The sequence below is a fragment of the Haemaphysalis longicornis genome, unplaced genomic scaffold (assembly GCF_048455015.1).
Source record: "Haemaphysalis longicornis isolate Haplotype H1 unplaced genomic scaffold, Haemaphysalis longicornis Haplotype H1 scaffold_1, whole genome shotgun sequence".
Lineage (NCBI taxonomy): Eukaryota > Metazoa > Arthropoda > Arachnida > Ixodida > Ixodidae > Haemaphysalis > Haemaphysalis longicornis.
Window position 1 is genome coordinate 205,477,550 of NW_027526203.1, and position 64,728 is coordinate 205,542,277.

General features: G+C 48.0%; 1 protein-coding gene across 1 annotated transcript; it reads left to right on the forward strand.

Annotated features, from left to right (window-relative positions):
• The first annotated feature begins 41,824 nt into the window (after positions 1–41,824).
• LOC144168051 (uncharacterized) lies at positions 41,825–43,072 on the forward strand. Its single transcript, XM_077697140.1, has one exon. The coding sequence runs from the start codon at positions 41,825–41,827 to the stop codon at positions 42,668–42,670; it is 846 nt and encodes a 281-aa protein (XP_077553266.1). The 3' UTR covers positions 42,671–43,072.
• Positions 43,073–64,728: the final 21,656 nt, after the last annotated feature.

The following is a 64,728-nucleotide window of genomic DNA, read 5'->3' on the forward strand; positions in this document are numbered from 1 at the left end:
TGCTCTCTCTCATTCCAATGCATATAAACGCGGTAACTGCGCCGCTCCGCTCAGTCGTTCCGCCGCCGCTCCGCCGATGCCATCTTCCGATGACCACCGATGATTTGAATGGAGACTAATAGGCCTGCTATCGCGATGGTCGGCGCAACCGTAACAAGCACCGGCCACCCCGATAAAAATTTACACCATCTTCCCACGAGGGGAACCATGGGGTCGATGCGACGCATCGGGGGTGAACCTGCTGCGTAAAATATGGACACACAACAACAATGGACACGCTAACAAAACGGAAACGCAACGGAAACCCCTGATGCGTCGCATCTACCCCATGGTTCCCCTCACGGGAAGATGGTGTAAATTTTTCGACTACCGTTCATTCCAAACATGCTACCAGTCCACCTTGGGAAAAGGATTGGCTCTGAGGGCTCAGCCGGTCGGGCTGGGGTCCAGAAGCAGGAATAGCACTGCACCGGGACTGGGCGAGGCTCGCCGTCGTAAAAAGCGGTGCGGCGGAGCCCGGACCAGCGTCGGCACCTTCCTATGGGAAGCCACAGCTGTGCTTGTTTCCGTGGGCTTCGCACGCTACTAGTCCCAAGGACGCGTGTTCGATCCCTGCCGGGTGGCCTCTCTTCTGATGGAAGCGAAAAGGTAAAATGGTCTTTCGTCGAGATTTAGGCGCACGTTAAAGGTTCCCTAGTGGTCAAAATTCATCCCTAGCCCTTCACTGTGAAGTAACTTACAGCCCACGTGTAGCTTCTTTCGCGTAAAACTCCCTATTATTGGATTTGAAAGCTTTTCCGGACCACACTTTATCACAGAGGTGGGGTGAAATACAAAATCTACGGCATGTAACATGCAACAGTTGCAACCAGCGACAATGCTTGGCTGGACAGCCACTCCCTCGGTCATGCACTGCTATATAACATGCACTATGACAGGATTGCGAGTCATATGAAGTCGGTATTGGGGGACCTGATTCTTGAAGAGCGCATGGACCTTTGGAACGATCAAACGCATGAAAGCAGGGTTCAGGTTAGAATATTTATTCCTGTAGGAATGAACCCAAGAATACGGATTGAAATCGCAACATACGCGACAAAAAATCCGTATAGGTGTTTTCGCACTTACATCCCGCTTCCTAAAGTGGAAGTGTTCGGCCCGGGCTGTCCACAGCACAACGTAGCGTATTCGCTTCCAATTCATGTGGCTCTTATGGTGACGGCGGCACGAAACAAGAACTCTCACTTATACGCGATTACACCTTACGTCAGGAAACTGGCGGTGACCTAAATAAATGTTCGGAGGTTCGCTGCGACGCGCATCATCTGCAAGTATTTTCGTTGTGGGCGCGTTGAATTCCTTAATTAAACCGCGCATTTTAAAACTCGTTCCTGGGCTTGTTGGCGGTGTTACGTTTTCGCCGTTTATTAGCAACTTGTGACTCAGGCTGCTACAGAATACCGCAGCAGTAACGAAATATAAGTGACGACAGCTCTGCGCAAGGCTAAGAAATTCATTCGTTTGTAAATTCAGCGAGTATTCATCTTTATTTACAAAACTAGAAAATTACTTCATATCTTTACAGTGGACTAACTCGTATTCAGAGAAATAGATATAAGGGTATCTTATCTTAATCAAATGCGTCGCCTCTTTTTGTGATCACCTTCCGAGTTTGTTGCTTTGGTGGCGGGACACTTTAAAAATACAAGATCTCTTGAAACATTATGCTGATTGTGAATGCGCGCGTATTTTGACGTGGCTGACCTACTCGCACGGCGCAGCTTTTCATAATCAGGCCAAACAAAGCTGTCGCCACTTTTTTTTTAATATTACCCAATAGCGTCGATAACTGATAAACTCCAATAAAAACATTGCCAAATCCGCGCCCGTCCCCTTTAATGCGTTGAAATCCTTTTGGGATGGGCAAAAGGCACTCCTCCAGTGATCATAATTCATGGAGGCTTTCATTTTATAGTCTCACCTCGTTAATGACTTCCAAAGTTCGATTATCTTTTTCTAACTTCGCTTCCCTCCGAGACAAAGAATAACGTATCTCGGCCGGATATGCATTCAGAGTAAATTAATATGTGGGTATATCGTGGTTTTCCCGCGAACCATTTTTTCTGTGCTCGACCTCCCTCCGCCCTCCTCTTCCTCCGCCCGCTTTCTCCCGTCCCCCCCCCCCCCCCCTCCCCCGTTTATTTTTCGCCTGCAGCCTTTAGTTCGCCGTCCATTTTTTTTTTTTTCATATCAGGTCATTCGGACGATTTTCTTTGGAGCCTTAGCCTTGTATGTTTCTTTGTAGTCCCGCTCGCCTCCACATCAGACGTCGATTAGCGACAGGCAAAGAAAAAAAAAAGAGTTTCGAGGGAGCCCTGCACGCGACTTCTTGTTCTTCTTGCTCGTGCCTTCACTAGCCGCGGCGCGAAAGATTGCCGTAAGCGTTTTAGCGTTTTCTTTCGCTTTTATACCACTTTCACCGCAGCTTCTCCCGCTTCTTCAGTTGCTCGGCAGTATGTACACGTTGGTGTCGCTTATCGGTGGCGAGTGGCAAATGGGATCGCGGGCCGCTGTCCCCGACTCCCTGGGCCGTTTATTTTTTGCCCCCGCGAGAAGCTTTGAAATCAGCGCGGCCATCGCCGTGGCCGACGATGAAGAGTAATGCGACGAGGCCAGCCGCCGAGAGATAAATTAGTGCTTTTACCCTTCGTTAAGTACCGGCCCTCCCTTCGCATATTTGCCCTGAAAAATTCCGTCATGCTTTTCACATTTCTATGGCGGATGTTCGTGTAATTTTATGGCAGGAAGGAGTGATGAGTGGCGCACTGGGGGCAACACACGCAGCCATCATTGCGGCCTCGCCTGTGGCGCTCTCCGTGGTGTGGTAAGTTCAGCGGAGCACGCGGTGCGCCTCGGTACAGCTTCCGTGCTTCAAATTAGGAACGCTTCGCTGGACGCATGCGCAACTTTAGAGCTATCCGGCCTTGCGAATATTGTTTATGTGATTTTTCTATTTCAGCGAACTAATGGGAGCACGTTCCCTTTACATGCCAGCAGCCGCTATTATGTCGTTACTATAGCGATGAAGTAGGCCGCGCTCAGACACGTCCCAAGATTGCCCGAATTAAAAAAAAAATAAAATAAAAAGTAGGTCGTAAAGGGATGACGATCGACTTTGTACGTCCCTAAGGGTCGTCTTTTGTTTCTGAGGAATTATCGAGCCTCGGGCTAGGGAAGAGGACGTGACACCGCTTGTGTTGTCGTTTCCTTATTCACCCTTGTCTGCGTTGCGCTGCTCCGCTTAAAACAGTCATCAACCGGATAGCCCTATTGAGCCTTTTATCGAACTTCTCCCCATCGCAGTTACGTCTCTTAGCACACCTGAGGCGCCCATAAATGAAGACCCGGGCGGATTTCCTTATTACCTTGTTGTTGCCGCTTGTGCTCGTTCCTCTGGCTCGTCGACAACAAAATTTTCAGCAGCGGCTGCCTGCCGTATCCTCGCGCTTCGCTCGACACGTGCGTCCGATTTGAGATTGCGTGGCGTGGGGACATTATTTTGTCACTTTAAAGTCCCGTTTTCATTGTCCGTGTTCGTGTTGTTAGGGGAGACACCTCTCACTTGCTCTGACTTCCTGATACAAATACTGAAGATGATTTAGCGTACGATTTGTTTTCGCTTGCTGTGGCGTAGCCTTTCGAAGATGTTGGTTTCGAAACTAACGTGCTTGTTCCCACATGCTCCCCCAGGGGCAAATGGAGATTATGCGGTTTTGACGAGCGCAGATGAATGCGGCCAAGCAAAATATGTTAGTGCACTTAGCCCTACTTCCAGCTGGCATTGAGTAGGCGGATTAGTCGTGCGTGCTGTGGTAGGGCATGTTTCAGATAATGGTTTTCAAGAAAGTATAATTATTTTCGTGGCTACAGTATGTGTCAAAATAAAATATAGATAGCTAAGTGATCATGGCCGCGCAATCCTTATTCTTGGGTTGACTCCTACAGAATACGTACGACTTCAGAAGCGTGCGGAAGTGGAAGGGTACTGAATAATTACCTCCCCCCCCCCTCCCAGCTGTTTTTCTTTTTAACTGCGCTGGCACCAGGTACTCACGGATATATTCCGCTTTCACCTCCGTGACAAAAGCTCCACCGATGAGGAAACGCAACCCAAGTAATCCAGCCGCAGTCTGAGCCTATGCAGTTGCGCCTATGGACTGTTTGAGAGCAAAGTTAGGCGCCCGCAATAGAAAGAAACTGCAACAGTGCTCTCCCAGACTACCAATAGGAATAAGTTGACAAGCTCACACCTGGAAGCATGCAAATGAGGCATGATATGGAAGCCTTGGGGAACAAATTTTTAAACTATAAATTAATAAAGGGTGTAATATTAGCCCATAAAAGACCTAAAACATTGCACAAGTGATGTTCAATTAATTATCTTGAGGGTCACAAATATGCGAGTACGGTCAATACTACTGACTCCTGTTTAACCCCGATAATTAAATAGCATGCTCTCTTGCGTCCGAGTACACAGCGATGTTGTTATTTACAAAGGCCCATTCTTCACCCCCTTCTGTACTCCTCGTGCCTTGCAGACGTTCACCAATAATGTACTGAGTGAAGCTGAATCCCTGCCGGGCTGCGGTCGTCGTGCGCACTACCCGGACTTATCTTGGCCCAAATCTCAAATAGTCGAAAATGCTAAAGCGTTGCACGCATGTCTCTTCAGCGTGGCCTCTTCAGTGGTAAGGTGTTCTGGAAGAGCCGATTGCTGTAACACACCAGTGTCGCCGGCAACGCTTCCGTGCAGAGGAGCCGCTATGAAGTCAAAGACTTCACCGTCACAAACCAGTTGCTTGGTCAGATGCCGCCAATCAGCATATATGTTCCTTCAGTAGTCCGCGATTAACAAGCAGAAGCTTGCGCGCTCCGTAGCAGTGAAGCGATGGTGTGCAGCTGCGTACGCTTTTTCTAGTGGCCGACAGACGGGACACAGCCGTCCAAGCTTTTCCGGTGGCCCTTAAAGTCATTGATGGCCCTCTGCGACCAGACCGGTCAGCCTACTACCATTTCACTGACAGGGAGATACGCAGGCCTCACTCAACTCCCCAGGCTTCGAGTCTCACCAGTAGTGTTCCAAGGTCTTCTACGTAGTTCACAGCCTTAAAATGGCTAGATTAGGCACTAAGCGACCAATAATTCTTTGGTAGAATGTTACTGCTTTGTTCTCCGGAATTGAGAGCTCGTGTACCACCTCCTCCACAAGGATCAGCATCAGAAGGGGGTGTTGCATTCGCCTGGACACCTGCGGGCGTCCAAGATTCACGCACAAGGCAGCTGCACGGAGTGCGCGCATACCTACATGTTCCAGCACACCCAGTGCTTGTAACCGAGCGGTGGATACCCCGCTGACATTCTTTCTGCAGAAAAGAATATTTCGGTTAAGAATCCTACCCCAGTGTACGTTAGTCTTTTCAAGAAAAACAGCTTTTGTTTAGCCGCTTGGTGATATTTGTAGACTGATTTCGTGCAGATACAAATTCCCACGAAAGCGTTTAGGTTTTTGTTGCCCCCCATGTTTAATTTTTTAGAACACCAAAGATATGTGCAGAAATAAGAATAGAAAAACACCGTGAATACCACGCCAGAATGCATGGCACCAGGGTGGCTAACCAGATGGTTACGGAGAGAGAGAGAGAGAGAGAGAGAGAGAGAGAGAGAGAGAGAGCGAGAGAGAGAGAGAGAGAGAGAGAGAGAGAGAGAGAGAGAGAGAGAGAGAGAGAGAGAGAGAGAGAGAGAGAGAGAGAGAGAGAGAGAGAGAGAGAGAGAGAGAGAGAGAGAGAGAGAGAGAGAGAGAGAGAGAGCTTGGCCTGCCGCGCCATGTGAAATTGGAAAGGTTGAATATAGGGCTGAACCCACCGTTGCGGGACCTTCCTCAGGCCTCTGTGCTACGATGCGGGCGTGCTGCGCCCGGAGGTGGAACGTTCTGGGGCCGCTTAGTGGTCGTGCCTACAAGCACCTTCTTTTTTTCTTTTTGCTCCATCGCGAGCACGCCCCACCGCTTCCTGACTTCTGCCGTAAAGCCACGCCACCAACGTGGAACGTGCGCTTCCAATTTACATACTTGATTGTTGGCTCACCAGCTCCTCCACAATTCGACCACACGCTCGCTGGAAGGTTTAACCATTGGCATTTTAATTTCCCCAATGTAGAACGCAAGCGCAAAGAATAATGCAGTTTGAAATTCATTGTGCCAGCCCTTGCAACATTTGTTTTCGCTTGATGATTGGAAAATAATGAATGCTGAAAGCGGTATTATTCATGACCTTTCAGGTTCGTATACGCATGAATCCTTTGTGATTCGTCTTTCGTTATACGTATGCTTCATTCAAAGCAGAAGAAAACATGGCACCATAGAGCACCATGGCCCTGTACATGGCACCGTGGCCCTGTATTCTGCCGGCGTAATTAGGCGTGTATAATGCCGTGTGCAGTCACCTGGGAGCTCAATAAAGGGATGTGCGATTGCATCGGTCATCTAACGTGCGCCGAATAGGAAATGTACTCTCACACTGCTGTAACTTTGCCAGTTTGAGAGCTAGAGGGCGATTATAAGTGATCTATATACTGCGAAATACAGCCAGATCTCCTAGAACTCCCGTCTTTCGCATTTGTGAAAGATATTGGAAAGATTGTTTGAAAGTGAATGTAGCTGGGGAAAGATTTTTAAAAATTTTTAACTAGAAAAGTTCGGGAAATTGTTCTATATTACAAACTGCGAAGCGTTCAATGCTGCGGAAGAAATGCAAAGCTGCGAAGAAGAAAAGAAAAAAAAAAATTGTTTATTACCGCAACCCTTCAACTGACTTGAAATAACATCAGTTAACACGACTGGTACATATCCGCGTAGACTGTGGAGGAGAGTATGAGTAGGAAAGCTGCGTGAAGTAGAGGCTCCTTCTCGAAACTCCTGCTCCGCACTCATCATTAGAATCTAGGACGCACGAGCGGCTGCACATGAAGCCAGAATTGCAGTTTACATACGTAAGGACTCTTGACCGCTTAAATATCTGCGTGACCGCGTATGCTAGCGTACCCGCAAGTGATCATTTATGAGCTTCGAGGAATGTTGCCCGTATAAGTCTAAAGCCCGCATATCTTCGCACAGTGCACACTGTCAGGCGTGCACCGCGGTGGTTTGCACGAGGCCCAACGTTTTGGAAAGTCTCTACAAACAGTAGGCCGCAAAAAAAAAAAAAAAAAAAAAAAAAAACATTTGCGCCGCGTTAATCGAAATGTGGAGGTTTCCTTTAAAGGGTGCTCCACAGCAAGGGAACTCTTGTTGCGGTGAAGACGGACGGTACAACGGCACAATGGTGCGGGCCCAGTAAGCAGAAAATTCGTAGAAACTGTCCCCCGTATCGAAAGGAAAATAAAGTGAGCAGAATTTTGATTTATCAAATATACTGATTTCTCATGTAGTAGAGTTGAAGCCGACATATGGAAAGGAGGAAAAGGGTTCTAAAGGAGGGCTGGCAGTTCGAATAACAATTTTAATGCGTAATATTCAGGGCCTCCGTCACAGAAAAGCCAGCGTCGTAGGTGGTATCCACCATGAGAGAAAAATCTACCAGGGTTTCTCATTGATCGATTCGTAATGGTATCCCCTTTGTTACGGGGTGATGACGTGTCACCTCACGAAATAATCTAGTATAGCTATGTTGTACTGCTGATTTGACTCTAGCCATGCCCTCAGGACAGGCTCAAAATAAAGTTTGTCCGTCACCGGTTGTAGCTGCCCTAGGCAATATTCCCCTCTCTGCTCTTGTTACACCAGCCTTCCAATCGTCTTTTAGTCACCTCTACAACCTTGAGGGCAAAAAAACTGGTACCACTGCCTTGCGGCGCCCACTGAAACCCCCGGGATTGTAAGGCCCTGCCACAATAGATGGCGTGTCAGCATGAATAGGAAGTTTTCACCTCTAAGAATGTTTTCACGAATTGGGCTCGATAACGCCATCGCGTTCCACTTGCAAAGGCAAAGCAGAAGCATCCTTCGATTTTTTTTATTTGCATGCTGTGTGAGCTGGTACGAGGCGTCGTTATGACACTGAAACACGTTTTGCACCAATCTCTGTTGCAATTATTGCGGAAGTTCATAAAATATGTCATACTATTTTTACACGACCCCGAATAATTTTCGTAATCAGGGAAAACATAGCTATCCAATCATAGCACCGTTCATCCCCATCAAATACTGCAGAACCATCCTTCCGGCGACGCTTCACGAAAACAAAGCAGTAAAAGCAAAACTGCGTCTTATTTTCGGGTTAATGTGTAAATTGGCGAAACTATCTGTGTCGCGTCGTGGATGTCGTCTGTATATAGATGTGTATAGTTCTCTTGATTTTTTTAACTATATTCCACTGCTGTAAGGAATCATGTATATATATATATATATATATATATATATATATATATATATATATATATATATATATATATATATATATATATAGTATAGCTATATATATATTGTGAGTTGTGAGCTATATATTGTGAGCTTTGTTTGAGGCTACAGCCCGTATGCCACCAAAGGTAGCAATTGCCCACTATCATCACCACCGGCTTGAGGTGATCACTTATTCATTTCCTGTACAAACTCGTCATCATCGACGAGCCCGCTTCTTCGGAGATCATCATCAGTGCTGGTGCTTGATCGCCACCTTGCGTTCTAGTCGACTCGCCTCCGAATAAAGGAGCTACGAAGCCACGGTCTGGTCGCCTGCTATCTACGGCCTCACAATATATATATATATATATATATATAGGGAGTAGTAGAACCTTGAAGATGGTAGAGAACACAAGAGAAGAAAAACTTCGAACAAGGTAAAAGCACGATTGTGGCCTACGTTTCAGCAAAGAGAACTTGCTTTCCTCAGGGCCTGAGGAAAGCAAGTTCTCTTTGCTGAAACGTAGGCCACAATCGTGCTTTTACCTTGTTCGAAGTTTTTCTTCTCTCTTCTCTTATATATATATATATATATATATATATATATATATCGATATATATTTATATATACATATACATACATATATATATATATATATATATATATATATATATATATATATGGGTGTGTGCTTGTGTACTACACAGAGCAAATAGTTACTGAGTGCGCATCTTTCATCCGCTGCTGTATCAATGTACTTAATCTAACCCCTTGTGGTTCCTTAGGGCAAGTTTTGTACCTTTTGTATACTCCAATGCCTGGAGTAGCCAGCTCCTGTTTGGGTTGGAGCTAAACTCTCCAATAAATAATTATTTCTCTCTCTCTCTCTCGGGTTAATGGGTACAGTGGGTGCTGCAAGATATGCGAAAGTAAGTTGCAGAATATTGACGTGCAATAAGTAGGAAGGCGTACTCGCAATCAGCTTCGTTTCACTCCCGCTACCGATGTGAAATCTTGGACTGCTTGGCGTAAACACGGGAGAGTGTGACGGTGGTCAGACTGTTTTGGATTTCATTATTTTATACGCACCAATGTTTCACACCCAGGAGTGCCTACAAAGAAAACTGGTTGCGTGAACGGCCACAGAGAAACGCGGCATTGCCAGGGCTGCTGCTTTGTGTAATGAAACGCCCTCTGCCAATGTCAGACGTCACTTCGGGATTAGGAAGCCGGTTCGTTGGGCATTTACAAAAAGTAGTTATACGGAAACTCAAGTGGTGACGCACACGAACCTACTCAGTAAATAAAAAAAAATAAGGCAGCGATTGGTACGATTTTGGATGTGTAAGTTACCGCAATATTTTGTGTCCGTACCCCACGGCCTCTAACTCCTTAACCACATTATTTGAGACAATCAATTCCGTAAAGGTTTTCTTACAGGCAATCGAGATAACCAAACGGAACGCTGGAAGGTAAATTATGCTATTGAATGTCTTCAGTAGTCTCGAGGAAAGCTAGCAAATGTATCTGCATATTTTTACAGCAAGTAACACTTCAGTTTTCTGTTCCAATACGCGCGGACCCGCTGTTCCCCTTCGATAGACACGTTGTGCGTAAAAAAGCCAGTATTTTGTTACGTTGACAAATATGCAGAATAGATTGCTAGGCAATTTATTGCTGCCAGGACAGAAATTACTCTTTTTTGGTGACTGGGACTTCGCGCTTTTTACATTTTACGGTTCTACTGTTCCATGAAAGGCCCATGGTATGACGTGGAATTAATTAGCTAAAATGAGTACAAATAGTCTAAAACTTGCGAAGCACAAGCACTCGCACAAAACAACATTAAAAAAAAGGCCCGGTCATATCTATGAAGTTAGATTTTTTTAGGCCCTGTTTATTTCTCATGTTTACCCGTACGGACAGGTAACCAGCGATGCACCATAAGTTCTTTTATTAACTATCTAGCGTTTGAGCATGCTCAACGATATTTACTTTAATGTAGTTCACGCATAAAAAGCCACCTAAGATAAAAATTACCCGATGAGATTTCGACAACGTAAACTACTTTAAAATTACTTTTATGCCCTTTGAAGGGCGCATTCGGGGTGAGTATAGTGCTCTGAATCAAAGGCGTTATTCATTCAGCCGTTAAAAAAACACTACAGGAAAACATCGGAACCTAATAAATGTGTCGTGAATCGGCCAGAGCACGTTGCCTATCACAGTTATGCTATCATTTATTGTAACTACTAATTGTCATAGTATTTTTCCTCACCGACGACACCATTTTTATAAAAGCTCAACATGAAAAAGAAATTGCTACGTACTTCGGAGCATTAGCAGAGCACATTCCGCAGTCACCTGGGCAAAATATTTTGTTTACTATTTCAAACCTTCGTGGATATTACGGAAGAACTCTTTACATCCTGCATGCGTTTTCGCACCGTGGTAGGGGCAAGAACTGCATTTCTCAAGCGTTGTACATCGTTTGAAAAGGCAGGCGAAATGGGGATTCCTTCTCCCCGCACATGTCATTGGACTAATTTGTGTTGCATATTTACAAGACCAACATCTGGTCACAAGAACGACACGGTGAAAAAGGTATGACAGGATGGGTCTGCGCTCAGCCTGCCGTTTCTTCTTCACCGCCCGCTCTTGTGCGCAGTTGTCCTGGCAATAACGATTCCTTCTCCTGTTTAGGTTTCATGCTGTTTGGCGGAACGTAGATCATTGCAGGTCCCACGGTGACTGACATCAGCAAGTTGGCAAGCTTTAGCAACTTGCGTGGCTTAGTTTTCTTCTTAATGAAGCCTACTTAAACACTGCGTCGGCTTTCCGTCTCTTGTCGCCCGTGCCCCACCACGCGTATATGATTCGAAGGCTATGGAGTATATCCACGATTTCAATTTTTTTAAAGTATTGGTTTACACGATTGCCCAGATTCATGATGACGACGAAGTTTTACGAGAGATGTGCCGAGTGCGTGCGGTGAAGCCTGTTCCCCACCAGACGATTGGTTCTGCAGAGTGTGCTAGGTGCCTTCCCCGTATGCCTTATTTTTATAGTGCGTATATTCGCAGAAAGAAAGCACATGAACCATGGGCTGGAGCACCCCAGAAGCAAATTTTCTGAAAGATCGCTGTACTGCTAAAATGTGCCCCCAGTTTACACATACAACCAACACGCCAAGAGGAGCAATACATAACCAATGATCTTTTAGTGTGAGAAAAGGACCGCCGCTCAGCATTTCAGAACGCGAAATATAAATTAACAGACATGATAAATGGGCTATAGTTTGGTAGCATGCGCTGTGGAGAAAATACAGTGCTTTAAAAAGCGACAACTGGCGCAGGTGCCTACTGGCCTTTGCATTTTTTTCATCAGGAAGGCAGAACGTATAGATATGCTAAGGGAACTCCGTAGGGTGCGCATGTACGGCAAGTCATGTGGAATGGCCTGCGAAAGTACGGAAGAGGATATCCATGCGTGCCATGTGCCCTTGCCAGGCGTGCACAGGAGAGGGCACAGGAGTTCGCACAATGTGTATATTTATATATATATCTATATATATATATATATATTGAATCAGAATGGGAAAGAGGGGCCCGTTGAATTAAGACAAATAGGGGTTGGCAGTCAAGAATACTTCGGAAAGCAAAGGGGACAATGCGGTAGGTTATTTAAATAGATGAAGACTTTTGAAAGACAGAAAGAAATTGAACTAAAAATGCCCGCCGGGTGGGATCAGAATCGACGACCTCCAGAGTACGCGTTTGGTGCGATGACCAGTTGCGATCATACCAGAGGCATATTCTGGACGTCGTGGGTATACATATATATATATATATATATATATATATATATATATATATATATATATATATATATATATATATATATATATATATATATATATATATATATATATATATATATATATATATATACATATATAGTCGTGCAGTAGAGTCTTTAGTTGCTGCAGGAATACGCACAAAGTAGAAGTACGCTCTGTAAACTCACTGCTCGTGGCGGCGTGTGCTTTGTAGTTTTTCCCTCTGGGAGACACCGGATGTTTTTGGGCCTTTCGCCACCCGTGAACTCGTCGCATTTCCTGTTATCCCGACCACTCGCGTTCATGCAGTTTGTTCCTCCTTGCCTCTTTCTTGCCGCCTCCTTGCCACCTTGTTCCTCCCTCTTCCTTTCATCCTTTTTTTTTTTTGCTGTTTGTCGCTTGACTTTGGCAGAATAAGCTCTGTATGGTGTGTGTGGTCGCTTGTGTGTTTGTTTCCCATGTGGCTTGTGTTTCGGGGCGCCGCCCCCACTCTGAGTCCGTACGATTTCACCCAAATCTTTCATTCCTGAGGAAGACCTGTCTCAGGTCGAAACGTTGGAAATAAAGTCTCCGAAGAGCGTACTTCTACTTTGTATATATACATATATATATATATATATATATATATATATATATATATATATATATATATATATATATATATATATATATATATATACATGCAGCCATGCACGACCTTGGTTGTCAACGGTGCAATTGACATTGACAAAAAGCGACAACATTCTGCCACTTTTTAACCTTCCCGTTTCTCACCAGAATGTGTGAACGTAGCCGAGTTATTCCGATAAGAGTAGAAAAACTCACCTCAACATTTGTCTCTCGTGTAGCACATGCTTCTGGTATGGTGCGATGTCACCGGAAGGGGTGCGTGCTTGCGTGAGCACCTGCTCGTCTTACGACTGAGGACAAATACTTCGGAAAAATAATACCGTTCCTCGCTTCGCCGTGTAGTGCGGACCGAAACGTGGCGTCCCGGTGAACGTCGACAGTTCCGAAACACACGCACGCGCACACAAACTCAGAAAACCGGCGCCGGTCAGTCCCAGTCTCAGGCTGTGCTTCGATGCCGGAAAGAGACCGTTTAATAAATGCCCGGTCACATCGATGCGCTAAGTCACCAGGGAGTGGGCTCAGATATTGGCTCTCAGGAGAAGATATGCGATTTCTTTGGGCACGTCAAGTCAGAAGAACGACTTTGTTGACATGGCGACGAGGGCGTTCGTGGAGAGCCCGACGTCTGCTGACTTCGCGAGTGATAAGTACACGGGTCGTTTCACGGGAGACACTTTGGGGACGTAAACACCGGATAGGGAGACCAATTTTTGCTCCTAGGGTAAGTCCACTCAGTACGGTACGTCTACCGCGGTGACAGCGAAATCGTAGGATGCCAACAGGTCAACCCGGAGCGCCCAGCACTACTGCCGCAGAGATATGAAGTATTTACATATATGTATGCAGACAAATATATATATATGCTTCGGCCATGGAATCTTGAAGGGTGGCAGTCGTCAAAGAAACGAAGAGACGGTGATATCCAACGTCAAAAGTCTCACTAAATGCAGCGCGAGATATGTTCTCCAGCCACTCCCAGGCTGAAATGGGTGGTTGACAGTTCACGCAAAACGCCGAGTCGAATGAAACACGCACTCGGCGTCGAGAAATAAACTTTCTCGCACGATGGCAGCAGGTAAAGTTGGGCCTCTACAGAATAGAGCAGGCGGCCCGCTTGCAGAAGTTGCGATTCGGGACGGAGCCGCGACCGGAGCCCACGCGCGCCGCTTTATCGGTTAGCACTCGGAGCCCGGCACCGCCGACGCCGGCCAAAGACGCCGGATCTGCACTACGGAGAGCGGGGAAGGAGCGGTGCGCGACACTGTGCAGTGCACGAGTTCCGACGGGGACTGTGCGCGCCGGGCGCTCAGAGTCGGGGGCCGGAGACCCGGAGTTCCGATCACGTGGCCGGCGGAAAAAGAGGGCGGAGACAGGGTCCAGGGGCGAGAGACACGGGAGCTACGCGGGCAATCCCGCGGGCGCGAAGGGAACAACAAACCCCGGTCCTGGGAGACGATAGGTACGAAAAAGGAGAAGGGCGGCCAGTGGAAGCCGGGTTGCGCCATCTTTTGGATGGTATCAGAACTAACGCGGCAAAAATTAACCTATACAATGTGACCGATTTGTGGGGCGTTTTCTTCGCTCTGAAGGATTGTCCTTGCCTGCGTATGTGTGTATAAAGTTAATTTTTCTAGACGCGTGTGAATAAGGTCTGAGGAGTTCAAACTTTTCCCATTTGCACTTTACCGCGACTGGTTACCGAGAGCTGACTCAGCGCGGGTGCATTAATGCGAAGTTGGGAATGGGCGAGGGAGCGGTGCGCTCGACATACATAATTCCTTCCGGCCTCCCGTCCTTTTTCCCCGCGCTGTTTGGAAACGTGACATGAACCAACTAGCCTGCCACTATCATTGCGGCGAACTGCTATCAGTTTTTGAGGATGATAAAATTATGATGAGAAATTTGGCGGGATGCCGAGTCCGCTGCCTCGTTTCAAAACGCTGGTTCCGGCGCCAGTCGCTGTACCTTATTAGCTCGCGCCTCATTCAAAGTAGTTAAGAGAAAACGCAGCTGAAGTTTTCTGGGGCATTTTTTTTTGCTTTTACTGTACATCGCATTGTTGCTTTTTACATCATTTTGTTCTAAAACATAACAAAATGCAGAAATACTTTATTCCGACGTTTATCTACCTCCCCAGCAATAACTATATATTTGGGTAATGGTTAATGCGCCCTGGTGCTGGGAGCGAGGACGGGAGTTCGATCCCCGGCCGTTTTTTGGCTGGCGGTGAAAAACGACAACTCCCGTGTGTGAAAATGTTGGCGCATGTTCATTATCACCTCATCTGGTAAATAATTCCGCATCACACGAATGCTGCGTGCCTAAGAGCCCGGGTGCAGCATCAGCACGTAAAACACAAAAGTTCAATTTGAGCTTGGGAATTATTATGAATTTTGTTCATAAACACTGCGTCACTGCAGCTTAAATACAGACCCGTAAAGAGACTTAAGCATACTATTGTGTCGCTGTATGAATTATCTGCCCGAAGCAAGCTGTTCCCGAATGGTTGTTAAGCAAGAATGGTTTCTCTGTAAAGATAAGAACAAAGGTTGAAACGATGCGGAGAGTATGGCTGGACAGAGCGTTAAGCGTTCGCTGCCAGAACTAATGTTTAAAATATCCTGTTCGCTGCAGTATATCTTACGCTCCACATTTCCCTACATAAAGCGAAATCACTCCTTCTTGCCCGTACGGGCATTCGTATATATTTAATTTTAGTTGCACAAAATTGCGATTTTGTAGTAGATCCGTTATACGGGTGACATTTCCATAGGACCAATGAGCCCATTTGTGTCCACGTTATAGAGGCGATGCTTGTATCCTAAGCAGGTGACGTAGAGATATCAATCGATAAATGAACATGACTTTAAAAGTTTGTTCCAGTCATTTCCCATTTTATTTGGGCTGCACGTTAATGGCAAACACGCCTTATAGCATCGTAAAAACGTTTTGTAACCAAGTAATTTAAGTAACACGTATTCGCGCTTCACTGACTTTTCAAACTACTACGAAATGAAATAAAGGACATCCGACTCAAACAGCATACTCCGAATGGCGTTAGGATACCATGGTGATGCACTACGTTTTCGATGGAAGTCGAAAATCTTATCATGGAAAATGAAACAGCGCAAAAGATAAGGACGAGAATGAGGGAAAACACCACAGCGCTGATTTCAAGTTTTTCCCTGTCTCTTTTATTTTTATTTTATTTCCCGTTATATTCTTCACCAATCAGCCCAAGCTTCTATGTTAGACGGAACATTTATCCTCAACTCGTTATGTTGTAGTGACACTAACACCGTAAAATTCTGTCTTCAGAGATTTCGAATCGTAATTAAAATTAGTTTTAAGCGTTATTTGACCGCTTTCTTTCTGACAAAGAGCGAATCTTTTCAAAATAATTGCGCTCGGCATTGCTGGAATTGTAAGTATTATATTGATATAGCTTTACAGAAGACGCTTTCATTTTCAAAAATGATGATAGCTGGCAAGACATACCTGAGGAAAGAATTCATCTTAACCGAGTATTTTGTTTTCAGAATATGTATTTTTATAGAGTTCTGTAAAACCACTGGAACAAAGGCAGGAGCGTTTGTGTCTCCAAGGCGTTTGAGAGCCTCGAATGTCATCCACGGTGATCATTCGGCCCGTTGCGCAACCTAGTGCAGCAGCAGAGCATTCGCACTTGAGTCTATTGGTATTCGGTTTGATTGCATTCGAGACGCCAGTGCAGCATGGGCCAGTGTAGGTAGCACTGGAAAGTCTTTGCACTACTTTTCAGGCTTAGTGAGAATTCCAGTAGACAATGAAACATTGCTGTGCCCGGTTGCCCACCGAGATGCTAGCACTCACTATTTTCTGGGAACCGCATGCTGGTTGCCTCATTTCGACTCACATTGTTGTCATTGCGCACTACACAATTAGCGAAAACACAAATACTTATTTAGGGATAATTCATTTCTATTACTGGGAATTTAGGGTAGCCGCAATCATGGGAAACATAATCATTCGCATATAAAGTTGCGGCTAAGCAATTTACTGTTGAATATTTTTTGCCGAGAGCCCCAACAAAAATCTGGGGGCTAAAGAACTTTATTGAAGGAAATATGAGGTAACGAGGAGAGGTAAAGAATGATTATAAAATCCCAGGTAGAATTCTTCGTCCAAGGCTCCAGTGGTATTTGTTTCCGTATTCGGCCGGCGGATTAGGTCCTTTTGGACCTGCAAGTCAGTGCTGGCGTGGGTGACTTCCCGTGATTTTTATGTGGTGGGTGGCGGGACCTGGTCATCCACATAGCCTGAAGCCTTCTGTGTTATCGCGGTGCCGTTTTTTTTGTAGTTGTTTGATGTATTTTACCTATTCTTTCAGGCTTGAGTTGCGCTGTGCCCAACAGCCTGTTGGACGGGGTCATTCGTACAGCACTTCTTACTATACACTGGTCCCTGCTCAGCGTTTTTGTGGTGTTTTGTCATTCTACGCTTTGTTACAAGTCCCAAGTGACGGTTACGCCCGAGACGGCGTCCCAGTACCCGATTCGTCCGTAGTTGGTGGGGAAGGCGGGATTGCTTATGCATTTTAATCCGAGGTATTCAGTCGTAGCTATGAGCTTTCTCCTCTTTTGCAGGATCCAAGTTGTAACCCCATTGTGTGCGCAGGGCTGTCAAAATACCCTTTCTATTAATTTGCTTTTCCCTGTTATGAGGGTCGCCTCCCAAAAAAGGTCCTCAAATTCACCCCATCGGCTACTGTTGGTACTGAATACCTTGAGTAGGAAGATGGTTTCTTACGACTGGTGTTTGGGTTGTAATTATAAAAAGCGGGACAGGATCGTTGGTTCGCAAAGACTGCATGGTTGTTGCTACGTCATTTCAGGCATTTTTTGCTACTCCGTGGTTTTCTGACAGCCCTGTACGGTGAATGGGCGGCCGGGTTTCCTATAAAGATGGCGCCGGCGTGTCGGTTGGGAAGAGGCTATGTGATGTTCTAGTTCTTTTTTGGTGACCAGGCCCCGATAGTTCCATTACGAAACATCGCAAGCTGCCTTGTCGGCGTGCGTCTTATTCCTCCGATTGATCAGTGCTGACTTCACCATCGTCTCTCAGTTGGAGGTACTCTTCGAGGGCGACGTATTTTTCTGGTGGTGTTGGTATAGCGACTGCGGTCGCCTTATTCCCGTGGTTAGCCTTTTAAATGGGCGGGTGTCCAAGCAGTTTTATTGGTATGCCGTCCTTGCAAGCAGCTTCTTTTGCATTTGTAGCAGGCATACTTTAAGCCCGTTAAGGTGTTGAAGGGCGGAGTCTGTTATTTGGGAGGACGTGGCTAATTCGTCATTCCGGCGTTTCTTGGCTTGCACCGCAGTAGTTTTTAGACGGGCTATTTTGTGGTTCTGTCTAGCCACCCGTTTCTGAGAGTTCTTGGGTCATTGGCGCTTCTTGCGCAAATCCGCTCCTAGTGGCACACCATTTAATATGGCAGCGCCTTACATTCCCGGGCGTCTGAATGAACAAGTTCGGCAGGAGGAACCCCGTTGCGGGAGGAAAACGTACACAGCACTCTTTACTGGAGTCGTCCGTTGTGGAACTATGACGTGCACCTGCGTATGCTACTGGAAGGTGAAAATAACCGGTGGAAAATTCCTCGCACACTGATGTCTGCTTACGGCGTTTCAAGGAGAAAGCCTAGCGATTATCAAAGAATTCTTCAGTGCTACATCGTATTCGCGTGTCTTTCTTCGCCACTTTCGTTTCTTCGGCGGGTCGGCCCGATAGGCCGACCCGCCGGGCTTCATGCGGCAGCTCGTGCAGAAACAGTGCTCTCCGTGGCTGGCGCGCACCTGTTCTATTCACGCGCCGTCACGTTACCGTGTCATGTAACTCTCACCAGTCTGGCTCTTGTTTTCACAATGGGAGGGTGCTGAGTAAGCACATTTGTATCACACTCGGCTTCTGCTCTGGTGAGCCGGGTCCAAATCAAACATGAACCAGAATGTGTTTTTATTTACTTATTTTATACGTCGATGACGACGACGGCCACTTTTCGCGATTGGGGAGAGGGCTTTTGCCACGAAACAGGACAACTGACATAACATGCGTCATTCACCCCCTGCAATCGCAAGCCATGTGTTGGGGACGCCACAAGTCAGGGCTACGGGACTTCTCACTTACTATTGACGCTGCCGACAACGGTGGCTTTTCTGCTACACGGGGCCATTAACGCTAGCGTTCAAATTTTGGCTCATCATTCGTCATGTCGCTACAATTGGTTTCTGCGCGGTAGTAGGTCAGAGTGGCTGATATCTCTCCGGTATATTTAAGACCACAACCGGGGAGAACCGGGGTGGCCGTAATGGTAATTTATTTATTCAATAACAGCGTGCTACCGTAATTTCGCGTTACCATTCAGCGTACTGAAAATAACTATAGTGCCCGAAACAGAACAGAGTTCCCTGTGCCGCATGTACCAACTTTAGCGCGCAGTGCGCCTTCGAGCCAACCGCGATCTCGGAAACCCTTGTTGCCCCTTTTCAGCATCCGACATTCTTCTTTTTCACCTGTACGCTACTTTGTGCTAATATATTGTTCACAACCGAGGGAATTTGGTACAAATGTACTGTCGCGCATCGCTAAAACCTTTACCCTCAACAAACACATGCAACACAAACAGGTGACACTTCCTATCGAAATTATTGTGCTCGCATGAGCAACAAACGCACACGCCCCCGTTATGACAATAGTAATGGTTATTATAACACGAACATAAAAGGCTCAAAATTACGTTCGTTGGGAGATATAAACAAGGTTCTGACGCACGTAGATGGGGAAGTTATTTTTCAAACATAATAACTTTTATTGATTTACTGTATCTATTCTAAAGCGATTCAAGTGCAATGCAAATTACTAGCAGGAAAAGTATTTAAATTAAATTAAGATTACCTACAAAATTGGATGACATAACTTTTCAATGACTAGTCAGTTTTAACAGCGGAGCTCTTTAAGCTTCAATTCCATCGGTGTCTGGCGTCGCTCAAAACTCGGCGCAGCAAAGTGGAAAGGAGGAAAATGTTATGCCAAGACGTGTGAGGGGAAGTGGCGAATAGGCAAGGAGCCGACGAGCAGGCGTGGGGAGTGCTTAGCGGTGCAGGTGTTTCGGTGGGGAGGCGGGCGTCGGGGATTGGCTCGACGGGTTGGGCGGGGTGTGATAGCCATGATATCTTTTCGAGAAGTAAATCTGGAAGTAATTACTTTTTCTCAAATTAACCTGATAAATCTTTTATTACAATTTAAAACTATCCGATAAAATTTATTTATTGCATTAATCATTACCACAAAAAGCCCTGCGATTCCTATAACTTTATATAATGAAGTAGTTTCTCCCATGTGTGGTTATGACTTACCTCATTTCTGGAAAATCTTCTAGCGAAATTTAGCAACTAGGTGGTAATGCTCATCGCCTATGCGGATAAAAAGCCTTGTTTCGCAAGAGTGAAGGGCCGGAGCGTCATTTCGGGCACCGTCCTCGACAGAAAACGTGGCACGCTGCTTGTAAATCTGCGAGTATGACTCTGCAGGATGATTGTATGAGAGCTAAGGCAGCGGAGAACTATTCGACGTCCCGATGGACACGCATGCAATTAAATTTTCTGACATGGGAAAGATGGGCCAGTAATTAATGCGCGGTAGTAGCTAGTCGTTGCGCTGTCCGAATGAACTTTCTCTCCCAACAGTTTGACCTTTTTCTGTCAAGAATGTTTTTTTAGCGTGATGATCTACACGGCAAAAATATGCGCGTCCTTCTGTTGTTCTTGCCCCTTCTGGGGTAAAATTGATTGATTGGCTGATTATGTAGCTTTAAAGCACCGACACTTCACTGGCGATGAGGCACGCTGCAGTGGAGGCCTCCGGGTTAATTTTGACCTCCTGGGGATCTTTAACGTGCACTGAAGTCTCGAATACACGGGCTCTGGGATAAAATTGCTACTACCCAGCTGTGCTTGTAGCTCAGAAGCCTCTTAAAAACTGTTTCGCTGTTTTTCGTAGCTGTAGGATGTTCAGCACAGAAGCGCACATGTTCTTTGTAGGCGGTGTGCAGGCGTACATCTGACTTGTTTGTTCCACGACTAGCCCAGTAGAAGACGTGCTATTCACACATCGCATGGACGAGAATTTTCCAGGACCCCACGGGTCGTCAGGCGTTAGATTCATTTGGAATCGTGCGTCAAGCGAATTCACGCCGTGACCGCACCATACATTGCTATTGTCCACACTATACCGGGCACAGATAAGGAACGTTCTTCCACTCTTGGGCTGAACGGTAACAAAACGTCGCGAGGCTGCTAGCCCCAGGCGGGGCGGGCATTTTGCCAATGAATACGTTCCAGCTGCGAATTCACAAGGACCTTCAAAGTTTTTCTTTTCTTTTTGCTATTGCAGTGTTAATACCTTCACAGCAAAACGTATTTGGCTTCGATATCTTTACAAAAGGAATTCGTTGTAAAGGCATAATACTGCCTCCCCCAGCCGTGCACTCTGACCATTTAGTAACTTTTATCCGTCCCTTTTGGCCCTAACGTTCACAAAACCGGTGCACATGGCACATCTAACCATCGCTCCATCTTCTAGGCCAGCCGCCAACGACGACTTCCTATTGATTTTGCCCTCCCAGACTTTAAATAAACGAGGTTCAATCAATCAGTGCCACGGCCCTGCTCCGCTCAGCCCAGCAGCATTTCAAAACTGAATCATAATTAGTAAAGTCGGGCAAATGTAACTCAAGTGAACCTCTTTCGCTGTAACCCCTGCCCAGCACCACAAAGTCCCCGTTTTGTGCAATTTGAGTATCCTGCTCCCCGCACCAACACAGATTCTTATTGCGAGCAGAACTTTCGGATGCCACCTAAGCCACTTTCGAACGTACAAACTGAATGGTTCGCGCGTTTGACTTTTAATGACTACTCATGATAAAAAAACGAGAGTTTAAGGAGCAATAACGGTGGATGCAATCTCAAACCCGAAGCATAAATCCCGTATGCAATGGAGGTAAAAATAAGCCTCTGACGTCGATGGAGAACCCTGACGAAAAAGTTACGCCGCTTATATTTTCTTTCGCGGAGCCACCGCGGGCTATCCCCACCGGGGAGGCTCCAGGAAAGAGAATGCCTCAGCATGTTTTCGTTCGACGGCGGTGGCCCTCGGCGGGGAATGGAACCTGTTCCTCGGCGCTGTCGTCTGCTATTCACTCCGCGTACCTCCGCGCGTGTGGATGCGCCGCCAGGCCGGATAATCCGGTGACGTGCTGTTGACATCACATATCCGTCCGCCGCCGCGCGCCTCCTCCACCGTCGTGTGAATCCCGCTTTAAGAGCAACTCAATCACCAATATAAGCCAAAAACCCTCACTCAGCAAGCAGAGTACTGGAGGTTCTCACGTTTATTATTACGTTTCGGGAAGAGTACAGTAGACACCCTCCCGAAAACTTGCAGGGGTCCTCTGTCGTCAATGCGCGTAGCCAAGGGGCATCGCTCAAGTGAAAGAATGAAAAAGGGGACACCGGTGCTGCGCACAGCGGTTACTCCGATGTTGTCAATTACATCCCCGATATACCAGGTGATTCTTATATAATTATAGCTTTGCATTGCTAAAGAATGGCAGCGATATTGCTATAAAGGCGTATATAGAAGATTATATCAAACAATGCGTGTATAAAAGTATACGTGGAGGCAGGATGGACGGCCATAACAGCGTGCAGAAATTTTTTTGGGATTAACTAGATTCGATGATTCGCTTCTTGGCTTTTTATTTCCAAGTATATGGCTTGCCCGCTTGAGCTGCGACGTTCGATCTCTTGGAAAGCTTGGTGTAACCATTCTTCTTAGCAGCAAGCCCTTGCAGTAGTTTACCTCACTTATTCCGTAATCACGGTAAATTTCCATTTGTCGTCGAAAACGGCGATCGAGATGGCCCTCTCTTACGGTAAGGAAAGTGCGCAGCTTTTTTACACAATCTCGTGCGCACAATGACTACCTTAACCGGCCGCGTAGCCACGCTCTATATTTAGGTTCGTTTGCCTCCATGTGGAGCCGAAGTAATAACAGAAGGTGGATGCACACTATTTTAGCCGTGACGCATTTCTATGGGCAAGCTGAAGTAGCGTGCGACCGCTTCTCAACATCTTGATTTTCAATCACATGTGATCCGCCTCGTCATGCTCGCTACGCCAGCGTTTACCTTTCCAGTGATAAGTTGGAAACTGAGAAGTGGCTACAGGTCACAGGAAAATTGGGGAAACTCAAAACGTCCGCTAGGGACACGTAAGCTAGTACCCGACTATTACGCATAAAAAGCAAGGCAGAATGGGCAACCCTTGCGAAGAGGTGGGGAGGTGATTGGATTGGGAAACCATAACGTGATAGGTTCGTGTTGCGTGTTGTAGAACTGGATAAGCGAAGCGTCACGATTTGGCCTCAAAGTACGGTCATGACTAATTAGCATTGGATATGTACTACCATTGGCAAAGAGACATCGGAGGAGAATTCTGGGAGCTACAGATATGTTAACCGATTCGGTGCCTCTGAGAATTTCCAGCTTTCCTGCTGAAAAAGCCGACCGCTCAGGAACCAAGTGAAAGCATATCATAAGCTGGATATCTAGCTCAAAGAAAGGAGTCGTCTTTGATATGAACACTATAAAAACACTATGAATGAATGAACGACTGTATTTAGAAATAGGCCTGAGGCCCTGGGGGATTATTGGAAGATGAGGGAAGGGAAGTCGTAAGCCACAATGAAAGTCTCATGTACCCTATTAAACACAACTAGTCTGTTTGCAGGCCCTACTCGGGCTGTCAGACCGCTCTGCACTGGTTTGGAAAGACCACTGGCAAGTGAATAAATTCCTACGCGTTGGAGAAGAGTAGCATCGGAGCGCAGGCGCTCCAGGTGCTTCGTATTGGTAAGTGGTGGTAGGCAGTAGGCTACCAGCTGTTCTTGACCGCTTTTGAATGTTGGACATGACCCTTTTAGGTGAAACAAGTTCGGGATAGTATTGGCGGCACCGCAGAAGTTTCACGTAGGTGCGGATGAAAAAGATGTGCTGCCGTGGTACCATTTGCGAACAATGTCCGGAGTGTAGGTGGTGTCTGCGCATGCCTTGTTAACAAAGATTTCGCTCTGCAAGAGAGGGATATCAAAACAGGGAGAGAGCATGTGGGGGGGGGAGGGGGTAGCTTCTTGGAGCCGTCGTTGACTTTGTTGCCGCAATTGTCGTATTTTTTTATATCATGCAAAGATATAGGTGAGGTTTTGTCAGCGGGCGTGGTAGCCAGGGGAGGAGTCGAAAGAAGGCACTCCCTAGCAGCGTTGTGTGCTTGCTGGTTTCCAGTCGCTCCAGCTATGTGACCAGGTGTCCAAGCCAGGCGAATATGAATGCCTTGTCCGCGCAAAGATTGAGTTCTGCTTATAATTTGGCCGGCGGTGAGATTATTGGTATAAGCCTTGTTGAGTTCCTAGAGGGCAACATGTGAACCGGTGATGATGCGGTACTGGTGATATTCGGGTTGTTGCGAGGTCTGAATTTGTTGGAGTGCTCCAAGAATGGCAAATAGCTCGACATCGTCAGTAAGGCCGTACGTGTTGCTGATCTGCCGAGATCCATTCAGGGTTTGGTCTTCGGGGCAAGTGCAGGCTATTGCTATGCTCATTCCGCTAATAGCTGCATCTGTAAAGATGTCTAATTCCTCGGAGGAGCTTTTGTCGTGGGCCAACTGGGCTCCCGTGCAGTTTTTCGACGTCGCTCCATGGGGTGGCGACGAAGTAGGCCGAGTGCCGGGCGTTCCCATGACGGAAGAGCAGGCGGCATATTGGAGATATATGTGGGGCTATTTCGGTGGTCCCATTGTTGGAGAGCTTTCCCTTTAGGGGGTAAGGTCAAGGCGCTGTTGGCGTCGCAATGTTGTCTCTTCCACGAGGACGAGGAGGGGTGGAAGCGGTGCAGCCTTCTCCAGGTGGTCGACTCTCGTGTGTCGCGGGAGGCCCGTAATGGCACGTATAGTGGCGCGATGCAATACACCGAGGCCTGTCATATGTCTATCTCGGAGGCTGTAAGAGGAAAAGCCATAGGCCATTCGGCCTATTGCAACGGCTCGAGCCACGGTGAGACAGAAGCGCTGTTGTGTTCCACCATACTTGTTAGATATTCTTGTAATTAAACGCAAAGTCTGCCGCCAGGTCATTTTTATTTTACGGATCCATGCATTGGGGCTGTTGGAGCTGCTAACCTGCAAGCCCAAGATCCGGATGGTACCATTCTGGGACATAAATGTAGTGTTGCCCATGTCAAGCCGTAACTGGTAAAACGCATTCGTGGCCTGACGGCAATCGACACAGAGAAATTCTGTCTTGGTTGGGGACAATTGCAAGTTCAGGGCTGTGAGGGATTTCTCAAGGCAGAACACAGCTGCTTGTAGTTCCGCTTGCATGTGCTCAGAGTCTGGATAGTTCACTCCTTTCGTCCACACAACGACGTCATCGGCATAGATAGCAAAACGAGCAAACGTGGCTTGTTCGAGGGATCTGGCCACTCTGTTCATAGCCAGGTTGAAAAGCATTGGCCCTACTATGGGACCCTGCGGTACCCCTCTGTCTAGGAAGAATGTCCGCGGGGTCCATCTATCATATTTGCTCGAGAGGCGAATTGGGCGTTGTTCAAGAAAATTGCGTATCCCGGTTTGCGCTCGTTGACAGGGGAAAGCCAGCGCGAGCTCCTTGAGCATGCCTTCTTGGCTAACGTTATCAAACGCTTTCTGCATTGCTACTGCCAGGAGGTAATCTGGTCTGAGCTTTCGTGAGCTCCGATTTATATCTCTTCATAGTAACCATAGGTAGCGTTGAGTGCCGAGATTGGGCCGGAGACTAGTTTGTGCCGGGTGAAACCACGTTGTTTGTTCTAGGTGATATTGCATCGGTTGTTGATTAAGCGCGCTATTAGTTTACATATCGTCGGTTTTAGTGCGATCGGTCGCAGATTTTCCGGTTGACGGGAGCCTTTACCTGATTTGGGGATGAGGTGAAAGATCGTAAGCGTCATGTGATTGTCTACTTGGCCTTGCTCCCAGGAAGAGTTGATCAGTTTGAGAAGCGCCTTATGCCCCGCAGCGGCAAGATTATGGAGGTCCTGCCACGTAACCCCATCATGGCCAGGGGCCGAGCGAGGTTTGCCTTGTCCCTGGGCCACCTGGAGCTCACCCATGCTGAAGGGTTCGTCAAGCGACTCCTGTGGATTGGGGACTGAGAGGCAAGGTAGACGGGACAGTTGTGCCTTGTCGCACGTGGCGTGGGGGAAGAACGTGTGGATAATCTTGTCCGCAACGTCGTAGGGATCTGTCTGTAACATCAACTCGTCAACAATAGGAAGTTTTGATTTGGTCTGGCCCGCCAAGCTTCGAAAAATGCTCCACAGATGGGCAAGAAGTTTCTCTTGACCCAAGCGATGACAGAGATTGTTGCATTTATCTGTTTGAAGCATTCATTGCTGGCATTAACAACTTTATAATGTTTCTTCAGACGTATCAGATCCCGCTGCCGTTTTCCGCCCGTGCGGTCGCTCAGGAAGGCGCTCGGCTGCCTGAAGGAGGCGGGTCATGTGAGCGTCAGGGACTTCTACATCGACTGTACTTGTAACAGTTTCAAAAGCCATGGTCCTTCCATCCGTGACGTTGTGTACAAGGTCCAGTAGAGCGGGGTCGTCTTCCACGCGAAAGTTATCTCGGAAAGTGTTCCAGTTGAGGGTTTTAAGGGTGGTCCATTAGCGCATCTTAATGTTGATATGAATAAAAATGGGGTAATGATCAGTGCCCCATGTTGTGTTCAGTGGTTGCCATTGCTTGATAAATCCAGGGGTTGAGAAAGTAAGGTCTGATGTATCAGTTTGATTGCGGTGTAGGCATACCCGCGTCGGGTGAAATAGCTCGTTGCGAAGGATACGGAGGCTGAATTCGAAGGCATTCTCAAGGTTTTTCCCTCTAATGTCCGTGTGGGAGTAACCACAAAGTGAGCTGCGTGCATTGAAGTCCCCTCCAATCACAATGGGGCCTTCGAAACAGAGAGACGTGAACTGAGATTCAGTCGTATGTATCTCTGTAACCAGTGCTGCACTGCGGGCGATAATACACAGAAACTAGAAGCAGGTGCCGGTTACCAGGTGGTTGTATGCATACTCATACTGTTATAACCTCCCTATTAGCGTTGCTGGCTGTGTCCTATCTGTAGTGTACGGCGCGGCAGTCATTTCCACATAAAATAGCTGCTTGTCCTTCAATGGCTGGAGAATGCCTCCCAGCATGCTCAATGGCGGGATCCCTAAAGGTAGCATTATTTTGATGTTTACATGATACCAGTCTTTCCTGTAAGAGGATGGCTATGGGATTGTGGGTACTGATTTGAAAAACTACGGCAGTTCCATTGTACGTACAATGAGTCTATTGGCATCGCGTCGTAGGCAGGAAGTGCTGGGAATGCTTTTTCTTACGCTTCGTCTCCTCGTGGGTGACGGTTTCAATAAATGAGTGGAGCTGATCGACTAGTTGTTGAATGTCGGCCTTTAGCGTGTCTACGTGCCCTTGTAGGTCATGAATCCCTTTGAATGCCTGTTGTAGTTCCTTGGAGGCTTCCAACTTCAAATGCGCGTCCCGTTGGGCCAGCATGTGTTCCGTAATCCATTTTTGCGCGTTTTCCTAATGTTGCTGCGGCAAAAGTGTTTTCTTCACTCGAGACCGGCGTCGGCGCGCTCGTGGCGGACCCGGAGGGGTGGATTGGCGTCGCTGCTGCTGTGTTCGGGCTTGAATGAGTTCCGAGCTGAGTTGCAGATGCTTGGCACGGAGTTCTTAAAGTTCCTGTTTAAGGCTGTTATTCCTTTTATGATAGTATTCATTGTTCGAGTTGATGGAGGAAAAGGGTAGTCCTTTTGTTGTGTGTGGACCACGTCGGCCCAAGAGATCCCATCTTTGAGCACCGATGTGTTCTTGTTGGTTTTCGACGTTTCCTTTATTGTGGAATCTTGATCTTGGTCGGCCGATTTCCCCATGCGGCTGGGGCATACTAGACTAACCGCGAGGTGACCGGGCTCCTTGCACGCGGCACAGAAGGGGCGGTTATCGCACACTTCTTCAGTGGCATGTGGGCGGCCAGAGCCCGGGCAGACACACCAGGCAGGACAGAATGTCCCCATGTGGCCCAGTGTATTGCAGTTGAAGCATACTATCCGCTTCGGTTTAGTATTCCGCCACTCTCACCAGTTCCATGAAGTACTTAACAACTCGTGGAAGGACTGCAGAGTTGAAGCTGATAATGGCGCGGTCCGACTTCCCTATCTTTTGAAGTCGTAGTATTTCCGCCTGTTCGCAACGCAGCCATTTGAAGATGGTGTCGTTACTTTCAGCCGGGTCCACCGTACAACTCCGCGAATCGTGTTTTTGTTGAAGTCCGTTCGGTCGACCGCCAACTCTATGGTTTCAAATCGGCCGTTGTGCCGGTACGTGAGGTGGTCTGTTCGTGAAAGCTTAGCAGCATGTTCGGCATCGTAGAGGGTGAAGTGGGTGCTATTAGCGGTGTCGTGATACCTAATAGCAGCCATTTCAGCAAGTTCGGTGCTGGGAGAACTAGAGACAATGGCGTTAGCTATGGCCTGTCTGGGGATATCTCGTACTTTCATCTAAACCCGGGGTCTCAACTGCAGTGAGAAATGAGTCTGAGTTACCCTTTCGGTTGTGGTGACCTTGTTTTTGTTGGTAGGCAAGACGCTATGCCAAACACCGCAGTTGTCTCCGTTTATCAGCTGATTACGTTCGGCGTCTTCATCTTGTGAAGCATCGTGGCGGCCAGCTTCACTGGAGTGGGCGCTTGGTGTCACTTCATGAGCTTCGTGGCTGTCCATGTTAGTCTGCTCGATTTCGTCGGCGTTCATAGCACAAAGTGGCGGCGCGGAGGCTTTCGCCGCGCTTGCATTTGCGCCAGCAGCTGCGTCGGCAGCGGTGACGGCCGCCGCTGGTTTCAAAGTAGCCCGCCGTCGGTTCGTTAGGCTTAACTGTCTTTTGATAGATACGTTGATGGTTTACGAGCACAAAAATTCCGGTAGGGTCGAATGGTCATCCGGGGTGGTAAGCACATAGTAAGGAAACTGTCTCGTCACTTACGTTTGTCAGCGAAACGGCACTACAGAACTGTTGAACAATATTCGAGACGTTTTGCGAGGCATGACCGCCTAGTTCGGCCCCCTAGCGGCGTCACCCCCTAAAAAAACTCCCCCCACCTCCCCGAAGGGGATCGTGCGGAAATGCGAATGCATTGGGTGCACCGATGAGTGCGCTGCGGCAAGCAGTAACGGAGAGAGGCGTGCGCTCCACTGCATTTATATACATTTTCCGAGCGCAGCGAGCGGAGAGAGGGTACGCGGAGAGAAGAGAGATACCCGCGCAACACGCCCGCCCCGCGCGCGAGCTCTCTCTCCCACCGAGCTCCGCGATGCGAGCGCCCTCACACGCCCGAGCGCGCTCCTCCTCTTCTCTCACTCTCCGCTACTCCGCCCGAGCTTCGCGATGCGAGCGCCCTCACACGCCCGAGCGCGCTCCTCCTCTCCCCTTGCCCACCGCTACTCCCGCCCGAGCTACCACCTGCTCCGGTTGCTAGGCGTGCCACAGCTGTTGCTAGGGGCGAGGAGGAGCGCGGAGAGATAACACGTGCGGGCGCACGCCGACGGAGCACGACAACCCCCGACTGTAGCGGCGCGGGTCCGCCGCGCCGAGACAACGACGACGACGTCGAAGGCAGAACTACGAGGCGCGCGCTCACGTGCGCTCGCGCTGGAGGAATGCAGGCGCACGCCGACGGAGCACGACAACCCCCGACTAAGAAATGCATTCGCATTTAAAACACTATAAAACTTATTGCAGAACTACAAAAACTTGTATAGGTTGTCGTCCAAAGTTACTGCCCATACATTTTTTACGCATGCTCTATATTTCTAGAGCCATCGAAACAATCCCATACAATGGAATTGTTGGGAATGGGAATGTGAGCGAGAAAGCTGCACCTGTGAAAAAAGATTGGTAAGTCACCGAAGTCTGATTAAAACCAACGACGGTTATACCCATAGTACCGTAGCGCTATCAAACGGAGGTTTTAGGAATTCAAAACACGAACAGTCGCCTTTCTACGGCAAACATTCGGAGTGGGGCTTGCCCGGGTGCCTTTTTACCTATTTACTGTCGGCTCAACGGGTACGGGACAACTACTCGCTTGATGCCACACTTCTTAACGAAGCCCATTTGGGCACTGTCGTCCAATTGTGGGTAACTTGTATCATTCGAGGCGACCATTGTTTTGACATTTTTTACAAGAGGAGAAAAAAAAAGAAAGGCAAACAAAATGATTCGAACAGGGCAAACACGCAAGCGGCGCGTTTTGTATTTAACCGTGCATTAATTGCTGTGTCCATCACTTGCTAGCGGGTTGCTTAATGGAATTTGCCACTGCTTCCGTATTTCGCGTCTATGCCCGCTACGCGATATGCTTGCTCATTAAAAACGCTATTGTTAGGGGCTTCGAGATAATTTCGACAACTCATTTTGGGGGGCCCTGCGTGCTCTGGGTGGTTAACGCATCGTTGCATTTCATATTTCGTGCCATCATGAGGTGGAATTTTTTTTTACCCTTTCGGCTGGCAACCCTACCCTCTCTCAGCACTAGGACAGTTATCCGCCCAGACACTGTGGCGTGTGGCCTTTATTACATCGTCTAGGATTTGCTATTGTAATTTTTTCCGGTATTGTAGCAGCGTTAGGTTGACGTTAATTCAACGAAGGCAGCGCTGGCTACGAGCACGCTGGCGCTAGAAGTTTCCCAGCGCTGGCCACGCAGTATACAAACAAGTCGTGTGCAAAGTGCTGAAGTTAGGCCTGTGGTAACGTAACTCGCCCAACTGCTTATTTCTTTACGCCTTGTTTGCATATGAGCCGGCGTTTTAGTTATCTTTCACACGAGCACACCTAATCAATAGGAGAGCGCCAGAACAAAGGGAAGAGTAAGATACGTCTTCTCATGTCTAGACATGCTCGCAATAAGACCGCAGTTCTGCTCTTCTTTATTTTTGTTGCAGAAAACGATCACACGGAGTAAGCTCCACAAAGCTCCATGCGAGCGCACAGTGTCGAGCATATCTCTCATCTCTCACGGGATCAAGAAGTTTGACTGAAGGAACTCGAAATGCACCGTTAAAACAAGACTGTGGTTGCGAGGGGAGAGGACGGGAAGGGGCAGGAGCACAAACGAAGGCATTAGCTTCGAGCCCAGCCCTCAGACCACTTACTCTCTGTTTATTCATTGAAACCTCGCTTCGAAAGCACAAACGCCCGGGTAGGGTCGGATTGTTTACATTGGTTTGCGGCGGCACCAGCGCGCGCGACCGTAAATCTCGTGCTAGGAGAAAAGGATTAAGCCCTAATCCGCCCTTAATCCTAGCCCGTATGTTCAAGCGCGGTCGCTACTCGGGCCAGATAAAACGGCTTCTTCTCGGAAAACAAATATCAGGAGCCACTATAAAATGTTAGATCATTCTTCATGGTAAAATGACAAGTGAAATTAACCTTCGTGAAGCACGGTAATCAATAAACTTCGTTGCTTACCCTGCGCTGTCGCATGAACTTCGAGCTTTGCCAGCACAGAAAAAAGAAGATAAAGAAATGGGATGGGTAAGGAATGCAGATGGCTTACCTTTTTCTTAATGAAGGCACAACTTGTTGCGAAAGCACATGCATTAAAGGTGCTGGTAATATTGAGGACGATTCCAGAAAATTTAACATTTCAATTTATTGGGTTTTCGGTGGGTGTATACCACGTTGTTTTCGAAGTATTTCACTGCTGATGACGGTACAGATTTATTATGATATGTTCACATATTATGGTTTGTCTTCATGAATAGCCCATTAGCGTTGACGTCATTATGCGTGTAATTCCATGAAGTCAGCGGAGAAAAGCCTGTGATGAAGGCATCGGCACTGGTTGTAAGGCCGCTAAGGCGGGCCGATTAACAACGTTAAACATTGTGCTGGTTACCACGCCGAAACTGCACTTGGGCTATGAGGTTCACCGTAGGGGAGGGCTCCGAACAACTGGTGGTCTATATACAGTAATAACTTGTTAACTCGAACTCGCATACCTCGAAAAATCGCCGAAGTCAAAATTTTCTGTCGCGGCGAACCTGTCCGTTATTAGATGCGGCGCATCTCTTGCTCTGAGGCAGGTCCCTCCTGCGTCGGCGTCGGCGGCGTCCGCACGCCACCTGCGCATGCGCGACTCTCCTCCGCTCTTCTCTCCAACAGCTGTGCGCAACACTCTCACTCCGTCTCATTATCATAAACAACAGCTGCGTGCGCGCGCTTCGCTCGCTTCGCTCCGCTCCCGTCGCGCAAGTGTGCGCATGAGCGACTCTCCTGCGCTGTCTCCTCTCATTCAGGCGCTGTGACTATAAAGCGGGTAGCGCGCTGAGACGGTTGAGTCAGCGCTCGCTCTCGTTCGACATCGCGTCACTTCGCTCGACGACTGCGTGCTTGACTCGATTCTTCGGATGAAGACGTGATGGATGCGACGGTCCCTTCAGTGAGAGGTGTGACACAATCCAATACCAGCGTCACTCCAAACGCTAAAGTAAAATTGCGCCCATCTTCCCGCGTACGAGAACACCCTCATGTGATGGAATGCATCATACGCGTTCACAACACGTTTCACCCGATTTAGATAATCAAACCAATGGAAACGCCAATTGAACCCCCCGATGCGTCGCATGACATCAGGGTTCCCTCACGGGAAGATGGGCGTAATTTTTTAATGTATTTTGGGCCAAATTGCGCATATCTCGAAATCTTGACTGTGACTGGAACTAAAATTTCGCCGCCGCGGACCGTTTCACAAGATTCACCCGTTGCTGCCGCGCCTAAGTCCCTAAATTTTTTTCTCGTTTAGCCGCGCCTACCACAAAGCCGATGTTTTAACCGGCGCCTCTTTCTGTATAACTTTGCATGAATGAAGTTTTCACCACCACCACCCCGGACGTGAAGTCTGAGCCTAGAGGCATATCAACATCGTCAAGCAACCCTGTGGCACGTCATACGATGGTAGAGGCATGCGCAGAGGTACAGTGTGCCAAAAGATAGAGGTGTGTAATGCGGGGAAAAACCCAATGGAGGGCGTGGGTTCCAGCCGGTAAAGGTCTCTTGTATGTTTTTTCCCGTTTCGAACCTTTATTAAGCGCGAGATTGGAAGCTGCTGCTGAAGAGCTGGTAAATACAGCGCGTTTTTTTGCAAAGAACTCCATATTTCATGGAGTTGGCGCAACTTTTCTTACCTAGAAAATCCGCTTATCTCGAAATGTCTCCCGGTTTTTACTACTTCGACTGAACAAGGTATTACTGTATATATATATATATATATATATATATATATATATATATATATATATATATATATATATTGTTACGGTGCAAAGGGTTTAATTAAAGAGGGAGAGAAATAACATTTATTTACACATCCGGCGTGTGGGAAGTCCCCAGCCTCGCAGGACGCGGATGTTCCCTATCTTAAGACTACGGCTATTAGAGTCCGATAGTCCCAGAGCCTAGACATCGAGGATGTTGTGCTCCAACTAGGCGACAGGTACTCGGGTGCCTCCGCGCCCGTTAGACGGGTCGTCGGCTCCCTTTCTCCGCTGCTTCGCCAAAGCTTCCTCAAGCCGCTGGATGGCCCTTCTTTGTGTCTTCGGGTCTTCGGAGCGTATCCACGCTCCCATCTCTTCGGGATACGTGGCGTCCTGGCACTGCCCGTTCCCATTGTCCACAGCACTGTTACACCCTCCCCACATGATGTGGCGGAGAGTAGCTAGTTCACGTTCGCACACAGTGCACTTTGCGTCCACGAACATGTCGGGGCACACGTGCCGGGCCAGAGCCGGCGTCAGCACGCACTCGGTCTGCAACTGTCGGAACTTTACTGCCTCCGCACGCGAGAGTTCTCGGTGCGGGGGCGGGAAGGCTCTCCTGACTTCTCTGTAAGCCGCCAGGATCCCACCGTAGTCGGTGAGGGGCTCGAAGTCCTCTTTTCGGTCTTCTCCGCTGGTCTCGGAGGGACGGACTGCCGCGGTCCGGCACGCGATGAGACCACGGGCCGCGGCGTCCGCCTCTTCGTTGCGGTTCTCGATGTCGGGTGCTAGATGCCGACCCATGTGGGCCGGGAACCACTTGAGAGCGATGGTCGGTCCCGCAGCGGCACCTCGGGCGGCCCACGTGGCTTCGATGGACCTCACTAGCCGCTCCGTGCCCTGCCAGACCGTGCCTCGGGCGAAGTTCTTGATCGCCGACTTCGAGTCGCTTAGCACCGTGCGTGTACCCGGTAGGCCCATGGCCAAAGCAATCGCCACCTCCTCTGCCTGGCCGGCTGTTCGGGCGCGCACGGTGCTTGCTGTTAGCAGTTCTCCGGTAGTAGCTCGGATCACCACCGCTGCAAAGGCGTTGCGTCTCCCCGGATACCTTGCGGCGTCCACGTAGACTGCACCCTCGTCTCGTTGATGCTGACGGGCCAGCGCCACCGCTCGTGCCGCTCGCCTGCCCTCGTCTCTCTCTGGGTCGGTGTTCTTGGGCAGCGGGTAGACGATCATCTTCCTCGCCGCCTCGTCGCTCAGGGGGACTTGCTCTTCCAGTTCCACGTCCGGTCCTGTACCCACACGTTCGCCTGGAGGTAGTAATCCCACCCGGTCTAGTAGTCTTCTGCCCGCTGCCGTGCTGCTTAGGCAGCTCAGCTGCGATGCTCTTTGGGCCTCGCTAATCTCCGAGAGCGTGTTGTGTGCTCCCAGAGACAGCAAGGCCGTGGTCTTCGTGCCCGGCAGGAGCCCGAGAGCCCCTGTGTAGGCTTTCCGGATGGCGGCGTCGATCTTGGCTCGCTCCGCACTCGTCCAGCGGTGGAAGGCTCCCGCATATGCTGCATGGCTTACGACGAAAGCCTGCAGCAGACGCAGGAGCCCCCTCTCGTTCATGCCCCGGTATCGGGACGAGACCCGCTTGACTAGGTGTGCTGCTACGCCCATCTTGGTTGTGATGTTCTTGACCGCCGTGGCGTTGGTCTGGGTGCCGTCCACGAACATTCCCAGGACTCGCAGCCCCGGAACGTGTGGGATCGGCACGCCGTCGCTCGTGCGCACGACGATGTTCTCGATCGCTTCCTGACTTGCTTTCTTCCTGTGTCTTCCAGGTGGCGGTAGGATGAGCAGCTGCGACTTTTGCGGCGAACACCGGAGACCCGTGCCCGAGAGCGCGGATTCCACGGCGTCCACCGCCGCCTGCAGGCCTGCCTCGATGTCTCCGTCGCTTCCACCCGTGGCCCAGATGGTTACGTCGTCGGCGTAGAGGCAGTGTCGGATCCCCGGGCCCAGCGCCTCCAGACGCCTGGCCACCTCGATCATGACGATGTTGAACAGGAACGGGGAGATCACCGAGCCTTGAGGGGTCCCGACACTGCCCAGCTCCCGTTCTTCGAGCTTCGTGCCGCCCACCTCCAGCCTGGCCGTTCGGCGGGAGAGGAAGGCTCTGATGTAGTTGTATGATCTTGCGCCCAGCCCCAGGCGGGACACCTTAGCCAGGACCGCCGAGTGCCGAACGTTGTCGAAGGCACTCTGCAGGTCCAAGCCCAAGATCGCTCGGTTGTCGTTCTTCGGAATCCCGCCCGGAGGGTCGAGAATTTCTCGTTGGATCAGGAGCATGGCGTCTTGCGTTCCCAGCTTGGCCCGAAAGCCCAGCATTGAGTCCGGGTAGACGTTGTGCGCCTCCAGGTAGCGGTTCCACCGGGTGTTGAGGACGTGCTCCAGCACCTTGCCCACGCAGGACGTAAGCGAGATGGGACGCAGGCCCTCTATCCCCGGTGGCTTGTTTGGCTGTGGCAGCAGGATGGTCTTTGCTGTCTTCCAGGCCTTGGGCAGCTTGCCGCCGCGCCAGCAATCGTTGTAGTAGCGTGTCAGCGATGCGATGGCTGAGTCGCTGAGGTTGCGTAGTGCTTTGTGTTTAATTAAAGCCGTGAATAGGAATAAGAGCGTTGAAGGAGGCGGCCACCGATCCTGCGGTCAGTACGAGTGCGGTTCGTCCTCTACTTCCTCTTCTGCTCCACCCCTTGACGCATACCCCGGTTGAGGATTGGTCGCGACTAGTCTAGCGCTGTACAGTTTCGAGCGTGACATTTCCCCCTTCGCAGACGAAGCCCGTCGGGCGAGGCACGAGGAAGTCACAGGCGAGGGTGGAATGTCTTCAACCGGGCGACGTGGGCGAGTTCAGTCTTGCAGCTTCTCCGTCGAGGTGTCGTTACGCGCGAGATAACGTAGGTGACATCACTCAACCGATCGACGACAACGTATGGTCCCGTGTCCCTTTCTTTGGTCCCTTTCTTTCTTTCTTTCCCGAGAAAGAAAGAAAGAAAAACACGCACCCAGAGTGGGGACCGAACCCACGCCTTAGTTCGGTCCCCGCTCTGGGTGCGTGTTTTGAAGAAAGGGAGTCCTCTCCCTGAAACGTCAGTAAACTTATTTTTATTTTCTAAGTCTTTCTCGTTTGTCTCTGTCTCTACTAACCTTATTTTTGTCGCGCTCTGTGTGAGTTTTTATCTTTTCAGTCTATATATATATATATATATCATCATCATCACCAGCCTGTCTACGCCCACTGCAGGGCAAAGGCCTCTCCCATTATTCTCCAATTACCTCGGTCCGGTGCCAACTGTGACCAATTTATCTCCGCAAACTTCTTGATCTCATCTGCCCATCTAACTTTCTGCCGCCCCCTGCAGCGCTTGCCTTCTCTAGGGATCCACTCTGTTACCCTCAATGACCAGCGGTTATCTTGCCTTCGCATTACATGCCCTGCCCAAGTCCATTTCTTCTTCTTAATTTCTACTAATATTTTTTTAACACCAGTTTGCTCCCTCACCCCCTCCGCTCTCTTCTTGTCCCTTAATGTTACACCTATCATTTTCCGCTCCATTGCCCGCTGAGTCGTTCTCAATTTAAGTTGAACCCTCTTAGTGAGCCTCTAAGTTTCTGCCCCGTAGGCAGTCATGGGCACGTTACCGAAAAAAAAGTAACAGTGTTACAGTTACAGTTACCTAGCCCAAAAAAGTAACTCTGTTACAGTTACAGTTACGAAGTTTCCAAAAGTAACTAGTTACTGTTACAGTTACTGCAAAAAAGTAACGTCGTTACTTTTCCGTTACTTTACCGTTACTAAGTAACAGCTAACAAGATTTGGCTTATTTAATAGAAACATACGAAGGCATGAAGGTAGTAAAAATTACACGTAGTAACGCTATACACGAGGGGAACCTAAAATGATGCACTCTCATGCCCAAACAAACAATCGTTGTTTACGCCTCCCTTTTTAAAGCAAAGCTTTCTACCTCTACCCCCCAAGGGTTCTTTCGCGACCGTTGGTGTCAACAGAAAACTCCAGCCAACAAATAAAAGAATTTACTGGCACCGCCGGGAATCGAACCTGGAACTAATAGACTAACAAAGCGAGAGCCCGCTGTCTTACCGATTTAGCTACGAGCCCACGCGAACACGGGAAGACAAATGGTGTACTGACCAAGCACATCTACGGGTTTACGCTGAATGCCACGTGCAAGCGTCACACGACCACTCACGCCCGTCTAGCGGTCCTGTGCGCACCTTGCTCATGTGCTAAGAGTTACAAAAATTAAAGGAAGCTCACACCAATCCATGGAATCTCACTTTTAGTACGCCAATGTGCTAACGCCTGTGGCCTCCAGTGTTCACGTAAAAAATCACAGCTCCTTGTCGTCCGCCCTCTCGCCAAACCAAGCAATACATTCAAATACTCCTTCATAGCCAGGCCTTCACTCCAAACCCCAGCATCAAGATCCTGGGCCTACATTTCCAGGCCAACACCAAGGGTGACGTCTCCTTGCAGCTCCTCAAAAACAGCATTAATCTAATCATGCACATGATCAGGCGAGTTGCCACCAAGAAGCCAGGCCTAAAAGAATCCGGTACCTTTAGATTAATTGAAGCTTTTGTCCTCTCGAGAGTTACTTACGACAAACCCCTATCTTCTTCTCGACAAGGAAGACATAGAGATGCTTTATATAATGATTAGAAAGGCGGTCGAGCAGGCCATTGGTCTTCTCATGAGTGCGTCCACACTGAGGCTGCTTAGCACGGGCTCCACAACACGGTGGAAGAGCTGATAGAAGGCCATCTTTCTAACCAGAAGGTCCGACTCAGAACTGCGGTGGGTAACCGCATGCTTCACCAGATTGGCTGGGCAGCCCAGAATGTCACTCCGCTTGACGTACTCCCAGACTGTTGGCGACTAAAACTAAAGATGCTCCCTTTGCTTAGAAATATGAACCCCTCACATGACGAGGGCCAACGAAAAGCACGGGTTCAAGCGCTAAACACCACCATTGGGGCTCATGCAGTTATCTACACAGACTTCTCCAAACATCGAGGGCAGCAACACGCCATCATCGTGGCTACCTCCAGAACCAACCTCCTTGCGTGTACCTCGCTTAGGACCCAACAAATGACGGCAGCAGAAGAGGCAGCCATCACCTTGGCTCTCACTCAACCAGGGGTTCGGAGGGTAGTCACCGATTCCCAGCAAGCCTACTGGAATTACCAGTCGGGTTGGGTGTCCTGACCTGCACTGTGCGTGCTAAAAAACCACTCCCCAAACGGTTCCATTCAGCTCATCTGGACACCGCCTCACGCTTCAATGAAGGGCAACTAATACGCTCACCCAACAAGCCTGCGCTTTTACCTCCCGTGCTATGGAGCTGCACGAGGACAGTCACCCGCTTGTCATGTTCAGGGAGATAATCCAGCATTATCGCCTTCTGAGGCAGACCGTACCTTCACCTTACCCTGACCTTTCCGTCTCGTCGCCTCCGTCCGCGGCGCAGAGACGGAGAAGTGAGATCGTCTAACACCGGGTTGGAGCTTACTTTGATTTTATAAAAAAAAGTTTCCACTCTTGTGCTACACCAATACAACTCAACCAAACACCGTTCATGCATCATGCATTGATTTAACCTTACCAAGAATATCTCTTTGAAGTAATAAATGGTGTGGTTAAGTGCATTTCACTTCTCTCTGGTTTTACTATTTGTAGAGCGATGTGAGTGATTTTAAGTGACGTCGCATGAGTAATCGTTATGGGTGCCGTTTACAGCTTTGCTTTCCAACCACATTCACAGGGTGGATTGGCGCGATTTTTTTTTATGGCGGAAGTTTTGCTATCCATCATAAGGAACTTTTTTTTTTGCTGCACTCTCACTGCAAGAAATTTATTTGCAAACATCATTGTAGCATAAAATTAGTTGCTTTTCAAAGTTGGAATCAGAGAGGCCGAACTTAAACTATACCGAGCTGGAGGACAACACAGCCGAAAGAATCTTTCAATGTCAACTTAATTTATTTTCGCCTACAATGCCGTCTCTTGACCGCCCCGCGTAGTGAGAGAGAATGGGAAAAAGGGGGTGGAGGTGGCGGATCGACGGAAGGCCCTTGTAGGAAAGGGGAAACGGACGTGGGGGTACATCGGTTCTCGAGGTGTTTTTGAAAGATACTCAAAAAAGCGCTTCGTTAACTTTTTATTTCGTACTTGTGGTCGCGACGGAGACCAATTTGAGCTATTGCCGAAGCGACGTTTGTCCATGGGCCCTCGGAGTCGTTCTCCCGCCCAAACCCGCAGCCACCCCCCATCCCCAGAATGAGACAAGATACTGCCAAAGGGAATAGAAACTCATGTGAACGCTTTACTGTTTTCCCCCTCTGCTTCCTCCCGCCCCCCCCCCCCCCGTCCTCACAAAGGCGGGTTTTGCCGTCTCGACCTGAAAAACTGCTCTCACAATCCCAGCCTTCCACAGCACTCACGTCGCCTATCCCAGGAACCCCTCCCTTCGTTTGCTTTGAGGCGTAGGCCGAACGAAGCTCGCCCAAGTATTACTTGCATCCAACATTCAGGAGCAGATACAGCTACTGTTTTCGTTTCGACCACAGCCTTCGAAACGAAGTCGCGAGGCTTTCCAAGAACATTTCTTCGTGCAGTAGCAGTGTGGTCAGACGTCTTCCGGCCAAGATGCTGGCTGTTGTGGGGGCAGCCGGGGGCCACCATTGTTGGAGTCGTGGTGTGTGTGGAGGGGCGTGAAATTTATTACTTCCTCGACCTCGTTCGAGCACTGTTGACAGCTCGATGAAGCCTCTAAACCAGTGGTCCCAAACGCGTGGTCCCAAATACGGCCAGCGGTATCGCACAATGGTCGCAAGCAACTGCGACTTGTGAATCGAACACTCTAGAGTGCGCTTAGGGCTGGACGAGCGCGAGGACGCCGAGAGACTCCCCGCGGCGTTTTATGACCGTGCAAGCGGGGCTGCACGTCGCTAATGAGAAAGCGACGCCCTGACCGGAGTTTTCCAGGCTTCCGCAAAAGTGAAAAGGTTTCAGTGCGTTGTGCGGCGTTTGTGGGTGTTTGTTTTCTTGTTCGCCTTTGTGTCAAACACTTTTACTGCACTCCAGATGTGGAGAAAATGCATCCACATGCGCTTAGGGGCGTGTCGCAGCGTTATTTGTGGCTTGGGTGAGAGGGATGTCGCGCTGCTGAGGAAAATACTGCAGCTTAGACTTAGAAACTTCGAGCCCTTGGAAGACCGCGTAGGACACCACGCACACGTGCACGCCTAAACATTTCTAGTCTAGATGTTTTTCGCCCATGAGAAGGGAGTGAGCTGGCATAGATGAAGTAGACGAAGGTTCTGCGGAAGAAAAGCCGAAAAAGTGAAACGCGCAAACTGTACATCGGTCGTTAATGAGTGTTGCCGTTGGATAATTTTTCTATAGAAATAAAGTAACTGTAACGATAATTCTCGTTACAGTTACTTCACAAAAAAGTAACAGTGTTACAGTTACAAGTTACTGAAAAAAGTAACTAGTTACCGGTACCGCGTTACTAGTAACTAGTTACTGCCCAAGACTGCCCGTAGGTGAGTACTGGTAAGATGCAGCTGTCATACACTTTCTTCTTCAACGACAATGGTAGGCTGCTATTCATTATCTGATAATGTCTGCCATATGCACTCCACCCCATTCTGATCCTTCTAATTATCTCTGCCTCATGGTTGGGATCTGGGGTCACAACTTGGCCTAAGTCTATATATTCGCTTACAACTTCCACTGCCTCGCCATCTATCTCAAACTGCTGTGCTGTCCCGAGGTTATTGATCATTACTTTAGTTTTCTGCATAATAATTTTCAGGCCCACGGTTCTACTCTGTTCGCCCAGTGCGGAAAGCATGCTTTGCAATTCGTCCCCCGAGTTACTTAGCAAGGCAACGTCATCAGCAAATCTGAGGTTACTGAGGTATTCTCCATTAACCCTTACTCTATATATATATACATATATATATATATATATGCCACCACACAGGCCGCTGTGCCACCACAGCGGCTGTGCCACCACACAGGCCGCTAACCCGTTCATCTTGATCATGCAGGTTTTTGCCCGCATCATCACTGACCTACTACTGCCTGCCTTGCTGGCTGTATCGTCTGCCACTCCGGGAAGCTGCCTGCCTGCTACCAACGAAGGCGAACCTTGTGTTTGCCCCCTCCCTGGCACCCATGCTTCCGGACCTTCGGCAGCGCCACCCCTCCCTCCGTGGATCGTCGAGATAAATCCAGCCACCCTATCGCCGTCGACAACATCTCCTGCGCAGCCTATAAAGCCGCAACCACCATCCAGCGCGCACTGTGGGCTTCGCGGCTGTGCCACCACACCGGCCGCTAACCCGTTAATCTTGATCATGCAGGTTGGTAGTTCGTATCCCACGTCTACTAAAAAATCAAGTAATTACTGTTTGGTGCAGCTGCCGAGCCCACAGTGCTGCTGTTTGCTTGTTACCGAATGTGTGAATGTCATACGTGCCTTGCTATTGCTATCGGGAGATGTAGAGATGAACCCCGGGCCAGATATTCTCGCTGAGCTGAAAAAGTTGTCACAGGGCCAGTCGACAATATTATCGGAAATGCAAGGTCTTAAATCCGAGATAGCCACCACTAACCAGACTATCACCGATCTTGGACAGCGCATTGCTGTCTTGGAAAATCACTGCCAAAATCTTCTAACCCTTCGAGCAGAAGTAGATGCAATACATACTAATACCGATGAGTTAACTCACCAGGTGTATGACATAGACGAGCGTCTTGACGACCTCGAGAACCGTTCCCGGCGTGACAATCTAATATTCTACAATCTCCCTGACACTAATCCGAAGGAAACATACGCTCAGTCAGAAGAAATAATAATCCAGCACTGCCTTGAACGACTTCAACTAACAATTGAACCAAAAGACACAGAGCGTGCACATCGCCTAGGGCGGCACACCAATAACCATAAACGGCCTATAATAGTGAAACTCTCGTCTTTCAAAACTAAAGAATCCATCCTTTCAAACGGCCCAAAACTAAAAGGTACAAAATTTAGCATTGGCGAAGATTTCACATACCCTGTTCGAATAGCCCGAAAAGAGCTCGTTGCTTTCGCTAGGAGCAAATCTGTGCCATTTTCACTGCGTTTTCAAACTTTGCATATTGGCTCTAAGCGATACATTTTCGACTACGAAGCAGGAATTGTCAAGGAAAAAACATAGGGATCAGTACGCCGTCGGCAAGCGCGCCAACAGCCACGTACAAGCACTAAAGCTAAGCTTTCGTTTTCTGTAATTTATACTAACATCCGTAGTTTTCTTCCTAAGCGCGTGCCCCTGTCTAATCTGTTAAAATCATCTAGCAGTAGTATACTTATATTGACCGAAACGTGGCTTACTGACGACATTTCAGATACAGAGGTTCTGGCTGACTTGCCGCACTTTAACCTTTTTCGTCACGACCGTAAAAACGCACGTGGTGGGGGCGTACTCATCGCGACTAGCAAAAAGCTATCTTGCTCCCTTATCAACATTGCCTCACAACTTGAAATATTGTGGGTAATGTGCCGTGCACCACCCGAAACAGTAATACTTGGCGTATGCTACAGGCCCCCTCGTACTGATCCAAATTTCGCCCGCGAATTAAATAAAATGCTATCTACGCTTACTAATAAACACCCTACCGCACATATCCTCCTTTATGGCGACTTTAATTTCCCGAATATTGACTGGCTGAACCAAACACAACTAATTACAGGAAATACCGAAGCAAGAGAATTTGTCGATGTTTGTCTGAACTTTAACCTTACGCAACTGGTATCCGAACCAACACGTGTAACTAGTGAATCTTCGAATATTTTAGATCTGATACTAACAAACAGCCCCGAAAGCTTAGAATCTATCTCGTACTTACGTGAAATCAGTGATCACAAAGTTATTCATACTACACTAAACTTCATCCCTAAAACACGCCACATTTCCAGCAAAACAATTCATATGTACAATAAGGGTGATTACGAAGCAATTAATAACGAACTGCGAGATTTCCTGCCTGCGTTTGAATCCAATTTCGATTCCCGATCTCTTAACAGTAACTGGTTAGTCTTTAGGGACAAAGTAATCGAGTTAGCTAATAGATATATCCCCAAGATGAACTTCCCCGCCAATGAAAATAAACCATGGTTTTCAAAACGTTTAAAAAGGCAAGAAAACAAAAAGAAACGTCTCTTTCGTACTGCGAAACTTAATGGTACTGCGTGCGCATGGGACAAGTACTATGCTGCAGAAGACGCATATTATGCTGCAATTCCAAGTGCAGAACAGACGTTTTATCGCATTGACTTGCCTAAAATTTTAACAAATAACCCTAGAAAGTTCTGGGAAGTTATAAACCCGCAACCGACACGCGAAATAATGCTTACTGACCATAACGGAGAGGAAGTTAGCGACGCTGATTGTGCCGACGTATTTAACATCGGGTTCTGCTCTGTGTTCACTAAAGAAGCAGATTCGCCACTTCCCTCGCCACCTACTACGACTTTACCGATAATGGCTCCAGTGGAATTTTCTGTTGCTGGAATTTCGTCCCTTATCGACAGACTTAAACTTTCATCATCTGCTGGCGTAGACAACATTAACTCCAAACTGTTAAAAAACACTAAACAAATTATTGCAGTGTATTTTTCGATGCTGTTCTCATTGTCGCTTGAAACAGGAATGTTACCAGATGACTGGAAAGTGGGAAAGGTCATTCCGGCCCACAAATCAGGTAACAAACAGTCACCCCTAAATTACCGTCCCATTTCACTAACCAGCGTCTCATGCAAAATCATGGAACACGTCATATACACTCACATAATGCACTTCCTGGACGCTAACAATTTCTTTCATTCTGCCCAACATGGCTTCCGTAAATCTTTATCTTGTGAAACACAACTAGCGATATTTACTCATGATTTGCATGCTAATCTTGACCGTAACCTCCAGACTGATGCAATCTTTCTAGACTTCGCTAAAGCTTTTGACAAAGTACCACACAAACGCCTCTTACTAAAACTTGCCCAGTTGAATCTGCACCCCAAAATTCTAGCATGGATTTCAGAATTTCTTGCTAACCGTTCCCAGTTTGTCGATATTAAAAATAACCATTCTAGCTCCCTCTCGGTAACATCGGGCGTCCCCCAAGGGTCTGTCCTCGGACCCCTTCTGTTTCTAATATATATTAACGATCTACCCATGCATGTATCTTCTCACATCCGCATGTTTGCCGACGATTGTGTTCTATACCGCAAAATTACTAACCCTTCTGATCAAACCGCGCTCCAAAATGACCTTAACCGTGTACAGCAATGGTGCGACCTGTGGCTAATGGAGCTTAATCCAACTAAATGCAAACTCGTTTCTTTTCAACGCCAGCGTAATCCCTTGTATTTTTCTTACGTAATAGCTAACTCGACTCTTGAACAAGTTCAATCCTATAAATACCTAGGCGTCACCTTAACCAGTGATCTTTCATGGCGCACGCATATCACGAACGTCATATCATCAGCAAACCGATCTTTGGGTTTCTTAAAGCGCCATCTGCGTCATGCCCCACTGAACGTCAAACTTCTCGCCTATAAATCTTTAATCCGAACTAAACTAGAATATGCCGCTCCCATATGGAGTCCGCACCAGGTATACTTGATCAATGAATTAGAATCTGTGCAAAACCGCGCCACTAGGTTCATTCATTCCTCATATTCATATGACATAAGCATATCATCCCTTAAACGCGAAACTGGTCTTTCAAATCTTTCAGTGCGCCGCCGCATCACCAACCTTTGTTTGCTACACAAGTTTTAAAGCAAAGCTTCCTACCTCTACCCCCCAAGGGTTCTTTCGCGACCGTTGGTGTCAACAGAAAACTCCAGCCAACAAATAAAAGAATTTACTGGCACCGCCGGGAATCGAACCTGGAACTAATAGACTAACAAAGCGAGAGCCCGCTGTCTTACCGATTTAGCTACGAGCCCACGCGAACACGGGAAGACAAATGGTGTACTGACCAAGCACATCTACGGGTTTACGCTGAATGCCACGTGCAAGCGTCACACGACCACTCACGCCCGTCTAGCGGTCCTGTGCGCACCTTGCTCATGTGCTAAGAGTTACAAAAATTAAAGGAAGCTCACACCAATCCATGGAATCTCACTTTTAGTACGCCAATGTGCTAACGCCTGTGGCCTCCAGTGTTCACGTAAAAAATCACAGCTCCTTGTCGTCCGCCCTCTCGCCAAACCAAGCAATACATTCAAATACTCCTTCATAGCCAGGCCTTCACTCCAAACCCCAGCATCAAGATCCTGGGCCTACATTTCCAGGCCAACACCAAGGGTGACGTCTCCTTGCAGCTCCTCAAAAACAGCATTAATCTAATCATGCACATGATCAGGCGAGTTGCCACCAAGAAGCCAGGCCTAAAAGAATCCGGTACCTTTAGATTAATTGAAGCTTTTGTCCTCTCGAGAGTTACTTACGACAAACCCCTATCTTCTTCTCGACAAGGAAGACATAGAGATGCTTTATATAATGATTAGAAAGGCGGTCGAGCAGGCCATTGGTCTTCTCATGAGTGCGTCCACACTGAGGCTGCTTAGCACGGGCTCCACAACACGGTGGAAGAGCTGATAGAAGGCCATCTTTCTAACCAGAAGGTCCGACTCAGAACTGCGGTGGGTAACCGCATGCTTCACCAGATTGGCTGGGCAGCCCAGAATGTCACTCCGCTTGACGTACTCCCAGACTGTTGGCGACTAAAACTAAAGATGCTCCCTTTGCTTAGAAATATGAACCCCTCACATGACGAGGGCCAACGAAAAGCACGGGTTCAAGCGCTAAACACCACCATTGGGGCTCATGCAGTTATCTACACAGACTTCTCCAAACATCGAGGGCAGCAACACGCCATCATCGTGGCTACCTCCAGAACCAACCTCCTTGCGTGTACCTCGCTTAGGACCCAACAAATGACGGCAGCAGAAGAGGCAGCCATCACCTTGGCTCTCACTCAACCAGGGGTTCGGAGGGTAGTCACCGATTCCCAGCAAGCCTACTGGAATTACCAGTCGGGTTGGGTGTCCTGACCTGCACTGTGCGTGCTAAAAAACCACTCCCCAAACGGTTCCATTCAGCTCATCTGGACACCGCCTCACGCTTCAATGAAGGGCAACTAATACGCTCACCCAACAAGCCTGCGCTTTTACCTCCCGTGCTATGGAGCTGCACGAGGACAGTCACCCGCTTGTCATGTTCAGGGAGATAATCCAGCATTATCGCCTTCTGAGGCAGACCGTACCTTCACCTTACCCTGACCTTTCCGTCTCGTCGCCTCCGTCCGCGGCGCAGAGACGGAGAAGTGAGATCGTCTAACACCGGGTTGGAGCTTACTTTGATTTTATAAAAAAAAGTTTCCACTCTTGTGCTACACCAATACAACTCAACCAAACACCGTTCATGCATCATGCATTGATTTAACCTTACCAAGAATATCTCTTTGAAGTAATAAATGGTGTGGTTAAGTGCATTTCACTTCTCTCTGGTTTTACTATTTGTAGAGCGATGTGAGTGATTTTAAGTGACGTCGCATGAGTAATCGTTATGGGTGCCGTTTACAGCTTTGCTTTCCAACCACATTCACAGGGTGGATTGGCGCGATTTTTTTCTACAGCCCTCTTAATCAAGTACGCTACATCGTACCACCGACGCGCATATCTCACCGCACTGCCCACCCGTATCAAATTGCGCGTCCACATGCTCGCACTACTACTTTTTCTGCCTCTTTTTTCCCCCGTGTAGCAGTGGACTGGAATAGCCTTCCCTGTGACGTTCCGGCCATCACGTGTTCATCAACATTTAAAGAGAAGGTCACCACGCACATTTCCATTTGACGTCCTGTGAACATTTATCTGTAACCCACCCGTTATGTAATACCCCCTACAGGGGGTCTTTAAGGTATTAAAGTGATGTGATGTGATATATATATATATATATATATATATATATATATATATATATATATATATATATATATATATATATATATATATATATATATATATATATATATATATATATATATATATATATATATATATATATATATATATATATATATATATACATACACAGTACTCGCAAAATCCACACGAAATATCGATAAGCGGAAATTCACGTTAAGCGAATTGCCAGAAATTTGTTGCCAGTTCGCTGAAATAACAGTTAATGATTTTACCAAACGCTACACCCCACAAGAGAGCGTTCCAAGTACAGACAATATAATTTGTACAAAAACTAAGTTCTATTATTGCGGAAGAAGGAATTGCATAATGTTCGTATGTTTCTTGTTGCATCTGGTCCCAGACAAGCGTTCTCGAGCATATAAATGCATCGCTCAATTGTTGGTCGCCATTAGGTCTACATTCTACCTTGTTACGGAGCAGGCGCAGAAGATTTGTTTTTTTTGTCATTGTAGGCACTTCTCGAGGCTCCTCTTCATCCTCATGATCAGCTATATAGTCGAAAGCTCTCTCAACGATGTAGGCGTCAGAGAGAATTCCGTAACGGGGACATCGGCCTCGTACAGCGAAAATTTGCGGTTCACGACTACGTTTGGCGTGTAGTGGGAGCCTAGCGTTAGAACGGATACTTTATCAGCTGTCTGTAGCGGACTTCGCGCTGTGCCCTATCTGTTGACATTTCCGTGGTTTACCATTGTCCCCCGAAAAAAACGTTTCGAGACACAGGCGAGCAAATACATGGCGCAAATGGGAGGTAAATGCATGGCGAAGAAAAGTTCCGACTTTACCGATATTTCGAGATATCCGAGTTGGAGTTAAAGAGGGATTACTGTATATTGTAACATGGCGGCACGACTCATGTCACGAAGGAGGGTCACGACTACACGGGGAGAAGGGGACCTTCTTTTCAAAGAAGGTCCCCTTCTCCCCGTGTAGTCAGAGTGGCGCTGGCTACCACCCTCAAGCGTCATATACACTTCTAGTAAATATAAATAGCCTAGAAAGTGAAGGAGAACACAGTCGCCCAGATAGCCGAATTGGTAAGGCATTCGACATGTAATCGAAAGGCGTGGGTTCGGTCCCCACTCTGGGCGCGTGTTTTTCTTTCTTTCTTTCTTCTGTATATTAAAAAAAAATGTTGACTTCATTAACCGTAGTGAAAAAGAAAAGAGCCTAACCACACCCCTATGCCTCCTTTGGCGTTGTAGACTGCTGCCCTATCTTTCTGTATATATATATATATATATATATATATATATATATATATATATATATATATATATATATATTAATTACAGAAGATAGGTCGGCACTCTAGAACGCCAAAGGAGGCATGTGTGGTTAGGCTCTTTTTTTACTATGGTTAATGAAGTTAACATTTTTTTTAAATATACGGAAGAAAGAAAGAAAGAAAGAAAAACACGCGCCCAGAGTGGGGACCGAACCCACGCCTTTCGATTAGATCTCGAATGCCTTACCAATTCGGCTATCTGGGCGACTGTGTTCTTCACTTTCTGGGCTCTTTATATTTACTGAAGTGTATCTGACGCTTGAGGGTGGTAGCCAGCGCCACTGTGACTACACGGGGAGAACGGGACCTTCTTTTCAACCCACGGGGCGTGACTCGAACGTTTACGACCTCAAGAATACTGGTCTGGTGCGATAACCACTACGCTACCGGCGGGGCGAATTTCCCCGCCACTTTCTGGGGTATTTATGTTAAAGGAGTACTGACACCAAATTTTGACGCTTAAAAAATGATATAATTGCCTTCAGTAGTTTGTACAGATGCCTCACAGAAATTTTTGCAGCAATCCGAGGCCCCAATCACATCTAAAATCGAGTTTGATTGTCCCGGCCGCGAGCTTCCACAAACCGGCAGCACTTGCGAAATCGCTTTCAGCGTGACGAAACATCGGCCGACGTGTCTGGCCGGTTCAGGGTGACATCATATAGTCGTTTCCGGAACCGGAAACCATATACTGGGCTGCTGTTGTCGGTGGTATTCGTTTGGGCAGGAGACGTGGGTGTAGCTGTGTGAGCAATGCTTGTAAACTTTGCACACTTTGCGTGTTCGACGTCTGTGCTCTTCAGTTCGTGGCCGGCGCATGGTGTTGCCTTGCACTGGTGCCAAAAACTACTCAGTGCCAGCACCGCGCGGTGCGCGATGTCGACGCACACCGCGGCGACGCAGCGGTGCGCGTCGCTGAGCTTGCCCAAGTTGTGCTATGGCAAGCTCGCGGAATGCGAAGTAGTGCTCGTGGAAGCCTCTCCGAGCAAATCGACGACGACGCCAAGATGAATTATTTTCCACGCGACGACATGCAGAGCTAAACGTGGACTGAGTTCGTGCGCGGCGGCGGCCGCAAGAACTGTCGCCCAAGTCAGCGGGCTCGGCGTTGCTCGGTTCAGCTTGGGTGTTGGGAACTTTAGGCTTAGTATCGTGGCGAATATTTGATCGCCGGTATCTGTACAACTGCGAATGGCCATCCCTTACACAACTTTTCAATCCACTATCATCCCGTTTTTCGCATATAGCGCTTTATTTTGGCGATAATTCCCGTTTCAGCGATCGGTAATCAAGACATCTGCCGTGGTCTATTTTGATTCTAGCGCGCAGGTGGCGCCATCTTTCGGCCGCTTGCCGCACCGTGGTGCCGGCAGTGCTGGGTCAGAGCGCCGAATCTCCGCTACCGGTCAGCGTAGGCTTATCATCGCGGCATATATCTGAACGCTGCTTTTAAATTCAGCGCTGATAACAACCCCTAGCACAATTTTTCCCCACACTAACATCTACTTTCTCGCATGTGGAATTTGTTTTTCGCGATCAGATTGACTATAAGAGTGGCGACAAGCTGTTGCTATCACGGTCTGCGCCGGTTCGAGCCGCAGTGTCACGAAGCCAAGAACGACGCGGTTGTCTTGAAAGAGAAACAAGTTGATTGGAGCGAACTTGTGCTCCCCTAACAACCCAAAGGATTCCGAGGCGGCGAAGCAGCGGCCAACAAAGTTACTAGCACAGTCGAGTGTCTTCGAATGAATGCCGCGTCGTCTGCTCTGCAGGCTTTTATCTTTCGGCGCAAGTGTTTCTGCAAACGTCGATTCACATCCAGAACATTGTAGATCACAAAAGACTATTCTGGGCTAGTGACGTTAGGGCAAAACAGTCTGCTTATCTGAATTGATAGCCGGTGCGGCATAAAAGTAAAGAATTTAAGACGTGCTGCTTTTGGAACGCAGATAACACAGCCGGGTGCGGCCCGGCAGTAAAAATAAACAAACCCATACATTGTTCGCGGCATTACCCCTCCCCCCCTCTAAGAGTGCATCGACTCGATGCTAACTTAAGCGACAGTCGGAACAAAGAAAAAATAAAGTCCGTCATCGTTCGAAGAAAGATTTTAAACGAACCACGTCGATGACTTCGGGTCGCGTGCGTCGTCGTAATGCTCCGGAATCACCATCGGGTATCACCTCGTAGGTAAGTTGGCCCACACGTCGTAGAATCTGGCAGGGTCCGAAATATCGCCGCAGAAGCTTCTCACTTAGTCCGCGTCGACGGATGGGAGTCGAAACCCACACACGATCCCCAGGGTGGTACTGGGCGTCTCGGCGTCGGAGGTTGTACCACCCGGAATCCACCAGCTGCTGGTCCGTTGTACGAACTCGAGCCAGCTAGCGGGCCTCCTCCGCACGCTGAAGGTATCCTTGGACGTCGGCGTTGATGTCGTCCTCTGCTACGTGCAGAAGCATGGCGTCGAGCATCGTAGTCGGCCGTCTTCCGTAGACAAGCTCGAACGGCGTCATCTGCGTAGTTTCCTACGTAGACCACCGTACGGTAGCACTTCGTCCCAAGCCTTATGTTCAACGTCGATGTACGTTGACAGCATATCCGCGATCGTCTTGTTCAGGCGTTCTGTTAGTCCGTTCGTTTGGGGGTGGTAAGCCGTCGTTCTTCGGTAATCCGTGTTGCTGTAGCGTAATATCCCTTGCATCAGCTCCGCAGTAAAGGCCGTTCCGCGGTCCGTGATTAGGACTTCTGGGGCGCCATGTCGCAGCACAACTTGGCTTATGAAAAACTTTGCGACTTCTTGTGCAGTCCCCCTCGGAAGTGCGGCGGCCTCTGCGTAGCGAGTCATGTAGTCTGTCGTTAGAACAATTCACTTGTTCTCGGATCGCGATGTAGGGAACGGGCCCAAAGGTCCATTCCAATCTGTTGGAAGGGCCTAAACGGGACGCCGATCGGTTGCAGAAGTCCGGCGGGTCTCGTCGGTGGCGTTTTTTGTCGCTGGTAGTCACGGCAGCTCCGGACGTAGTGGGTGACGTCGGATGCAAGGCGGGGCCAGTAGTACATCGCCTTGATTTTCTCAATTGTGCGAGCTGTGCCGAGATGTCCGGAAGACGGGTCGTCGTGGCACGCTTCCAAAATTTCGTCGCGAAGATATGCCGGGATCACAAGAAGATAATTTGCTCTCGTTCCGGGGCTGAAATTCTTCTTCACGAGGACGGAGTGTTTCAGGCTGAATGCAGGGAAGTTGCGTTTGAAGGCCCTGGGCACGGCGACGTTGCATCCTTTGGAGGGTAGTCGATCATGACGCGTAGATCGGGGTCGGCACGCTGCTGGGCGGCCAGGTCACTCTCTGTCACGACTCCGAAGAACGCGCTGTCTTCATCGGAGTCTTGTGGTGGTGGGTCGACGGGGGCCCGGGACAGGCAGTCGGCGTCGGAGTGTTTCCTCCCGGATGCAAGGAACGACTACTGTAACGTCGAATTCTTGCAGGCGCAAGCTCCACCTACCAAGACGGCCAGAGGGGTCCTTCAAATTGGCGAGCCAACACAGCGCATGATGGTCTGTCACAACCTTGAATGGTCTTCCATACACGTATGGGCGAAATTTTGAAATGGCCCATATAATCGCGAGGCACTCTTTCTCAGAGGCTGAGTAGTTTCTTTCTTCCTTGGACAGACCACGGCTGGCATAGGCGATTACTTTCTCGCACCCGCTTTGCTTTTGTACGAGGACGGCACCCAAGCCTATTTCACTGGCGTCCGTGTGCATTTCCGTTTCGGCATTTTCGTCAAAATGCGCGAGCACAGGCGGGCTTTGCAGGCATTGTTGCAGCTCGCAGAAGGCTGTTTCTTGGGCATTTTCCCAGCTGAAAGGGCTGCTATCTTTCGTCAAGCGGGTGAGTGGCTCTGCAAGGCGGGCGAAGTTGGCGACAAAGCGCCTGTAGTATGCGCATAGTCCGAGAAATCTCCGCACGCCCTTCTTATCTTTCGGTCTTGGGAAGTTCGCAATGGCGAAAGTTTTCCCGAGATCAGGCCCCCCTCCCGCGCCGTTGAGGACATGGCCCAAATACTTGAGCTCCTCGTACGTGAAGCGGCACTTTTCAGGCTTCAGCGTTAACCCCGACGTACGGATAGCCTCGAGTACAGACTGCAACCTTGCAAGGTGTTCGTCGAAAGTTCGGGAGAATACTATATACAACATCGTCGAGGTATACGAAACAGGTGTGCCACTTCAAGCCAGCTAGCACCGTGTCCATGACTCGTTGAAACGTTTCTGGCGCCGTGCACAACCCGAACGCAAATACCTTGAACTCGTATAGGCCGTCCGGGATTATAAATGCAGTCTTCTCTCGGTCTCTCTCGTCCACTTCAATTTGCAGTAGCCGGTCTTCAGATCTATCGATGAGAAGTACTTCGCGTGGCAGAGGTGGTCGAGGGCGTCGTCGATTCGGGGGATGGGGTACACGTCCTTTTTGGTGATTTTGTTCAGTCCCCGGTAGTCAACGCAAAACATTAATGTGCCGTCTTTTTTCTTTACGAGTACCACCGGGGCAGCCCAGGGGCTTTTCGACGGCTGTATAATGTCGTCGCTCAGCATGTCGTCGACTTGAGTCCGGATGGCTTCCCGCTCGTGTGAAGAGACGCGGTATGGTGACTGTCGGGTAGGTCGGGCTCCATCTTCGATTATTATTCGGTGCTGCGCCAGAGGTGTCTGACGTAGTTTTGAGTTCGACGAAAAACACTCTCTGTAGCGATGCAGCAAATCCAATAATTTCTTCCGTTCTTCTTGCGCTAACGCCAGATTCACGTCGAAGGGATTCGGAAGCTTGAAAGTCTCTTCGAGTGCGTGTTCAAAGTCGGCAACCGCGATCACGCCACCTGCTTCTTTCGTTTCTTCGAGGTACGCAATTGCAGCGCCCCTGTTTAAATGCTGGTATTCCTCGCTGAAATTAGTGACCAAAACTTGGGATTGGCGTTGCGTAAAGCGCGCAATGCCTCTTGCAACGGAGACACCGCGGTCGAGGAGCAACCTTTGGTCACTCTCCACGATAGCGTCGACGCCAGGAACAGCATCTTCATCAAGCTTGCGCGGGGTGGCAGTGTGACATGATCATCTGCGATCCTTAAAGCAACACGGTGTTGATTGATTGTAGGGTTTAACACGCCGACGCAACGAAGGCGATGAGGTGCGCCGTAGTGGAGGGCTCCGGATTAATTTTGACCACCTGGGGATCTTTAACGTGCGCCGAAATCTCGTACACACGGGCGTTTTTTTTTCGCCTCCATAGCACAGTGTTCGGGGTTCGGTTCTGGCGTCATGGAGTGATCGGAGGAAAAAGTTATGGACTTGGTCTGTAGATCAATTATTGCACCGTTGTCCGTCAAAAAGTCCATTCCAAGAATTACTTCGCGGGAGCAGTTAGGCAAAACGACGAATGTCGCAGGGTACGTTGTGCCGTCTATGTTGACGCGCGATGCGCACGTTCCACTTGGCGTCGCGAGGTGGCCTCTTGCTGTGCGATGTGCGGACCGTCCCATCTGGTCATACCTTCCTTCAGCTTAGACGCAAAAGGTCCGCTCATGACCGAGTAGTCGGCGCCCGTGTCTATGAGGGCGACTACTACAAAGCCGTCGATGGACAGCTGAACGTCGGACGCTGCCTTCTTCGAGTTCCGGGTGCGTCGTGGCGTCGTATCTCGGCTTCTGCGTGTTGACGGTCGGGCACTGTGCGTCGTGGTCTTCGTTGTATTCTCATCGGCTGGTTCGGTCATGTCGGGTACACGTCGCGCCGTTTTGCTGTCGTCGTGGTCGAGAGTCTAGTCAGGGTTAGATTGGATCGTCGGGGTCGGGGCATGTCTTGAATCATGGTCTTCAGCGAGTCGCTGCGTCGTTGGAGGGTTTTCATTTTTCCGCCGTTGTGCAACTTTACCTCCCGAAGTTGCTGCTTTTAGTTTCCCCCGCGTGGGCTGGGGGACCTTCCACATGCGAAGTCCGCAGTGCTGCGGCGGTTCGGTGACTGATACGGGTAGGGCGACGGCGAACGGCTGAAGCGGGGTGGTCCTCGGTTGGTGTTGGAGAGGTATTCTTCGATCTCAGCAGGGCGCTGGCCGTATCGGGGGCGTGGGGCGTCGACGGAGAACCCTCGCAAACCGAGCCTCTTGTAGGGACAGCGACGGTAGATGTGGTCGGCCTCTCCGCAGTGGTAGCACAGCGGGCGATTATCCGGCGTTCGCCACACGTCGGTCTTCCTTGGCGTCTGGTATTGGTCTACAGGGCGTGGGGCGGGTGGCATTGGACGGCGGTATGGCTCGGCCTCTTGACGACGGGTTGGAGCAGGGCGGGGTTGACGAGGAACTGTGGAGTAGGTCATCGCTCCGGGCTCACGGGGTGCTTCGGATGGAGTAGACGCCTCCAGTTCCTGTTGAACATCTTCTCAGATGACGTCAGTCAGTGAAGCCATTTGAGGTTGCTGCGTCGTTGGAACAACCTTCCGAAGCTCCTCTCTGACCACTGCTCGGATGGTCTCGCGCAATGTATCGGAGCTTACCGTTTCGGCACCGATTGTGTCCAAGAACAGCGCGTTGACAGGGCGGTCGTACTGCCTCCTTCGAAATTCGAGAGTCTTCTCCAATGCGGCAGCCTCAGACGTGAATTCAGCCACCGTTTTATGGGGGTTGCGGACAAGGCAAGCAAAGAGTTCTTGCTTCACTCCTCGCATTAGAAACCTGAGCTTCTTTTCTTCAGTCATTTCGGGGTCGGGGCGAAATAGTTGCTTCATCTCTTCAACGAAGTTCATGACCCCTTAGTTCGGGTGCTGCGTGCGCGTTTCCAACAAAAGTGCGGCTCGTTCTTTCCGCGCGACAATGGCGAAAGTTTTAAGAAACTTGCTTTTAAGAGAGCCCACTTGGTTAGCGAGCTTTCATTGTTCTCGTACCACGTTCGGTCTGTATCTTGCAAATGGAAGAAAATATGACGGAAAGTTTCTTCGTCATCCCACCTGTTAAAGATGCGGACGCGCTCCACTTTCTCCAACCACTCCTCAGGGTCATCTCCGGGGGATCTGCGGAACTATAGTGGTTCCCGGGGCTGTCGCAGAACAAGGGCAGGATTAGAAGCGCTGGTCATGGTGCCTGCGTTGATCATAGTGGTTTTCAAGTCGTCTTCTTTCTTCACGTTATGAGAAAGCAGTCCAAACTCCGGCTGAAGGCGGCTGACACGAGTTGGGTTCGCTTGTCGGCTTGACGAGGGCTTAGGGTGCATGTACTCCGCACCTCTACCAGATGTCACGTAGCCAAAGACGACGTAGTTGTCTTCAAGGAAAACAAGTTTATTGGAGCGAACTTGTGCACCCCTAACAACTCAAAGATACAGGCGGCGAAGCAGCAGTCAACGAAGGCAAGCCCGACTATTCCAATTAAAGCCGCGGCGTCTGCTCTGCACGCTTTTATCTTTAGGGGCGAGTGTTTCTCGAACCGTTGATTTACACCCAGAACAAAGAAGATTATTCTAGGCTCTTTACGTTTATCCGGAATGCTCTCCCTATCAGAAGAGATAACACATGCGGCATAGAAAGAATGAATGGAACACGGGCTTCCCTAGGCACACAGATAACACAGACCGGCGCAGCCAGGCGGTAAAATCAAAACACGAAGAAACAAACGCAATACATGGTTCGGGGCAATATACAGGGTGTCCCAGCTATCATGCACCAAGATTTAAAAAAAGAGTAAAGGCGTAACTCGAAAGAAACCAGCTGCATAATGTTTGCAGTACTGTGAAGAAGCGGACAGTATTTTTTTCTTTAATGTGACTTAATTAACTAATTGTAATTAATTATCTAACTCGAGAAATACTGTCCTAATCACTAAAGTGTTAATGAGGCACTTGTAGGTAACCACGACGGGCATCAAACTGCGGTATTTTCAGCGATGAACTAATTGTGTACACATTTATTCTGACTGATAAAGGAAACCCGCGAAATATGAAAAATACCACGTGATGGCGCCTCCGCCTCCGGTTCGGATCCCACCTGGCGAGCATTTTTTCTCCACTTTCTTATTTTCAAAATTCTCTATGTTGAGCTACTACATCATCCCCTTTGCTTTCCGAGGTCTTCTTGACTGCCAATTCTCATTTCTGTCTTATATATATATATATATATATATATATATATATATATATATATATATATATATATATATATATATATAAGGTATGTAAAGACGGAGACACACGATAAAAACGTAGAAAATAGCAATAAGTTTACTGGCGTTTTTCCAGCGTCACAGGGGTGCAGCTCATCAACTTTGCGGCTCACAATGAATGATGACTGGTGTCCAGCTACCCGGCATGCCACCCTTCACTGGCGACGCATGTTCCTGCAAGGGGCACATGACTGCACCCGTTAACCGAAGACTGGGCCGTCAGCACGGTGAATTGCTTATGATCCTGGTGGCTACGAAGCACTAAGAGGCGACCAGGCAGGACACACAGTCCCCGGACACCGCTCTTGTGGTCTTTGTTTGGTGAGCGAGCTCGAGGTGGGCTACGCCGTGGTGACCTTGGCGTTTCGGATGCCATATGAGTTCCCCTACGATCCTGGTGGCTATGGCGGACCGGGAGGTGACCAGGACTGCGACCGAGACACCGTGTATCATCTTGCTGCCAGCCATGATCAGAAGTACCTCACTGCTCCGTTGCCATCAGCCACACCAAGATCACCCAATGAGGATGATGAAGGGACGTTAGCAGGCGGTATCAAAGGAAGCTTGCTGCCGCAAGCTGAGTACGATGATAGAGACCTGTACCTGCTGTTCTGGATGAATAGGGAGGAGGATATGATCCACGCCTGGCGGGACTACCTCGGTCTACGGTTGTGTCCTACTTCCTGTAGCGGCGCATCCTCATTTGTGCCGATGAACTCAGGGTGCACGACGAGATGTTCATGATAGTATCTCCACACGTCCTCTTTTCTTCCCCATGACTTATGCCTTTGCTCCCCTGCTGAACTTCGTAGTGCGCCTTCGAACGCCTGTTGTCAGCAGCGCACATGGGTACATTTGTGCATCGGCCTCAACCTCCCATGTGTTTTCATACTTCTGCGCATGCGCACGTTGGCGGCGGGGGAGTGTGTTGTGGATAATGAATAAAAGAGGCAGGGCTGCATGGGCACTCGGGTACTGGCATAGCTCGCGCCTCGTGGTAGCGGCAGTTGGGTCTTGATCAGCGCAGCGAAAGGGCGACTGGCTGTCTGGTTCCCTTCTTGCGTCGCTATCCGCGACACATGCATTTAGTAGCGTTTCCACATCTTCGTCACTCAAATAAGAAACTCCCTTAAGGCAAGGAACGCTTTCGTTTGGTTGCGTACATTGTCCCACGGACCCAACAGTTTCTGCAAAGATAGGGGTGTCCGAGATAGTATGCTAAGCTTGTCACTTCATTTTTTCCGCTCGGTCGCATATAGAGGGCCCTCAAGCAGGACATAATGCACATCTTCAGTTTGGTGTCCGCAAGTACAGCAGGTGTTATCAGCAGATCGAATACTGTAAAGGAATTTCTTGGTGTAGGCCCCGTCAAGAAGAAGGTGATGTCAACGTGATGTCAACCAAACATGTCAACCAAACGACCGTGATGAGACGCACACGGGTATGCAAGGAACGGGTCGGGCCACTTGGTATATATAACAGCGATGAACGATATTTATCGCTCAACCTGGGTTCCAAAGTAATGTGTGCCCCTAGTTTTTCCAAATAATTTTTCACGTCACCTCTGGTAAAAGGCACGACGCTACACTTGCAATTTGAATGAGCGGTTGCTGCTAGTTGGTCAGCTCATGAATTTCCACTTATTCCAATGTGCCCGGGAATTCACTGAAATGTTATTCTCTGATTTTTTTTTCAGTTGCCATCACATCAAAGATGTGTCTTGCCAAGAGATTGTGATGAGTGTAAGCCGCAATTATAATTAGGGCATGAAGAGCCGCTTTTGAATCCGTGAGTAATGCTCATTTAATCGGTGAATCCATGGTAGCGATAAATTTGACTGCAAGGTATATTGCGTAAAGCTCTGCAGCCGTCGACGATGTGGGGTGCGAGAGCTTGACCCCCTTATCGATGTGGAAGGTCGGCGTTGGGAAAGCTGACGACGACGAAGAGGTTGTCGACGATCCATCGGTGTATATATGCACACAATCAGCATAATGTTCATGCATGTAATTCAGCGTCATCTGACTTGCTGCCACTGTAGATATAGACAATTTTTTGGGCCATCCAGCGATATCAGCATTGGTTTCAATGCAGGAAACAGTCCGTGTCCGTGGAGGCAACTCAGTGCTGTGTTGCCATAGCGACACAAGGGGGCAGGTCCATGACATCACCAAAGATGGCCGGATGAACCTTTGACGCTGAACGCTGTTGAAGACGGGAAACCAAAGGGTGCGAGTCATGCTGCGTAGTCCGGAAAGATATTCGGTATTGTGGAGGTCGTGGGCTCAGGTATCACCCGAGAATCATGTTTTTCTCCACTTTCTTTCTATCTTTCAAATATTTCTGGAACTATATCTGTTTAAAGAAAAATAAACAACGAACGAAGGTGAACGAACTAGCTACAACACTGCAGCTTCCCCAGCTCGAGATAAATGACGTCACGGCCGCTCACCGCCTGCCTTCGAAGCCCGATAAAACACCCGGTGTTATCGTTCGCTTTACTCGGCAGGCAGTACGTGACGACTGGTTTGAAGCTAGAAAAAAGCTGAAAACGGCTGACAGCGACGTGTACATCCAGGAAAACCTCACGAAGCAGACTAGAAAGCTGTTGTGGGAAACTGAGCAGTGGGCACGTGAAAGCAACTTCCAGTTTGTGTGGCACAGCAATGGAAAGGTTCTTGTGAGGCGAACGGAGGGTGACAAAGTGATTGTTGTCAAGTCCCAAAGGTCTCTTGAAACAATAGTATAAGTCCCCGACCACGACACGAATAACATAAGGCGTTCATATGCAACCTATGTACGTCACACCGAACGAGCTATGCGCGCACCTTGGTAATGATTACTTATCAGGTTTAAAAATTTTTCACTTAAACGCTCAATCTGCTAGAAATAAACACGAGTCCGTAGAAATATTTTTCAGTCAAATTGATTTTGAGTTTGACATAATTATGCTGTCAGAAACATGGTTCGCTGATGGTGATGATGTTTTCAGAATGCCAGGATATAACGCATTTTTTTTAAACCGTCCAACTCGGCGCGGCGGTGGCGTAGCAATATTAGTCAAAAACGAGTACCGCTGTGAACTTCTTAAAACATTTACTTGCACACATAACGACTATGAAGTGTTATCACTGAACATGAACAAGTACGTCATTTCTGTTGTATATCGCCCTCCCTCTGGATCACACACAGCTTTTCTTTCGTATTTAGAAAATCTATTCCGGTTTTCCGCTCAGAATAAGCTTGAGACAATCTGTGGCGGTGACTTTAATATAGATTTGATATGTAATAGTCCTGTAAAAAATGAACTAACCTGGTTGTACCAAAGCTTCAGTTTAACTAGTGTCATCGACCACCCAACCAGAGTAAGCACTAACTCTTCGACCCTGCTTGATTTTTTTCTTGTGGGTTCTCATGTTACAAATATTAAAGCTGGAGTCATAGCCTGTGATTTGAGTGATCACCTTCCCATATTTATGGCTGTCAAACAATCTAAAAAGTTTCATAAATCGGCGTCTTTCGTAAGAAACGTTTCTTCTACAAATTTGAATAGATTTCGAGAGCAATTGGTCACAACAGACTGGACAGACGTTCTTTCAAAAGAAGATGCGTCGTCAGCCTTTGAATCCTTCCTAGGAAAATTCAAATCACTTTATGACGAAAACTTCCCATATAAGCGGTTAAAGACGCCTTGCAAAATTCGCAAACCTTGGATGACGCCTGATCTCTTAGGTAAAATTAAAGTAAAATGCTGCATGTATAATGAATTTCTCACCGATCGTGACACTGATCTACTTAAGAAGTTCAAAAAATATCGCAACAAACTTAACAAAGAAATAGCGAAGGCTAGGAATAAATACTACAATACCCTTTTTGAGAAATGCAGCGGTGATTCTGCTGCTACTTGGAGGAACCTCAATTCAATTTTAAACGTTTCTAAATCACCCACGGTAGTAACCGAAGTTACGATGGACGGCAAGCAGGTTAAAGGAAGTGCTCTTGCGAATGCTTTCAATGACCATCTTGTGAATATGACTTTTACAACAATTACAGGCGACAGTTCTAAGTACATCAATCCTCCATGCCTAGATTCAATATATATTACTCCTGTAACCGAGCAAGAAGTTTTCTCAGCAATTATGCAACTGAATATAATAGTAATTCTTCCGATCCATTTGATATGCAAACACATCCCATAAAACTTGTTGCGGATATGATCGCTACTCCATTAATGCATATATTTAATATTTGTTTTTCTAGCGGAACGTTCCCCTCTTCCTGCAGATAGCGAAGGTTGTCGTTATTTATAAAAAAGGCGACAAGAACAATCTTGGCAATTACAGACCTATTTCTGTTTTGCCCATCTTTTCGAAGGTATTAGAAAAACTTCTGCATTCTAGACTTACCTCTTTTACAGATAGACAGCACACATTAACAAAATCCCAGTATGGATTTCGAAAAAACTGTTCCACCGAACTTGCACTTCTGGACCAAAAAGAATTCATTCTTGAAGCTATTGAAGACAAGAAATTAGTTCTTGGAATTTTTGTAGATTTCTCCAAGGCATTCGATTCCCTTAATAGGAAAGTCTTGTTGCAAAAATTGGAATCCTATGGCATACGTGGCATAGCACACAATATCATTGAATCATATTTAAGTAATCGTACCCAATATGTTTCAATAAATAATCACCATTCCTCAAAAAAAGAGACTGTGTTCGGAGTCCCCCAGGGGAGTATATTAGGACCTTACCTATTCAACATTTATATCAATGACATTGTTCAAATTGATCCTTCAGTTAAGTTCGTAATTTACGCAGATGATACAAGTCTATTCATTTCAGATACTAACTGTGAAGTTTTGTTTAAACGAGGAAATGAAATTTTGCTTAAGCTTGGTGAATGGGCATCGTGCAACGGACTAGCTATAAACACTGAAAAGACCAAAGCTGTTGTAATCCGAGCAAAAAACAAACAGCTGCATCAAAATCAAACTCTTTTCCTGAACGGCTCCCCCATTGAAACAGTAAGTAGTTTTAAGACGCTAGGAGTAACATTTCTGAAAATATGCTTTGGGACTTACATACAGATCAAGTAGTCACTAAACTATCACGTGTCACAGGTGCACTTTACCGTCACCGAGACTTGCTTCCAATGAAAACTAGAGTCTTACTATATAAATCACTGTTCTTACCATACATTGAATACTGTTTTCTTGTATGGGGCACCACTACTTCTACAAATATACATAAACTTACTAGATTACAGAATAGAATAATAAGAAATATTTCAAACGTCGTCTCTGACCACCCCGTGCGTCCTCTGATAGAAAAACTTCACCTGATTAGCATCCCAAACTTCTATGATTACCGTCTCTGCAAGAAGCTCATTACAGAAAGAAATAAAGGTACAAATAGCCTGGTTATTATGTCTAAACTATTTAAAAATGTTCATGCACGGGTTACGAGACATCCGGAGTTATGGTCGGTCTTTTTCAATAGAACCACTTACGGAGACAATATGCTACGAAGCAGAATACCGGTATTGCTAAACGGCCTTCACAGATTGGGGAAGGACATAGATACTTTATCTGTTAAACAAGTGTTTGAGCTATATCTTCATGATTAATTATTTGAACTTTCTAATATTTTCTTGTGTCATACGCCTGATTTTATTAAATAAATTGTGTGTTTACTGGAAGATCGATGCCGACGTATAAGTATGAAAAATTGTATTGGTCTTTTTTGCACTCGTATGTAGGTGTAAACACTCGTTACACTTCTGACTTCCAATCATTCGGGTTACATCGGAATTTTGGCATGTATGTCAAGTTGATTTTACATTTGCGTATGTATGTATCTACTGTATCTGTGCGTAACTATGTATTTATACAATGTTGAAAAATTGACAACATATTCTTTTGTCTATGGTTGACAACAACATGCTCTTGTATGTACTGTGCTCAATGTTGTCCATGTTACAGGAGGCAGGGCCTCGTCAAGCTACCGTTGGGTGGCTTTTTCTCCCGCTTCCTTGTGTACCAAAAAGCGTGAAATAAATGCAGACTTGAAATGAAATCAAATGAAATGAAATGAAATGAAACCACGTTTTCGCTTTCGGCTTGCTTGGCGTTCTTATCTTCTGGTCCCTATTTCTGTGTTCATTGAAGGAAACGTCATTTCACATTCTTATTCGGTACATGCGTAGCGCTGTCCTCGGTTCTGGCACTCTTGGTACCGTAGGTATCTCAAAAGGATTCAACGCTGGTCGACCGCTTCTGACACGTTGTATACGCTTGAGTCATGGCCCCAGGGGTCGAAAAGAAGGTTCCTTTCACCCCGAGTTTTCGGAGTGGCGCTGGCTACCACCCCTCAGCGTAGGAACGATAACCTTAACACAAATACCCAAGAAAGTGGAGGGAGCGCAGCCTCGCCGTTGCGCAGTTGTTATCGCACCAGAACGCTATTCGGTATTTTGGAGGTCGTGGGTTCGGGTACCACCCGGGGAACATGTTTCTCCCCACTTTCTTTCTATCTTTCAAATAATTTCAGAAACTATCTCTTTCAAGCAGAATGAATGAAGAACCACCTTTTCCCTTCACCGGGGCACTGCTGGCCCCTATTTCTGTGTGCACTCAACGAGTCCTCATTCTCTATTCTGATTCGCTATGTATACATGCGGACATAATGAAACGCCTCACCGTGAGGTGGTTACTTTCGAGACAATACGGGGAACTAGAAGCGCCGACTGTTTTCGAATCCCAAAGTCGACGGCACGATTGTCCGCCATTGAAGTGCTGTATGCCGGGGCGCTGAAATATCTAATCCAAATTAATGTGATGCGGTCTTCCGTTTATGACAAAAGGATTCCATTACTATTGGAAACTTCGATATACTTGCAAGCGTTGCCCTGTTAACTTATGGAAAGCCTTGCGAACAAGGTTTCTGTATAAATGCCATCATGTTCACGTATTGAAACTACCCCGATGCGAAGATTGCATCATGAATGTTTTGTTCGGCGCTACGGCTCCGTAAATATAGACACGGTCGCAATGGAGTACGCAGCGGTGACAGCGTGCCCAGACATGCTAGAAAAGTATTCCACAAAGGTTGTAAATATTAGATAATACCGTCAGCGGGCTTACTTTCTAAATTTTTCTCTTGCACGGAGGAATTTCTTTATTTAGAGTTCTCGGAGCACCATACTTATATAAAAATTACTTAACTGGTCTTTCACGTCTTTTTTTTTTCGTTAACCAAAGAGAACCATTTGTTTCACCCATTCGACATGTAGTCATACCTCCCGCAAAACACGAAGGTTGAGATTCCCCGTGGAGTGAACAGAGACTTTTGTAAATACAATCAAAGCAGCGGTCTTAGGTGAACGCGGAGTGTAGTCTGTAACTACTTAAAAGAAAAGGGACAAGGGAAGTGCCACCGCCATGCACAGCAAACACGTTTGATGGATTAGAATTCTCCGAGCTAGAACCCCAAGGTAAGTAAAAACCTTATATTAAACTTGTTGTACAGTCTCCGGCACATTATTTCACAGAAGCAGCGCTAAGTCATCGAGCAAGCAGTTGTTGCTACTTGCGCTTGAGATACTAAATATTTACCGAACGTTTCCCTGTGTGAGGGTAGCGATGTCAAACACTGCATCATCGGGGCGAGATTTCCTTCCCCTGTGGGTACAAACCAGCCATTCGTGTATATGCACCCAACACCTTCTAC

Bases quoted from the DNA above. Each gene is read 5' to 3' on its own strand.
- LOC144168051 (XM_077697140.1), top strand. From the start codon at position 41,825: ATGCAGGTTGGTAGTTCGTATCCCACGTCTACTAAAAAATCAAGTAAT.